This window comes from Puccinia triticina, chromosome 10A (genome assembly GCF_026914185.1).
Source record: "Puccinia triticina chromosome 10A, complete sequence".
Taxonomy (NCBI): Eukaryota; Fungi; Basidiomycota; class Pucciniomycetes; order Pucciniales; family Pucciniaceae; genus Puccinia; species Puccinia triticina.
In genome coordinates this window covers 5,042,210-5,107,472 of record NC_070567.1, presented here as the reverse complement: position 1 = coordinate 5,107,472, position 65,263 = coordinate 5,042,210, and the positions used below count along the sequence as shown (strand labels likewise).

At 46.1% G+C, this 65,263-nt stretch overlaps 7 protein-coding genes across 7 annotated transcripts; 6 read left to right on the top strand and 1 right to left on the bottom strand.

Annotated features, from left to right (window-relative positions):
• Positions 1-8,045: 8,045 nt before the first annotated feature.
• On the top strand, positions 8,046-9,617 carry PtA15_10A505 (uncharacterized protein; the record flags this gene model as incomplete). The annotated part of the gene is made up of 2 exons (XM_053160688.1): positions 8,046-8,099; positions 8,205-9,617. The coding sequence occupies 2 exons, from the start codon at positions 8,046-8,048 to the stop codon at positions 9,615-9,617; spliced, it is 1,467 nt and encodes a 488-aa protein (XP_053024637.1).
• A 13,693-nt stretch (positions 9,618-23,310) lies between these two features.
• On the top strand, positions 23,311-24,441 carry PtA15_10A504 (uncharacterized protein; the record flags this gene model as incomplete). Its single annotated transcript, XM_053160687.1, has 6 exons — positions 23,311-23,322; positions 23,401-23,565; positions 23,656-23,811; positions 23,884-24,002; positions 24,100-24,199; positions 24,271-24,441. 6 exons carry the CDS (start codon positions 23,311-23,313, stop codon positions 24,439-24,441), a joined length of 723 nt encoding a protein of 240 aa, XP_053024636.1.
• A 6,621-nt stretch (positions 24,442-31,062) lies between these two features.
• Positions 31,063-34,760, top strand: PtA15_10A503 (uncharacterized protein; the record flags this gene model as incomplete). The annotated part of the gene is made up of 6 exons (XM_053160686.1): positions 31,063-32,586; positions 32,680-33,588; positions 33,657-33,931; positions 33,996-34,097; positions 34,183-34,673; positions 34,747-34,760. The coding sequence occupies 6 exons, from the start codon at positions 31,063-31,065 to the stop codon at positions 34,758-34,760; spliced, it is 3,315 nt and encodes a 1,104-aa protein (XP_053024635.1).
• Positions 34,761-38,052: 3,292 nt separating this feature from the next.
• PtA15_10A502 (uncharacterized protein) lies at positions 38,053-41,094 on the top strand (the record flags this gene model as incomplete). The annotated part of the gene is made up of 8 exons (XM_053160685.1): positions 38,053-38,099; positions 38,182-38,417; positions 38,498-38,912; positions 38,999-39,392; positions 39,500-39,962; positions 40,065-40,141; positions 40,208-40,397; positions 40,487-41,094. The coding sequence occupies 8 exons, from the start codon at positions 38,053-38,055 to the stop codon at positions 41,092-41,094; spliced, it is 2,430 nt and encodes an 809-aa protein (XP_053024634.1).
• Positions 41,095-44,105: 3,011 nt separating this feature from the next.
• On the bottom strand, positions 44,106-46,869 carry PtA15_10A501 (uncharacterized protein; the record flags this gene model as incomplete). Its single annotated transcript, XM_053160684.1, has 6 exons — positions 44,106-44,126; positions 44,239-44,299; positions 44,383-45,453; positions 45,553-46,248; positions 46,327-46,455; positions 46,568-46,869. 6 exons carry the CDS (start codon positions 46,867-46,869, stop codon positions 44,106-44,108), a joined length of 2,280 nt encoding a protein of 759 aa, XP_053024633.1.
• Positions 46,870-50,477: 3,608 nt separating this feature from the next.
• Positions 50,478-51,403, top strand: PtA15_10A500 (uncharacterized protein; the record flags this gene model as incomplete). The annotated part of the gene is made up of 5 exons (XM_053160683.1): positions 50,478-50,542; positions 50,617-50,691; positions 50,753-50,803; positions 50,894-51,158; positions 51,224-51,403. 5 exons carry the CDS (start codon positions 50,478-50,480, stop codon positions 51,401-51,403), a joined length of 636 nt encoding a protein of 211 aa, XP_053024632.1.
• Positions 51,404-60,344: 8,941 nt separating this feature from the next.
• On the top strand, positions 60,345-64,392 carry PtA15_10A499 (uncharacterized protein; the record flags this gene model as incomplete). Its single annotated transcript, XM_053160680.1, has 12 exons — positions 60,345-60,399; positions 60,488-60,630; positions 60,723-60,916; positions 61,076-61,152; positions 61,255-61,709; positions 61,789-61,970; positions 62,045-62,285; positions 62,373-62,504; positions 62,585-62,701; positions 62,770-63,660; positions 63,751-63,853; positions 63,938-64,392. The coding sequence occupies 12 exons, from the start codon at positions 60,345-60,347 to the stop codon at positions 64,390-64,392; spliced, it is 3,045 nt and encodes a 1,014-aa protein (XP_053024631.1).
• Between the last annotated feature and the right edge of the window lie 871 nt (positions 64,393-65,263).

Here is a 65,263-nt window from a genome sequence, read left to right as displayed (position 1 = left end):
TCGAGAGGAGTACACACTCGATGAATGATTCTGTTCCGGTTATCGAGTGAAGTACTCCTCGATGACCATGTTCTGGTCATCGAGGGGGTACTCCACTTGATATACACTCCCATTGATGACCAATCTGTTCTGGTCATCGAGAGTAAGTAGTCCCCTCGATGAACGGGTCTGTTCCGGTCATCATCGAGAGGGAGTACAAACTTCCCTCAACAACAAGTTTCTCTGGTCATCGAGGGAAGTCTTTATGGGCTCCTCTCGATGACCGGAGTGGACCGGCTATCTAGGGGTATGTTATACATACTTCTCTCGATGGCTGGAGCGGACCCGGTCATCGAAACTGCTCTCAATGACCAGAACGAACTGGTCATCGAGGGGAGTACTGCTCTCGATAACCGGAACGGATCCAGTCATCAAGGGGGGTACTCCTCTTGATAACGTGCTTTTTGGACATGCTGCTATATGCTCCAAAAATGTTGAAGCCCCTGAGCCTTCGGAACATGCTTTCCAGGCAGGTGGCGTGGTTTTTGGACTTCATTTTGCTTCATTTTTCTGCGGGGGAAGGGGTCATCTGGTTTCTTCATTATTTTTTGAGGGGGACTCTGAGGACCCAGACTCTTAATTGGTCAAGATAAAATTCTCAAAAAACTATTCCTTCTTCCGGGGGTTGGCGCAGTGCGCAACGTGTTTTGAGCTACCGCGCACTGTGGCCGGGACGTCGAGTGGACACCTCCTGCAGTGCGTAACAAGTTTTTCACAGTGCACAAAGTAAATCCATTGATTTTTATAAGGTACAAGCCAATAGCCCCCAAATTTGGGGCTCCAGGGGGGGTGAAAAATAAATCCGTTGAGTCTGCTCAAACGGACTCCGGGACAGGCCATAGGTTGAAGATTGAAGGTTCTGTTCATGACCATGTGAAGTACAAGATGTGGTTATGGAATACAAAAGCAGAGCATCAACACCGGCGTTACTTGCATACCAATGCTGGCATTATTTGCATGACAGATACATGTACTGGTTTGTTTGGCCCCCAGAGGCCATTTCTTTAGTTATATGTAGATATTTAGCATGGTGTACTGCTTCATCCAAATTTGCCTTGCAAAATTCAGGTTTTTGCTACAAATATGCAATTTTGCCAAGTACTTTTTTTGCATGGTGCCACTTTGTCAAAAAACATCAGGTCAAGTCCCACATGGAAAACTTCAGGTTTAATTTTCAAAGGTTGTTTTTACATTGATTTTGAATCTAGAAAACTAATAGGGGGGTTCACAATTGAAATTTACAAAACTTTAGGACACATTTTGAGGGATTTCTGAACATTTGTTTTTAAAAAATTGATAAATTGCGCTGTTTGTTCAGTATCACCTGCTGCTTTGCATTTTCCCTAAATTTCATAAATTTTGTTCATGAATGCCAATTTGGCTTCAAACTTCCCCCCTGATCATGGCAAAAGAAAACAAAAATCATAACTCCTCATTGCCACACCCAAGCCCTGCCAAAATTTTACAGAGGGCAGAAACCCCTCTCAAGAGCAAATGAGGAGCTGAATGGCATTATCACACCCCAGGAATGGATACTGTGCACCCATTTTGGCAGGTGTCCTACTAAGGAACACCACCAAAACCATAGCCACGGTGCCCCAAAGGGTCCCAAATTTTTACAGTGCACAGATTAAGCTCTGAAAAAAATATGATGAGTTGTGTGGCATTAGCACACCCCAGGAATGGATTTGGCTAAGGTTTCTGTGGTGTTTCTTAGTAGGACACCAGCCAAAATGGGCACACAGTAGCACACCCCATTCCTGAGGTTTACTAATCCCATGCATCTCATTATATTTTTTTCAGAGCTTAATATGTGCACTGTAAAAATTTGGTACCCTTTGAGGCACCGTGGCTATGGTTTTGGTGGTGTTCCTTAGTAGGACACCAGCCAAAATGGGGTGTGATAATGCCATGCAGCTCCCCATGTTCTCTTGTGAGTGGATTCTACCCTCTGTAAACTTTTGCCGGGGATTGCACACCACAGTGAGGAGTTATCTTGTTGTTTTTTTGCCATTTTTGAGAAAATTCTGAATCCAACTACCATTTGGTATTTCCATCTTCAACTTCTGGCTACCCAAATGTGCCCGGGTCAATTTTTGGTCCGTGCGACCCCGGCGCAATGTCAGGTAGCGGTCCTCTCAACGTAATGCGCGGTTGGTAGTCATAGATCAAATTTAGGATAGCTAATCAAGCCTATTGTTATTTATGGTGTTCAAAATTGCATAAGATTTTTTTACATAAACTCATAAACTGCAATTTTGGCTGGAAGATGTCACTTTAAGGTCTATGCACGCTGGCATCTCCCAGCCAACATTGGCTTTATGATTTTATGTACACCGGTACACAGGCAATATTGAACACCATAATTCCCTTATCCAAATCAAGATATCATTTTTGCTTTCTCTGTGAGAATTTTGATCAGGAATTTACACTTATCTACCTCAAAGAAAGGCAGCCTCTCTATTCCTCAGGTGGTTTTAGTAGCTTCAATTCCACATTCCTTCTCTCCGTGTTTTGTGCTCTTTTTCCTCTAGCAATGTGCTCTTTTCATGCCATATTCTTTCCCTTATTGGAATGAAAATCTAACCACCACTTCCTGGCAGGAAATTTCACTTTTCTCTCTCCTACAGCACTCCGGGAAATGTTCCTTAATCATTCACCCATGAAGACTCAAAATAAGCTCCTCCAGGAACCCAATTTGTTTCAATATACACTATATCTAACTTGCACAAAACAGGGACATGCAGGACCGTGAATACCCATTTTTATTGCAAATATCCTCTGAAAACACTCACTCTGGGTATTATTTTCTCTATCAAACACACTCCGGGCAACACTGGGTCGCTACGCTACGCTACGCTATTTCAGCGCTACGCGTTAGCGTAGCGGCAAAAAGCGCCCCTCTATTTTGCATAGCGTTAGCGCGCTGTTAGCGCCGCTACGCTGCGCTAATTTTCAGCGGCGCTAACGGCGCGCCAATTCTTTGTTAGCGTTAGCGCGCCGCTACAGTCGCTACGCTACGCTGCGCTGCGCTACAGCGCTTTTAGCGGAAAAAAGCCATTTTTTCCCGCCAAAGGCGCTGTAGCGCAGCGTGGCGCGCGCTCTTTTGCGCCCTGCATGTGTAGCGTTAGCGCAATTGCGCCCATCTGCGCTAACGCTACGCTATCAGCTAAAATAGCTGCGCACCGCGTGCGCGTAGCGTTAGCGCATATGCGTGCAATTGCGCTAACGCTACGCTAAAAAATAGCGCATTTGCGCTGCGCTGCGCTACACTAACCGCTATGGTTAGCGTAGCGACCCAGTGTTGCTCCGGGTGTTATCTTTTCTAAGAAAAGTGCCTCTTTGCCCTAATTGGAGGACTTCCCGTTGATCTGTAAATACAGATCTGAGCCAACAGATTTCAGATTTCACAGTGAAATCTTGGTCCCTGAAGCTCCCAAAAGTGATCCACAGTTCCAGATTCCAGATTCCCCTGCAAAATCTGGAATACCAGATTTATTCAAAGTTGACAGGAATTCCTAAATTGGACTATGGCAGAACCTGGAAGATATGTACATATCTATTATTGAATATGGCTAGAGTAGAAACACAAAACATGACATCCAAAATTTTTGTTTCAGAGCCATGGTTGGTTGGAAAGATTGGCCAAAAATGTTGCTCAGACTCATGGTGGCTATATTGGCTGGCCAGATGCGCCATCAGAAATGGCCATATTGTTGGTTTGAGAGCATAAAAATGGCCACTATTTTGGTTCATTTGTTCATTTTGGCAGAGATTCACCGTCACTTCACAAAGAAAACCTGTTTTGGCCAGAATTGTTGGTCCAGCACCTTGATGAAATTAAAGCTGGAGGCGAGAAAAGCGGGCGGAGGGAAAAAGATCAACATAGCTGATAGCAGACAAGTAGTCTGAAAAAGGACCAAATAGACTTGATTGAAGGGGCTAATGTGCCTTCACAGATAAGACAGTGAGCGGGCTAAAGTGCGCACACCAGAACAGGATGGTCAGGAATGATGATCTGAATTCCTTGTAGTCTAACTAGCTTATATAGACTACATACAAATAGATCAACTCATGGGCGCGGTGATTTAAGCATAATGAATAAGAAAAAGTCACAAGAATATTGGACATATGAGACAAGTGACATAATGTTGAAAGAAAAAAATGGTTGGGATAGCTAAAACAAGTGAAATTCCAACACACCTCTGTGAGAATACCAGCCAAGGTGACCAACAACCTTCTCATAAATGCAGGAAGTTGTTGCGATCTAAAGCTGCAGAAATAGGTGAGCAAAAGCAAACCATCTCTGCAGTCCAATGCGCAGCGCGTCGGGAGTCGGAAAAACTAATCACATCTGTATGATGAATGTAGTGCCAACAACCGCAAGCAGCAAAAATCAGCTTGAGGAAAAATCCAAGAGAGAGTCTCTACTCAAGCAAATAACCACGAGCGCCAAAGGTATGCAGTTTTTAGGCAAGAGCAAGATGACAAGATAGTAGCTGACTGCTCTATTAAAATTCGACTAGGCATTGTCCCAGAAGAAAAGACCAGACCCACCAAATCCACTCAAAGAGTCAGAGAAAAATTAGGTAAGTGGCAGAGTTCTACAAAAGGGCGGCTAAAGAAACAGAAAAGCTAATGAGGAGCAATGCTTGTTTGTGATGTTCAAAAATTATTTTCAAACCACTTTCTTCATGAAATCATAAGATCTGCATGTCCAAACTTTTGATGGGGTGAAAGTTGAGGGTTCTCTTCATTTCAAGCACCTCTCAAAACTTTGATAAATCTTATGATTTTATGTAAAATGATATTCAAAAATCAATTTTGAACACCCTAGTTCTACAGACAACAGAGCATCACTCCTGAGCTGTTTTGCCAACCCAATCCAGGAATAGGAAAGAAAAGGCAAACTGCCCTATCAAAGTGAGAAGTGAGAAATGGCGACAGTTGAGATCCGGGAGTAAAATAGGATAACTGACGCTCAGTTACGCTAAACAGCACCAATCAAATCAATCCTGATATTGTTCAGTTTCTTTAACCCTTTTTCTCTAAGTATACAACAGCCTATTGCCTGCTCTTAGGTAAACCAAAATTCCTTTTTCCTATTGTCTAGATCAAAAACTATTGTACATAGTGATAGCACATAGACTCATGAATAACAATCTTAGTCCTCTGAATTCTTTCAACCTCCATAATAATGTGATGCCAGCCCATTGCTAATTAGAGTTTCATGGCATAGAAAATATTCAACATCAAAGTATTCCTGAGATTTTTAGACTGTTTGAGTGTGTAACAACAAATTATACAGTTAGAAGTCATTTTCCTACTAAGCCCACTGTGCACCCCTTATATGGCATGTTCTGATGACACATTATTATTGTATTTACCTTTAACCATGGACCTTTGTCCGCTTTTTGTATGGATATATCACTATCCTTTAGCTAGTTGAAATAAGTTTCTGCCTTGGATATTCCACAGCTGCCATGCTCCCTCTTGGTTTGGAAAGCGGCTGGGTTCTTGTTTGGCGCCTTTTTTGGAGCAGAGGGGAGCAGGTGATGATTGTGAGGGGTGGACTCCAGGGTCTACAAGCTTTCCTGGTTCCAAATATGAAATCAGGTTTTCACTAGAGTGTAGCTGTACTCCAAGATCATGTAGTGGAGAATGGGGGCCCGGGGGTGATTTTTGGCTTTGGCCTTGTCTGACAGATGTCAGGATAAAACCCAGCAAGAAAAAGACGATATGTCTTAAACAAATGCCGATTTGAGGCAAAATAGGTCCAAGCTTTTTGGTAAAGACAATACTAGAAATTTCAGGGGAGCCATTTTATGCACATTTCTCTGTGCCCTCCAATTTTCATTCTTCTAGTTACAACATGGGACAAAAAAGGTACAAATACAAAAACAAAATGGGCAGACAGCTCCCAAATGTCTGCCAAATTTGGCCAACAACTCCCAAAAATTTTGTTGACATTCTGCCATTTCCTTTTTACTTTGACCACACTCAATTCATATTTGAATAAATTCCTTATTGATAAAACTCATCTTTTAGCATCATTAGAAAGAATTGTAGTACAGCTTATCTCACACCATGCAGTCATGAACCTTGAGTATTAGAGTTATGATTGCCATCATTCTTCATGTGTAGTCTTGATGTTTGTGTTTTCATTCATTTGTCTCAACCACAGTTTGACCCCTTGTAGTTAGTCCATAAATGCCTAGCCTACATCAGGTAAAAAATACCATTGGTTCTCCTCCATTTTTTCCACTGTGCCCATCCCAGAACCGCATCCGGTGAGACTCCATCTCACAAGCTATCCTTCTCTCTATCTCACGAGGCTACGAGCCATCCTTCTCTCTGTCAATTGTGACAGTTTTCTCTTTTTCCGCATTCCTGATCTCGAACTCCTCCCTGCTCCAGTCAAAGCTTCAACAAAAGTTGTGGCCCAAAAAAGGGACCCGGGGGCCGGTGGACGTCAGGAATTTGGTTGAGAGACGGTCCTGCCAATATAAAAAAATTCCGGGAGTTGTTTTCCCAAAATTTGGGAGTCATTTTTCCAAGTCTCTAAACTTAAAGGTGCAATGTCTTTCGAAAGCCAAATATAATAGGAAGTTTTTTTATATAATTGCCAGTGCTCTGTAAGTTTAAGTGTGTCTCTACCGTACCAATGCCATGTTTCCTCGATCAAGCAGCTTTATTGGATGAGACCGCAGAAGTAGACTCCTTCTGTTACCTGTGTAATGTAGACTCACTCTCTTCTGTTCTGTAGCCCCCCATAGAGCCAGATCTGCAGCCTGCAATGCAGATTTTTGCGGGGAAATCCAGTCCCATAGGCTGCAGATCTGACTCTGTAAGCAGGATAGGAATTCATCCTCACCGTCAGAACCCCGCGGTCGTCTCTGATAAGCTTCTAATAAGCTTCTTGCTTAATTCGTGTACGATAATGGTCATGAAGATTCTGGGTGAGTTGACTAGATATAGATACATAAGTACAAGCATACATAGCCAGGAGCCTGCATGTCTTGTACATGAACGGCTTCCTGCTGCTGGCTCATTTGATGGGGCTTAATCAAGCATCTCCGATTCCACGAGCGACAGTCTTCGGAAAGGAAAGGTGTCGATTCTTACAACTGTGTCAATGCGGTCTATGGTTCATCCAGTCATCATCTTCATCCAAGGGATACACTCAGACGCCGATATAAAATATGCATTTGTATCATAAACCTGTGTGCATAGAATCTGGTCCATGCGACTTGATCTGGTAGTCGATTCGGGTGTTGCTAGGGTACGGCGGGGCCCGAGAGCAGGCAGGTGTGCAAGAGGATTGGAAGATGCTGGAGATGTTGAGTTGCTGATGGCATGCTGACTGTTATTTTAGGCTCATGAGACCAATCAGTTGGGAAGATTGTGGGTTCAAGCTCCGGAAGAGGAGGAGAAAGACAGGCTAAACCGATTCATCCAACATCTCCGGTCTCTGCTGCTGCAAATCTGCCCCGTCGCACATCTTGATGAGTGATAGTGACACGGCTTCAGGCAGCTGGGTTCTTGTCCTCCATCCATCAAAATTCAAGAGGGAGAACTGAATTTAGTAGCTTGCGTCCGACTCGAGATCCATCAGGCCACTCCAGCAGGACCCATATACTTTCCTCCCCATCAATCTACGATTTCTGAAATACAAAGCTCGAGCTTTAGCTGCTGCTGCTTTGGTTCTGCAGCCTCTTCCTTTCTGCCGCCCTCCTCTAATCAGCACTCCTATTCGTCCCCATACTCATCTCGCATCTAGAATCCTCAAGTAACTGTGGGCTGGAAACTTGCAACTACGGTTTAAACTACACCTGAACATTTAATTTTTCACAGATATATATATACAGCCGTTCCACCCGGCGAGGTTCCCACCGAATTTTCTCAGCGGAAGAAACTCTCACCGCCTCTCATCCTGTCGTTCTTCGAGTACCTCTTGATTTCCCTCTCCATTAGAAATACCTAAACCATTCCCAGTGATACTATCGATGAGTGCCCATATCGCTTCCGTGGCAGAAGCACCTAACTTCAGAGGCCGCCAGGTTAGTTGCGGTCGTCATTCCTACCATAACTCATTAGCACTTCATTACGACTCGGCAAGTCCCTGCTAGCCTGTGCTAACTCGGGATGTTGTTTTGCACCCTCAGGCCAAGGCCAACAAAGGTCATAAGATGCTCACAGCTGGCTTCCGGCGCCTCCGCACGCTCTCGGGAGTCTATTATGGCCGGTCGAGTTCCGACCTAATTGATCAAGAGCGGCCGCCAGTCCCAGCACTCAATCGAGCTTCATCCGAACAGAACCAAGTACCGTGGCCTGCTTCATCTCCGGTGATCCCTCCATACTTATCCTCAGCCGAGCGGGCCCCAGACTCCGGTCCACTTCCGCCGTCTCTATCACATTTGCGAGGCATCTATTTTGTACCCGATGCCAATCAAGATCCAGATCTTGATCGGGATTCAAGTACCAATAAGAGCCGGCCTCAGTCCACCGAGAGTGGGACATCTCTGGCAACACCGGCTTTGGAAGATATCAGTGACTGCAATGCCTCCTTTGCTGTCAGCTGGTCCGAGCAACGTGATGAAGACAGCTCATCGAGTCCCAACTCTCTATCAACCTTCGAGGATAGCTCTACTGGTACCAATGATGTCTCATCCGTCATAGGTGGCGTAATCAAGCTCATTTGTCCCGCTAACAAGACCGCCCAACTTTCGCCCGGGGCCTGTCAGGCCGCATACCCGCCGATTGACTTGCAGTCGCCATATGCTCCGTACGCGCCAACCTCGCCCCTTTCGGCCACTAGTGTCCACAATTCTAGTTCCTCTTCTCAGAATCACACTACGAACGTCAGTACTTTCAACATCCGAATGGGCTTGCGTCCTTTACCCTCCATTGTCACCAAACCACCGGCTAAAAACCATGCGCAATCACGTCAAGCCACTCAACAACAGCCTGGCAGCAGTCCAGCCAGTACACTGGATATTCATCACGAGCAATCTATCTTTTCCACTCAAACACGTCTACCGAGTCCCTATAACGAAAAGAGCTCGCCCATCGTGAGCTCACCCATCCATGCGAGTGGCTCCGATCAGTGTCAAACGCCGAAAATCGAGGGCAGAGCTGGTCATGGGGCGGAAGCAGCAACGCCAAGGTTTGGAGGTTTCAAGGAGAAGCTGGGATTCTCCGGAAAACCAAAACACCGGTACAGTCGAAGCGCGTCGATTGGACGCCCGGCCAACAACATACCCTTTCCGTGTTCGACCCATGACGACAGCGAAATGGCGCCCAAGCAGAGACACGAACGCAACTGTTCCGAGGGTGCCATGTCGATGCTCCGCGGCAACCTCAACCAGATTTGGGCCCTACCGATACAGAGGATCCGTACCTCCTCCTCCATCAGCACCATCATTCGCGGGATGAGGTCTGCCAAAAGTACCCTTCGCCGCTCGCCCTCCGAGACCTCTTTCGAAGCAAGACCTTTCAGCGTCCGCACAGAGTCTTTCTATGAAATCCTTGACCCAAGTGCTATACCCCCCTGCGATAGCCCTTTGATACCCAAATGATCTCTTACACGCCAATTTAATGGTAATATTCACATCATAACTTTATCTTTATTGTTTCTTGCAACTTAGTAACATGTATCTCCTCAGCCGCTTCGTCGTAGAATCGTAATACCTCGCTTTTCCGCGCGCAGCCTCGTGACCATTGAAATTTAATGCTGCATGTATATTCTTTTTCTAATTTCTTTTAATTTTGGGAATATCCTTTCTCTTCCCTTCAATTGTGTCTCTTAGCGCTCAGCCCAATATATCTTTGTCACACCCCACATGTTTTTAAAAGAAACCAAGCCACCGAAAGATATATTGCTTGTTAGATAACTATGCACATTGATAGAGATCTAGTTCTGTTAGGATGAATAGAGAATAGCGGCGCAAGCATGTACCTGAAAGCAGGGCAGGTTGCGCCCGGGATCTATGTCTGAAGGATGAGAAAGGAAAATTGCGCTTGGCGCTGGCTTCGCAAGTCGACGTTTATACGTGCTGGAAAAAGTCCTGTGCGCCGATCAATCGCATGGCGAGGAGTTAGCTCCAGTTTCTTTTCTAAGTGTCTATGTCTGATTTTCCTTCCGTGTGTCTTTTTCTCTACTCACGGGTCTAAGCCGAGTTATCTCAATAACTTCGACTTATTCTGTCTGAACGCTTCCGAGGCGTCTGGTTCTGGTGGTTGGACAAATAAGGTTTTTGTCTCAGTTTGTTGTTCTTTCTTTTCTTTGTTCTTGGTTTGTTCTGGGCTTTACTTACGGGTAGCTTTAGCTTCCAATGGTCTGGCCAGTAGGTCTGGCTCTAGCTTAACTAAGCCTCTCGAACGGAGGGTCCGGGGGACCCCGCCCGGAGGGCTCTCCGTAGGAGAGGCTTATGAATAATGTCTGCAGGCTGGCAGACAAAGGAAGGATTTTCAATCCTAAAAACACATAAACACAATTTAAAATTCACCAAAATATGTACAAGAAAAACTGAATAGACAGTTTTCTTGGCAGTGCTAATGGGCACCCTCCCCCAAGTTTTTGAGGCATAAACTCCAAAACTGATTGAAGGAATCCATTTTGGAGGTCAAAGGAATTCTGGAGGATATTCCATTGCACTGAAGATCCAATTTTGGATTTTCTGATAATATGCACAATTGAATATCCTATCTGCAACAATTGGGGGGCTACAGGTGTAGGATCTGCAGATATCTGCAGGCTTGTGAATCCAATATCCACAAGGCATGATGGTTGTCATTCCTTGGTTTACATTTCTTTTTTTTTTTAAACATTAGTACAGCAAAAATGATAAGGATTGGGGAGATGAGACCAGCGCAATTTGAAAGCTGAGATTGAGAAGTGTAATTTGGCTCTGGGGCAGGTCCACAGGAGCTGAGGGGGAGGCTGGGTGATGCTAAGGCCCCGTTTGGCAGCAGTGATGTTATGTAATAACTACTGCTTTTCTATAACCGGGCCTCACCGAGGCCCAAATCATATCACTCGCGCGTTTGGCAGATTTGAGAAGTGATGAAGGTCATCACGACTTTTGTCATCACCGCTCATCATCCCCGCCATTTCCCACATAGTACCACTGGGGGTGTATTTGGGATGATATCGGCACACTTACACAACACATCCCCAACCATACCCTCCCACCAGTACATTTGTTCCGGTACTCCCCTCGATGGCCGGTACAGACTTTGTACCGGCCATCAAACTTAGTCCACACTCCACTCCCATTGATTCCAACACACCCGCTCATCAAGAGAATATGCCCCCTGCAAGGTTGGATCTACCGACCATCCTCGTTAGCAACCAACTGTGTTGGCCGTTATTGGGAGTGGATGATCCCTTGATGACCAATACAGTCATTCATCAAAGGGAGATGACCTCGTATTCCCTTTGGTGACCAATTCTATTGTTCATCAAAGAGTCTACATGTATGTATATGTACTCCCTGATCTCGATGAACGATCAAGTTGGTCATCGAAACGACCTTGAACTCGCCTCAATGAGCATTTCTACCGGCCATTGAATACACAATCCAATGGCCGGTATGTACCGGCCATGCAGCTTGTTATGTAGATCAAAGTACATGACTCAAGTGTCTGCCAAACACTCGAGTTATGTAGAAATATATGAAATACACAAGTGATGTGTATCACATTAGGTAAGTGCATGTCATCACATGACATTACTGCTGCCAAATGGGGCCTAAGTATTTTTCCTCCAGCCATTGGTGATTTCTTTCTCAGCCAAAATTTTGACTTTGTGCACAAGTCCCTCCCTGCGGGAGGGGCCACTTTGCGGCCAGCCACAGCGAGCCTCCCACCAGGGGGGACTTGTGTCAAGTTAGGTCTGGCTGGTTTCTGGGTCCAAGTCGATCCTCAAGAGTTCTGCGGAAGAAATTTGGTTGTTGGCGCCACCCTTCATGGCGCGCCTAGGTGCGCCCGCCCCGCCCCCGCGCACCCAGGTGCGCACTTTATCTGAAAATGTGGGTTGGCGCGCACCCAGAGACAACACTGGGTCAATACGATTCAATACAATACTGGGCCAAATTTCGTATTGAATCGATCCCCGTTACTTAATTGGACCGTTCCCGTTAGCAGTAACAAGTTTGTTTGCGCGCTGCGCGTATCAAAACATTATCTGGGTTACCATACCGTTACCGTTATGGTAACGCAGATAACGTGGCAACGGAAGTATTAGAGCAAAAAAAAGGCTAAAAGAGCCAAAAAAATCTTGATACCGCAGCAATATTGAATTCATATCAGCGGCAATATCGTAACGGCTTGAAAAAAAATCCAATATTCAAACTGAATATCAGTAACGCGCTGCTGTTACTTGTAACGGTAACAATAACGCACCAAAAATGAATACAATATTGATATGTTACCGTTACTGGTATCTTATTGACCCAGTGTTGCCAGAGGGACTAATTTTGTCAGGAGATGGGAAAGAGTTTAATAATGGAATTTGAATCCCTGATAGCCCTGTGGATTGAATTTCAGAGTATTCAACTCAAGTGGAAAGTAAAGAGTGAGGGTTAACTAAGACTTGCCAAGGCTTGATGAGGCTGTCATCCTTACTCATCTCTTTGTAGGTGGTCTTCAACCTTCTGCTTGTTTATTCTTTCAACAAGCCAAATCTGCTTTAATCCGCCAACTAGAACCTTGCCTGCTGCACCCAATTAGTCAAAGCTGTCTGTTTCCCATGGGCCAAAATGGGCTGGCTTCCTGATGTCCAATCTCCAAAATGCGTGATACATACATTTACTCCAGGTTTGAGCTGTTCAAACAACACTTTGGCAAAAAGAGAAGAGCAAGCAAGAAAACTGGAAAAGAAAACTCCAAGTATGAAAACATGAACCTATACAACTCCTTCCTTAAGCTCCAGCCAAGCTGAAAGCATTTGAAGAAGGCATTTTGGACCAAGATCAAGCTCAGAATGAGGGGCTTCTCTCACGGGAAGATGCCTTCATGGATAAACTGTTTGACTTTGATTTGTTGGAACACTTTCCTCCGCTAAAATGGGATAAAGAGTTTGTTGATGTTGATGTGATTAATACCAACCCCAATGAGGATTCAAACTGGAACCCTGAAGATCTCATGTGCTGATCTACTTGAAAATGTGTCTCCTTGTCTTATGTATTTACATGTTTACTTCAAAATTTTATAGATTTTATGATTTTACAAAAAAATGCTTGGCACCCCCAGCCAAAGGCGCCAGCTGCTGGCATTTTTGAGGCGCCGTCTGGCGCACACTTTTTCAAAAGTGGCGCTGACAACAATATGAAGAATGTGTTCAAGTTAGCCTTAAGGTTTAAGTCTACTTGCCGCTTGCTCTTGGGATGTACAAGGTTTGCTTGGGCTGTGCTTGGCTTTGGGCTTTGACCAATAAGGTTCTAGCCTGGTGCGCTTCTGTAATCATCAAGCAATACTCTAGCGTTAGCTCCCGTGGTTAGGGCTGGGGTCTGGGGTCTGGGGTCTGGACTGCGAGAGGGCTTACCTTTCTTTGAAGCTGGGCTTGGGCTTGCGCCTTGGGCTATCTGCGCAAGATTCCTTAATGGTTGCTGCGGGTCTGGGTCTGTATTCCTACAGTTTTCACCTGATTGCTTTCACTACTAAAATCCCCAAATGGCAAAACCTGTCCAAGAATCAAGCCTTTATAAATGTGTTATGCTCTTCGAGTTTTTTTGAAATATGTAGCTTGATCAAACTATTAGAATATGCAACCTCTTGTCACCTTGCCTAGCCTTCTTGTTAGTTTGCATGCTGGCTCAGTATATCAAGTTTTGGCCTGGGACTTCCTGTGAGGAAAGACCAAAATTAGATATTCAATCTAGCTTAACAATTACCCAAGTGCAGCACCGTTTATAGAAGAGGCTCAAATATCACACTGCAGGCCTTCTAACTTAACACAAGTCCCGTTGTTTCAGAGGGCAAACAGCTAGACCTAAAGCACCTTGGCAGCGCGGGCGCCCTCTGTAAGAAGGACTCGTGAAATTGCCCCCGTATTTTTGGCTGTACATATCCGGCAAAGCCCCAGGAAGGGGAGGGACTTAGTTAATTTCATGCTTAACTAAGCCTCTCAAACGGAGGGTCCGGGGGACCCCGCCCGGAGGGCTCTCCGTAGGAGAGGCTTATGAATAATGTCTGCAGGCTGGAAGACAAAGGAAGGATTTTCAATCCTAAAAACACAAAAACACAATTGCAAATTCTCCAAAATATGTGCAAGAAAAACTGTATAGACAGTTTTCTTGGCAGTACTGATGGGCACCCTCCCCCAAGTTTTTGAGGCATAAAATTCAAAACTGATCAAAGGAATCCGTTTTGGAGGTCAAAGGAATCCTGGAGGATATTCCATTGCACTGAAGATTCAATTTTGGATTTTCTGATAATATGCACAATTGAATATCCTATCTGCAACAATTTAGTGGCTACAGGTGTAGGATCTGCAGATATCTGCAGGCTTGTGAATCCAATATCAAACAAGGCATGATGGTTGCCATTCCTTGGTTTACATTTCTTTGTGTTTTTCATTTATTTTTAAAACATTAGTACAGCAAAAATAATAAGGATTGAGGAGATGAGACCAGCACCATTTGAAAGCTGAGATTGAGAAGTGTAATTTGGCTCTGGGGCAGGTCAACAGGAGCTGAGGGGGAGGCTGGGTGATGCTAAGTATTTTTCCTCCAGCCATTCATGATTTCTTTCTCAGCCAAAATTTTGACTTTGTGCAGAAGGCCCTTCCTGCGGGAGGGTTGCGGCCAGCCACAGCGAGCCTCCCACCAGGGGGGACTTGTGTCAAGTTAGGTTAAGTTTGGTGTACATATATATATCAGTTTGTCCAGTTTGGCTGGCAGCTTTGTTCATTTTCCTCTCTTGCCCACATCACTGCACTTTTCCTCATACCCCAGAGGAAAATGAAAGAACAAAACATTCCCTTTCAATTGGTGCTACTCCCATGGCTTCAACGTCAAAATCCAACCAGCAACTGATTTTTATCTAAGTTTAATAAAACCTGTGACTCATGGGTTTTTGGCTCCAGGGTTTCCCCTGTTTATTGAACCAAAAACCACAAGTTTATGGTTTTAGCCAACTCAGTAGGGCTGGCACAAATCCTGCTAACCAGTACCCTCAGCCCCTGTTGCCATTGACACTCCTGTAGAACCCCTTCGACTGGAAGGGAATCCTTCCAGTCAAACAGGCTGTAGAGCCCCTTCAACCATAAGGGAATCCTTCCAGTTGAAGAGGCTACAGCCCCCTTGACTGGAAGGGAATCCTTCTGGTCAAAAAGGCTCTACATCCCTACAGCAAGTGCTAACCTCCTGGAAACAATCAGTTGACTATTTTCCGAAACTCTCAAGAAATAGTTGATGCATCTGGAATTTACAGACAAGAAGTTTCTCCACTGCAAAAAAAGCAACTACATATATATTCATCAACAGTGAGTCCCGAGTATTTCTGTGCTGACTCACCCCAAGGAGAATAACAATGCTGACTTGCGTTGCTGCAGACTGTCTGGTAGACTGTAGTCCATTGCAAAATTCACTTGAAATTATGCATCTATCAATCCTCCCAAAAGGCAGTTTCCCTTTGATATACATTTACTTGGAAATCACACCCAATTGAGTAGATCCCAATGTCCACCCCAACAAGAAGGAAGTCCATTTTCTGGATCAGGATGAAATTGTCAAAAGAATCTGTGCCAAACTGAATGTTTTCCTAGCCAGATCAAACTCCAGTCAATCCTACCATGTTCAGGTAAGGCCATCTCTTTCAGAATTCAGGATATTGGGCTACAATTGATTAATGTTTCTGTTATATTCACAGAAGATTCTCTGAATCCTTCCAGTAGAAGAGGCTCTACAACCCCTTTGACCAGAAGGAATTCCTTCCGGTCAAAGAGGCTGCACAACCCTTTTGACCAGAAGGGATTTCTTCCGGTCAAAGAGGCTGCACAACCCTTTTGACCCTTGTGTGGGTTATTGCTTCAACTTAGCGCTGAGTGCGCGCAAGCCATTTGTGAATGCTATTGTTTGCATTTTGCTGGGCGCGCACTTGGTGTTAATTTGGCTTTCCCACCTGCTTGCCCAGCAGGAAAACTCCGCGGCCAGTACGGCTACCTCAAGATATGTTGGGCCCTTTGCCGCATGGACTCGCCAAGCAGGAAATACCCCCTGGATAATGGACAAGGGAAAACACCAGGGCAGCAAAGATGATGCTGTGAGCTAACACAGATGGTCTGATGAGCAGTTCAGGTGGAGGCACACATGCAGACCAATTGTAGAACTTTGAGTGAGTTGAATGATATTGGAAACAATGAGGTGAATGATATTGGAAACAATAACATGAATGGGAATTAGAACAACATTATGATACTAACCTAGGGCAGTGAAGATTGAAAATTTTGGAGAAACTAAAGTTCATTTCTCATTAGACTCTTGCAACTACGTTTGTAACTACAGGATCATTAATAAGTAGCATTTTTCTCTATGTACCTAAAGGCAGGTCGAGAGTGGCCTGATGGCTATGGAGATGAGTGGGATGAGTTGGATGGGTGAGGAGCACTGCGTCTGCGCTGCTTATCGCTAGCTATATGGTTGATCTACACGACGGGCAGAGCTCATGTCTCAGTCAGTCCCTGGAGCTCATCTAGCGTTCTCTTTCTGGTTGCTGTTGCTTATGCTGGTGACAACGGTTTATTGGAATAAACGTTCTTTGTCCTGACGGAATGGTTCCGCTGCGGTTCTGTCTGTTTGCGCGAGCGCCGTTCTCGGTCAGCTCGGCTTCTGCATCTTTACGGTCTAGGGAGCTGCTCCAGTACTTACGGTGGTCTATGTCTTCCGTAATTCTGTTGAGCAGCTCGTGCCTGGTCTGTGTGCCGAGTCGTTCCGCAAGAGTTCTGAGAAAGGACAAGATTTAGTCAGTATGCTGCTTGAATCTGTCTGTCTCTGACCTCGGGAACGTACAAGGTTCTGGGGTTTGTTTGGGCGTTTCGCTTGTTCTTGGCCGTTGCGTTTGTTGCTTCGGCTGGGGCTGTTTGCGTTCGACGTGGCGATACGCATAAGCTTTCTGACTGGCCTGTTAGGGCTGCGGGTCTGGGCTTGGGAAAAAGGGGCTTACCCTTATCTCCGGCTGGGTCTGTTTTGGTTTCTAACCGCGCTAGCTTCCTGGCTGGTTGCTGCGGGTCTGGGCGTGTATTCCTACATGCTGTGAGCTAACGCAAACGGCCTGATGAGCAGTTCAGGTGGAGGCACACCTGACGGAAGATGAAACATGATATGAGCAAGCACCAGGGGGGAATCTGTGGCACTTCCTATAGAGTGCCATATCTTAATTCCATCAGCCCCAGGGACTGAAGTCATGCTAGAGTTAACCATAACTCTTGTGTAACTTTTTACACTATCCCAACAATAACTGTAGCCTAATGTATGAATAACTGATCTGTTGATCACATGTTGAATTAGTGATCAGTTGGAGAGGATCATGTCTTTATGTCATGAAGATGCCCATTTCTATCCAATGATGAGATTTATACTGGGCCAACTTTTGTAACATGTGAATGTGCTTGATTCATGATCAAACCAAAAAAATTGCATTAAAAACTCCTCTGCAAAATAAAGTAGATACATTTGCAGATGGCGTAGACCTGTAGGAATTTTGGGAGGTCTGGATTGATACAGCCTGATTTTTTTTCATAATTTTTCCTGGGTCCAAGGGGTTTTCCAAATTTTTCTGATTTTCTCCAGTGTAGATACTCAATATTTCTGTATTTCTAATCACCTCCAAAATCAAAATAATGTGTGGCCGCAATTGTATTTGGCATCTTTTCCAGCAATCAGCTTGCCTCCATACATATTTCTATTGCTCCAATCCCACCTGCCCATCAGTATTGTTGCCATTACTGTAGTCTTGCCCCCTTCTGGTCTCCCTTCACCCCCCAAGGAACCTAATCTCATCTGTTCCAGAGGTCCTTGTATCAATGCGGCAGGTGAGCTGAGATGCACAACCCTGTGTGTATTTTCCCAAGTTGTTCACCACTGGAGGTGGCTGCCCACAAGAAAGGTGATCTTGAGCATGTCCTCATGGTGCCTCCAAGCGCTGAACCAATGCTTAGCAAGATCCAAGTGCTCAAGAGCTTATGAAAATGACAAGGCTCGGTCCGGATACACAGAGTACTTGGTGCTGTTGGCAGAGCTGATGGGGCTGTAGAAGCGCTTGCTGGGATCCACAGAGGCTGACAGGCTTGGCAAATTCCTGGCCTTCCTCCAAGTGTCCTTGCCCCAACCTTGTTCAGAATGCATGTCCCAAGCAACACGCTTGTCCTGTTGCCCCAATCAACCGAGTACGTGGAGTATTTGGTGCTGTTAGCAGAGCTGATGGGGATGTGGAAGCTCTCTCCAGGCTCCTCAGAGGCCAATAGGCTTGGAAAAGTCCTGGCCTTCCTCCACACCACCTTGCCCCCTCTACAAGAGCACATCTAGCTTGTAGGCAGGAGGGGAGTTGAGGAGTTGTTAAATGCTGTCTGATTTCCACTGTGACATTTGTGCAAACGTCACGGTGGACAAACATCACACAGCAGGACAGGGGGCTTTGGGGAAGACTCCCCAAAGACGCCCAAGGCACTTTTTGTGGGGCCACTAGAGGTGCTTCCTCTGCAACCTGTGCTGGACATTGGGCCCAGCCAGGAGTAAGTCACAAAATCAACACTCTCCCCCTGAAATATAAACACATGTAATCTGAGCATGTTTCTGAGAATCAGATCTCCCTTGACCTCTGATACACAAATTTAAGTAAAAATTGCTGCCTGGGGGCGTGATCAGATTTCATGCTGTGGTATGCTTTATGGTTACCCATCTAGCCCATTTCAAAATTTCCTTTTTTTCTCATATGTACACTCTCAAATCAACCAATATGGCGGCACCACTGGATTCTACGGCCAAAACTACACAGGACACCATGGACAACACACCTTACACCCCTCTGGATCACAAGTTACAACCCCTTCAAGACACCATCATTCAGTTACATACACACAAAACACCATACTCAGGTCATGTAATCCGTTACATGAACCACACTTACCCAGAACATGTAATCCGTTACATGGACCACTCTGACAGCTTGTCTACCCTTTACATACACTTTACCTCATCAGCTGCACTCATTACATTGTGCTACGCACATGTCATGCAGTGTTATGCACACTTGATGCAGGCTTATGCAGGCTTATGCAGTCTTATGCAGGTGCATGCAGACTAGTGTAATAGGGGCTGCAGTCTGACAGTTGACAGATGACATCATGCAGGTGTCAAGATAGCAAAAACCCCTCATGCAGCTTGCAGATGACATCATTTGACAGGCCAGGCCAGCAAAAACATCTCACCTCCTATCTCTCACTAGCTAAATTCCCTCATATGACATCATGACCTCATGTGACCTGTCAACCACCAGCCAAAATAACGAATTGTAGCTTTCAGGGCAGCTAAAACCCCTCATTCTCTTGTTCCCCTGGAGCTAAAATATCTCACTCTTTTCTATTCAAGGAGGCTCTCCTCCCCCCAGTTGTAATTTCTCTCAGCAAACTACTTGCACTCAGCTTACCCCATAACAGTACAATACTTGCTCACTCTACAGTATTAGCCCCACTCCATACTGTGGTTTTACACCCTTACATACAAGTTAAACCTCATTACAACACTTACACATCAGCTACATCACCATAACCCTTAAGCCACCTGCTCAAAGTAGGCTATCTTTTGATACACCTCCACTATCACTACATAAACCTTCCAATCATAGATTGGGGGGCTTGTTTAATGTTTTAGTGTCTAGTGACCCAGGAAAGGCAGGAGTAACCTCATTCATCCCTTTCTGCACTCAGCAAAAGGTTCTCAGGAACACTTTTGAGGTTTACAATGTGATGACCTTTCCTCTCAAAATCAAAATTTCTGCAAAGGTCAAAGGAGATTTTGCCCAATCAAAAAGGGACAAGGCAATAAAGGCACAAACCTCTTGCCAAAGATGCAAAAGAGGTTGTGTTTTTGTGTTCCCCACCCCAATCATTACTCCCACCATGTTAAATGCTTGTGTGGCACAAAGCTGGTGCATGGTTATATTTGCATTTGGGGGGTGTTGCTTGTAGGGTACATGATTCTTATCAAGAAAAGCTTGTCAATCTCAAATACCTTCCATTGAGCAAGTTGCACCAAGTATGGTGAGCCCTACAGCTAATTGGGTAATTCCTGTTTGCTCATATGTCCCATGTGAGATCTCCCTTTCAAAAGACAATCCCATAAGGATGGTAATGTGAATGAATGGACATTGGTAGGTTGGATTCCCATCTTGACACTTCAAGGATAATTAAATTTCCCAAAAAAAATACTCAAAGTTTGAGGTTAGGAAAATCATTGAAAAAAAATCACTCCGTACTGAAAAAAAATGCAAACTGAGCGTGCTCAGCCAAAAAGATAAAAATGTGTCAGACTGAGTAAAAAACAATGGGGCACATTTTTGGGGTGATTTATTGGACGGGCCTGCACAAGGCCCGCATGGGCCCCTAACAGGCCCGTTGGGCCCATTGAAAAAGTAGTATTTGTTTGGAATTCTGATGCTCTACTAAAATGTGAAATGGGCCAAACTGAATAAAAAACATGGGGGTACATTTTGGGGGAGATTTTTTGGACAGGCCTGAATCAAAGCCCACTAGGCCCATTGAAAGAGTAGCCTTGGTCAAGAATGCCTATGCTCAGCTAAGAAGCAAAAATGTGTCAACCTGAGTAAAAAACATGGGGCCACACTTTTGGGGAGGGCTTATTGACAGACCTGCATCAGGCCCGTCAGGGCCCACCCAAAGCTGGTTTGGCCAACCCAGAAGTATTCTTGGTCAAGAATGCCCATATATGATGTTTCAGAACAGCACCAATTGACCACTAATCAACAGAAGATAGTGAAGGGCTTCTGACATCTGTATGACATTTGTGCACTCACAGAATGTATGTCCAGGCCCTTTCCTTTTCCTTGGAACCCTGTTGGCCCATACGGGCCTGCTGTAGGCCCGTCCAAAAAGCCTCCCCAACAATGTGCCCCTAGGGGTTTTACTCAGTCTGACACATTTTATTTCTTAGCTGAGCATATGCTTTCTTAACCAAGGCTACTCTTTCAATGGGCCCAGTGGGCTTTGTGGGGGCCATGTGGGCCTCATTCAGGCCCGTCCAAAAAATCTCACCAAAAATGTACCCCCATGTTTGTTATTCAGTTTGACCCATTTCACATTTTAGCAGAGCATCAGAATTCCAAACAAATACTACTTTTTCAATGGGCCCAACGGGCCTGTTAGGGGCCCATGCGGGCCTTGTGCAGGCCCGTCCAATAAATCACCCCAAAAATGTGCCCCATTGTTTTTTACTCAGTCTGACAAATTTTTATTTTTTTGGCTGAGCACGCTCAGTTTGCATTTTTTTTCAGCACCAAGTGATTTTTTTTCAATGATTTTCCCAACCTCAAACTTTGAGTATTTTTTTTGGGAAATTTAATTATCCTTGAAGTGTGAATTCCAGAATGCCGGAAAATACACAGATCTTCACCATTGAACTACCAATGAACACTTTGACATCATTGGGGGACCCTTTTGTGATTTCCAAAGTGGTCTGGAATTGAGCAACAAATGTGAGGTATCAGGTACTCCTCTTTTTCTTTGAATCTCATGATGATGAAATAAGACACTGCTTGGATGCTCACCTAATGCCCCACATAAACAACTTGGATTTTTCCACTAAACAAAGAAAGTGATAGTGGAGGACTTCCCGTTGATCTGGAAATCCAGATCCGAGCCGCCAGATTTCAGATTTTGCAGGGAAATCTAGGTCCCCAAAGATCCCTGAAGCCATCCAGAGTCCCAAATTCCAGATTTCCCTGCGAAATCTGAAATTCCAGATTTATTCAAAAATGACGGGAAGTCCTCCAGTGGTTGCTGTACTTAGAGCATCCACATCCATTGCTAAGTTAGTCTGGACTAACTAGCTTGGATTACGGTTGGAGTAGGCTAATCTGAGTGGCCGACCGCATTGGTGTAGGTTGGGAGGTCCGAGGCTGCCGGAGATTATGTGATTACAGTGCCCCCCACGACTTCTCAACTACCCCTACAGGGGGGTTCCAAATTTTGGAGATTTTTTTTCCAAAAATTCTTTTAAAAGTGGGCTGATGCTGGGCTCTTTTTGGCCCATTTTTTGATGCAAATGTCACATTTCACCAACCAGACCTGGTAACATGCATGATAATAGTCCAAAGTCATTGAAATTTCACTGGACCCGCTGCCAAGAGAGCAATGAAGAAATATTCTTCACATTGCCACATTCCAAAGAGTGTACTGATGGATATGGCAATCAACAATAACTAAGGAGGTACATGTTTACATAAATACCTACACCTGTAGTATGTATGTACATAGATAATTTAGTCTCTAAATACATAATAAATATTCCATAAGTCCATAGTACATGTCTGTAACCACATACTGTGGTCTTAAAACCAGCTGTTCCAAATTTTGCATCTGAAAAAAATGAAACTTTTTTTTGAGGCATTGCACAGACTTCAAAGTTATATTTTTGAGTTCTCCTACATCTGTAGGGCTCAAAAATGTATAATTTACATGTGATACATGTCTGGTGACTTTGAACACATTGTTCAAAGTTCAATTTTTTTTTGCAGGTGCGGGGTAGTTGAGAAGTCGTGGGGGGCACTGTAGGTGCCTGTATGGCATGTGTTTGGCACCTAAACACATAGAGTTCATGCCATTGAGCATGATGCATATGCATTTCAGAGGTTAGTCCGAGGACTAGTGGGGGCTAGATTTATACCCCACTAGCTCCAAACCAAGCTCCGGGTCAAGTTGATCCCCGGTTGATCCAACCCGATGCGGTTGCGGGGTCGAACTAAGTGCCCTAATCCGGGCTAACTTAGCGCCCGGTGCGGATGGTCTTAAGCCTAAGGGGTCCCGCCACGCTCCCGTTAAGCATCTTGCCTCGGCCCGCGGGCGGCCCGAGCCCGTCCGATTATCATCCCTAAACCGGATGAGCTCGAGGTCATTTCCGATACAGCCTCAGCATCATACCATCAACCCAACACGGCTTCGACATTAAACCTGCCCACTTCGATAAATCACTATACCGCGATCTTTTCAGTCTCAAGAGTTCGAGAACGCGCCCGACTTCCGAGAACTCATCCAGGATGAATATCATTGTTTGCTCGTCCCAACATTATTATTTGATGTGTGCCGCTTTGTGTAAACTAACGTTGTCGGCTGTTTTTCCCTAAAAGGAAGCGGTTTTCGGTCGCTACAAGTCCCCAGCCGAACGGATGCGGGAGCATCAAAGGTCGTTACAGAAAGCCACTCGTGAACTAGATAGGGAACGTACAAAATTGGAAAGTCAAGAAAAGCAGCTGATAATTGACATCAAGTCCAACGCCAAGAAAGGCCAAATGGTTGAGTTCTGGATATCTATATGACATCTACCTTCCTTGATTTGGTATCTCAAGACTCTTCACCGACGTCCTACCAATGATTATTAATAGAATTCGTGCAAGGTTATGGCTCGTGATTTGGTTCGGACCCGGCGCTATGTGGCTAAATTTTATTCGATGAGGACCCAATTACAAGCTGTAAGCTTGCGATTACAGACTATGAGAAGCAATCAACAAATGGCTGAAGCGATGCGAGGTGCGACCCGGGTGAGCAATCGGCGGAAGTTTTCAAGATACTAGTCTCATAATAATATTTCTTTTACTATGATCTTGGTCTAGGCAATGGGAATGATGAGTCGGACAATGAATTTACCCCAAATTCAAAAAATTCTCATGGACTTTGAAAAAGAAAGTAGTGTGATGGACATGAAGGAAGAAATGATGAATGATGCGGTTGAGTAAGTCCCTGCTTTCTATTTTCTTCTATTATTCATTTTGGTGATGGGTTTTTTTCCCTGGGCCTTCAACGTAAACCTATGTATTCCGCCTCTCTAGTGACGCCATGGAAGACAATGAAGATGAAACAGAGGAGGAGGAGAGTGATAAGATCTTACAGGAGGTCTTGGATGACATAGGCATCAACTTGAGTCACCAGGTAAGGGGTTATGTCAAGCTGTTGGTTTTTCAACGTAAATGGGGCCTAATTCAATCCGTTCAAATCAATAGCTTGGGGATACTCCGGTCCGACTCGAGGCCCCATCGGCCGTCCAAGAATCGCGACAAGCTGTAGCTATCGGCGATTCGTCGGCTGGCCCGAGCGGAAATACTGGGGGAGCTACTAACGTACCGGACATAGACGACTTCTCGGCTCGGTTGGCTTCATTGAGAAAAGATTGATCTGCTTACCCCGCCCCTCTCTCGACGTTCCATTTGACCACTTTGAAGTTTGTATTGTAATTTATCCTTCCTATCACTTCAACATTTAGCCAGACATCCCGGCGGGATATCCGGTAGGGTCATGTGGCAAAGGACCGGAGATCACACCAGATATCTGTGATCCGAAACTCCGAAACCTGCGGATATGGACCAATATCTCTGGATATCGGCGGATATTTCTGGATCCCACATTCTTGTCACATTGGCACACTCCTATAGGGACAAAGGTGGGCCAGCTACGCTGACCGTAGCGTTAGCGTGGCGTAGCGTAGCGGAATTCCGCTAAATTTTAGCTTAGCGTTAGCGGAATTGCACCTTCTCTGCGCTAACGCTACGCGCAAAGGGTGCGCAGCTAATTTAGCTGTTAGCGTAGCGTTGGGGCAGATGCGCGCAATTGCGCTAACGCTACACACGCAGGGCGCAAAAGAGCACGCGCTACGGTGCGCCACAGTGCTTTTAGCTGAAAAAAAGGCCTTTTTTTCCGCTAAAAGCGCTGTAGCGCAGCGTAGCGTAGTGACTGTAGCGGCGCGCTAACACTAACTAACAATTGGCGCGTTGTTAGCGCAGCACAGCGCGCTAACGCTACTCAAAATGGGCGGGTGCTTTTTGCTGCTACGCTAACGCTAAGTGGCCCTGTAGCGTAGTGTAGCGTAGCAGCCCACTGTTGATAGGGATGGCAGTTGGGCGGGCCTGCCAATGGGCTGCCCAAAGCCGGCCGGGTTCAGGCTGGGTTTGGGTTGGCTGTTGGGGGAAATTTGCAATGTTGGCCCAACCCAACAGACTCACAACCTTGAGCTTAACTACACCATGGGCTGAATGGGTTGTCTTGGGGATGCATGTTGGGAGGTCATTTGAATGCACATTGCACCTCCTGTGGCAGGGCAAAAAGCATCCCCAGGATCCAAATAGTCAAACTACACCTGGTACATCTTTTCATAAGTGTCCTTGGGTTATCTTCTGGATGCTAAAAAGCCATCCTCAACTGCATCCTCAGGATGCATGTCTGCCCACCAAGACCAAAAACAAGCCCAGACTCAGGCAGGGTTGAACTGCCAACCTCTAGAAACCTTGCTGGCAATTGATTGCCTTCCGCTACCCCCTGGCAACATCAGCAACACCACCACACCCGGGAGCAGGCAACCACACAGGCTGGTCAGCAAGCCCAAGTGGGTTTGGGTACCATACAGCTGGCTGCTTTAGCAGCAAAGTGTGTGGTGTGGGAGAGCTTACCAACTTGCCTATTGACATTTTTTGATCTTTTTTTTCAAGTGCAGATTTGGTTATAAAAAAATAGAAAAGAGGAGGATAATGTGAACATTCAATAAAGAATGCCATGTGTACTTGATCACAATGATTCTTTCAAATCATGCAAAGAAGTGTTAATAGTTTGGGTGTATTTTTTGATCATGCGGAGGATGCATGTGAAGTCATACATAATCCATGCAGCTTCACAAATCCCTTTTTTCTGAGCTCAATAATGCATCCTTGGGATGCTGTTGGTGGGTCCTTGTTGAAATGTTGTAATCCTCAGTGGTCAAAATTAACACATCAGGCATGGACTTTGTAGCCTAGTTGGTAAAGGCAGCACTTCTAGTATAGTGTCTTAGCTTCAAGCTAAGGTTGCTGGTTCAAATCCTGCCCAAGTCAATCATTTCCCGCTAAGCATCTGCAAAATGCATTGTTAGTTTTAACAGTCCTCAGGATGCTTATGAGGGCATCCTTGGGACTGATGGTGACATGGGTGTCCTCAGGAAAGTTTGAAGCTGTCCTGGGGTTACTTTTCAACAAAAGCATCCTTGGGACAGGCCCAAACCTTACACTGCCAGCATAATTAGCTGGGTTAAGGTTATCCAAGTTAAGCTGGGATGAACACAACCAATTTAAACTTGGTTGATCTCAACTGATGAAATATAAATACAAGGTACCCCCCTTGGATTTATATTTCATTGGCCAAGATCAACCCATTTTGAATTGGTTGAGTGCATCCCAGTTAAACTGGGATTACTTCATCCCAGCCAAATATGCTGGCAGTGTTAGATACAGGTCCCATGGTGTAGGCCTACACAGGCAACCCTCTCAATGACTGGTCTGTTCTGGTCATCAAGAGGGTTGTCAACTCCCTCAATGACCAATTGTAACAGCAGTGGGCAGATATGTTCTCCAAATGGATAACTCTGAGGGCAACGTAACCTTTACAGTTATGTTATCTGCTAGTTACAGATATCTAATTTGGAGTTACGATATCTCCTGCAGAAAATGGGCTCCATTTTATCTAGTTACGTTCCCTGGTTATTTTGAACAAAACCAGTTACGTTACATTTTTCCCAGATTTGGGTAACTGTGGTGTAACTTTCTGGTAAAGGCCCTTATTTGTGGTTGTTTTTATCAATATGAACAAGATGTTCGCTCAAGTTGACACTAAACAACCACATAAACTCAGTATGCTGCCAGGAAGCCAGATTAAAACTTGTTCAGAGTGAGGGTTGAACCCACAACTTTGAACATCACTACCCCCAGAGAGGCAAGGCTTAACCAATAAGCTAATTAAGACATTATACCAACTCTCTCTTTTTTCAATAATCTCAACCCCCTTTACAAAAAGCCCCATATCAAAAAAGTTACGTTACCAAAAACATAAAAAATCAGGTTGAAAAAAAAGTTACTTTACTATACTTTACTGCCCAAATTTTGTACATTACCAAAATGGCCAATTTGGATAACTAAAAAGATGTTACGTTATCCAATTTCACTGCCGTAACGTAAAGTAATGTATCTGCCCACCACTGATTGTAAAGGCCCACATATGTGGGCAGGTTTGCCTGTAAATACCCAGGTACCTGCTCCATTTGGGTCAATCTAAATGCACACCACTTTTTGACTAGATGCACACCAAAAAAGTGGCGTGCACGCCTGTATGCCAAAATAAATGACGTACAGGAGCAGGGCACACCATTTGGTTGGCGTGCGTAGCCCTGCACGCCAAAAATACTTCTTTTTGGAAGAATTTTCGGGTGCACAAACCCTCCACACCATTTTTTTTGGCGTACAGGCGTTGCACACCACTTTTTTGGTGTGCATATAGTCAAAAGTTGGCGTGCACCGTTTTACATGCAGTTTTTTTGGGGGCACAGTTGGCCACTGCGCCCCAAAGGATGAATAGTTTTCATAGTGGCCGAGCTTGGCGGAGTCACTATTTATAGTGGCGGGGCTTGGCGGAGGCACAATCCATAGTGGCGGGGATTGGCGGAGGCACTATTCATAGTGGCGGGGCTTGGCGGAGGCACTATTCATAGTGGCGGGGCTTGGCGGAGGCACTATTCATAGTGGTGGAGCTTGGCGGAGGCACTGTTCATAGTGCAGAGCTTGGCGCGGGCACTATTCATAGCGCGGAGCTTGGCAGAGGCACTATGAATAGTACATGAAATATGTCATTGGGCTGCAGTGGTCACACCCTATTTTGTTGTGCGCAACTGTTCCCGCCAAAAAAATTGCATTCAACATGGTGCACACCACTTTTTGACTAGATGCACGCCAAAAAAGTGGTGTGCAAAACCTGTACGCCAAAAAAAATGGCGTGGAGGGTTTGTGCTCGCCAAAGTTCTTCCAAAAAAGAGTATTTTTGGCGTGCAGGGCTACGCACGCCAAACAAATAGCGTGCACTGCTCCTGTACGCCATTTATTTTGGCGTACAGGCGTGCATGCCACTTTTTTGGCGTGCATCTAGTCAAAAAGTGGCGTGCATTTAGATTGAACCGCTCCATTTTCACCAGAATCTCAGACATCCACACCCACATCTGCACCTCTTGGCGGGTGTTACCCACCAGGGGATAGCAGGTCCCTGTTCAGCCTGTCCCTTGTGTCCCTTCAATGAAAATCCAGTGAAGGACTTGATAGAGTCCTTAGACTTAGCTTGGCAGCATACACTCAGCCTTTTTTTTGCCACTAGACTCTACAATTCAGCACATAGATGACCATTAGATGACTGGTGGAAGAAGATTCAAGATTCATAAAGAGAAAAGAACTCACCTATGATCCTTGGAGAAGTGGTCCCAAACCCCACTTGTAAGAGCATGTTTACTGGTGGCTATTTAGCTTGGAGCTAGCTAGTTAAGCCATAAAACTCAACCACACCGGGCTGAGCTAAGCCTCAGCTGAATTAGCAAGAAGCTATGATTTGAGCTAACCCTTGCTACATATAGCAACAGTTAGCTCACAAGCTAGCTATCTACCGCAAGTATCACAAAGCTGACAGACCAATGTGAAAATTCTCATGGCAGGGAGAATGAGCTTGGAGAGCTTAGAGTGCTTGAAGGGATGCTCTCTGGTAGCTCTGGTAGAAATGGCACAAAGAAAATTAAAGATTTGTGGCATTTTAACTTTCTAGGTGCAGCACTGCAGCTACTACAAAAAACTTGTGTCAATCATGGGCAAGGCACAGAGATGGGTGAGGAGTTATAAGGGGCAATCTCAACAGTTGAATTTAATAATGATAATGAATTTGTGATACAAGGTGATGGAGGCTAAATAATAATGTGGTACTATTTCTCTGATGCCACCATGGAGAAGAAAGAACCACAAAATGACCTTATTTTATAGACAAAAAGCTAGTATGAGACTAGTTTTTAATCTAAAAATAGTTTCATCTATGTGATGAAATTGTAGTTACATATAAGTCTTGGATTTTCTGTATGTAAGTAATTTTTAGTCTAGAATACCCCTTAAAGACATTAAATACTTTTGAGATGAGAATACTAGAGGGAAGTGTGAAGAAAAATAATTCAAATTTCTTTTTATACTATTTTTGTATCTATAAGTGGCTGTTTTAGAAGGATTACATATACTGGGTGTTTCTTATATTTTTAGTTAAGAATGTACCATTTTATGCGCTTCAATTCATGATCAGAAATCTATGTAACATCTTTGTGAATTTGATATCATTTAAAATTGCACATATTTATATTTAAATTGGCAGTTTTTAGCTATTTGTGCACGCTGTGCGCGTTGATTGCACTCACCCCACCAATATGGTCAAATCACACCTTGCTACTTTAGTTACAGTTGCGAGGGGCATATTACTGTACGGCCTCGCCCGCAAAATCAGATCTGAGACGCGGGCCAAATTAAGCCCATGCATATGGGCATAATATAACATGTAAATGATAGTTTTGGGACTTTTGGAGGCTGTAGATTCTAGTTCTATCCGGGCTAAGGTTTCTGACCAGCCAGTTTTTTTTTTTTTTGGCCCCTACATTACAAACCCAATGCTAAGTACATGCCATAAACCCATAATTATGGGTTTATAACCTGTAACTCCATGACTAAGGATCTCATAAACCCATAGCCATGGGGTCCGAGCCTGTCTGAGCACTCATCAGCCTATAGCTACAGAGTCCGAGTGCCCTCTTCACCTCTCAGCACCCTTCACACAGTTTTGATCCACACGCGGCCATCGCCGACTGCTTCTCTTTGAGACTCAAGACCATCCAAGAGGTTGTTCATTCAGAAAATTAGTTTCAGATCCTGCCAAATTAGGCTGAATCTCCTGTTTTTTTCCCCTCCCAGATCCCAAAATTCCGAACCGGGGACCCCCGGGGGTTTAATCTGTACAGTAATATGCCCCTTGCAACTGTAGCAATAGCTGTGAGTCAAACCTCACACAAACTTAGCTTGGCTGGTAAACATGCTCTAAGTTTTTTGCTTCTTTTATTGACTCTATTCTTGGGATTCACTAGGTGCTGGAGTCTGAAGCTCTGAGTTTTTCTTCTCTTGGATGTCATTTTTGTCCAAATGATCAACATTGATATTGTTTTTGTCAGAAAGAGAACCAGGAACCACCACATTGAGTTGACTCCAAGACTTGAGGTAAGGTTGGTTAAAAAAAAACTCTGTGTTCCAATTCAAACATCCAGTCAACCTGACTACTAATTACCATTGGCAGCTGCCTGCGCCTGCTCAACTAAGGTTAGGGCAAACTTCACACAATTCTGCTGCTATCGGGGGTTTGCAAAGCAAACTCCCTGCAGGGGAGACTTGTGCCTCAGGATACAACAACCTTTCCACCCTTTTGGTGGCAGCAAACTTTAAACTGCAATCACAAGCTTTCCTCACAACTTTGAGGATGTTCCGTCAGGATTTCTTGAAGAGCTACATGATGCTGCTCATCCAAACCAAAATAAGAAGGAGTGGATGACTTCCCGTTGATGCTGGGAGCCTCCCAGAAAATTATCTACACCTTTCAAATCTGGCATGTATACAGCCTTGCTGTCCGGAAGTCCTGGCAACAAGGTCGCGCCAGGGCGCCTCGCGCCCCAGGGGTGTCAAGCTGAGCCCCTGTTGCGCGCAGCCCAGCCGCATCCATTTCCGATGAAACCTTATTTATTTAAATATTTTTTTATTTTTTTCCGCTGGAGTTGATTTCTCATCTGCTGTGAACCCACCTCGCCCTGACCACTACGCACTCTTCCCACCCACCAAACCCATAGAAATACTCTTTGCTCCCCCCCTCCCTCGATTTCTTCCTTCAATCGTTACCACTTCCAGCTTCTTCCCACGAATATAAACAAATAGAATCCGCAAATCAAAATGGCCGAAAACACCAACGGCGACGGTCCTTCGACTTCCGCCCTACTCCAGTCTCTCTACTCGGCTCCCGATGCTCCTAGCTGCACCGTCGCCGCCCGTGCACTGGCTAACCACATCCAGACCACTGGCCTCCACATTCTGGCTATCGATGCCATCACTGATGATTTGATCCGTGCCTCCCGCTCAAAGGTGGGCTCCGAACGTGAGAGCTCGATGATCGCAATCGAAGAAATCTGCCGAACCGTCGGCGCTGGAGGTGGTGCCGAACCATATCTTTTGCCGCTTCTGCCCGTCATCTTGGAACGCTACCCTGAGACTGGAAAGGCCGAGGTCGTTGGTAAGGCTGCAGAGAAAGCTGCTAAGCAGCTCATCAAGCTGTCCCAACCGGAGGGAGTCCCCAAATTTATCAAGGTACTCTTCGATATCTTATCCACCTCCGGTGTCAAGTGGAAGACCAAAGCCGGTGCCCTCGATCTCTTCGCCAGTCTCGTCAAGATCGGTCCCGATCAAGTGGCCGAACGATTAGGCGAAATCATCCCACCACTCACCCAAGAGATGAGAGATACTAAGCCAGAAGTCAGTACTGCCGGCCAGAAAGCCGCCATGGCTGTCTGTGGGGTACTCTCAAACTTGGACGTCTTGCCCTTCGTACCAGTCTTGGTCAACTGTATGGCCCGACCTGATACCGTACCAGAGGCCATCAAGCAACTCTCTGCTAACGTTTGGGTGAGAGATGTCGATGGCCCAACTCTGGCGGTCTTGGTCCCCTTGCTCCAACGAGCACTCTCTGAGCGGAGCTCCATCGTCCAACGACAAACCGTCATCCTCGTCGGAAACTTATTCAAGCTCGTCCGTTCCCCCGAGCTCGCCCACCTTCACCTGAAGAACCTCTTCCCCGGTGTCAATCGGATCGCCGAGACCGCCTCGTTTCCCGAAGTTCGTGAATTCGCTCTCCAAGCCGTCAATGCACTCATCCTATCCTCGGGTGCCGACGAGCCAACGGTGGCCGCACTCAAGAATACTGCCCTAGCTAGTACCGGCCCTAGTCCGATCCCTTCTACCCCTGGCACACCTTCTGTGAAGCTTACGGATGAAGACGAGATCTTGGCCCAGCGATCCCTCAAATCGTTGATCGGAAAGATGGCTCATATCACCGTGAACCCCTTCATCGAAACCTCGATCTCGTACCAAGCTGGTGCTGTCGCTAGCCTGGTTCGCAAGCGTGACTTTGATGAAGCCCAGTGGACCCGATACACTGTGCCGTATTTGTCTCGCTTCATGCCTGCGGGAGATGCCGAAAAGATTGCCAAGGAGAACTTGAAAAGGTGGCTGGAAATCGATAAGGAGCGCTACTACAAGGCTGCTGGCGATGATGATGACGACCCCACTGAGAAGATCGTCAACTTGACGTTCTCCTTGGCTTATGGAGGTCTCTTACTCCTGAACCACACGGTCCTTCAACTTCGTCGCGGTTGGCGTTATGGTGTTTGTGGTGCCAACGGTTGTGGTAAAAGTACTCTCTTGGTTAGTCGCCTTTCCCATCCATCCCCAACCTCTTTCATATCTCTCCCAGTCGATCGATCGCGATGATCTAATTGTATTTTTTATCATAAACAGAAAGCCATCAACCGACACCAAATCGAAAACTTCCCCGAGAGCGTGTCAACATTTTACGTCGAACACGATATTGATGGAGAAGATGCGGATGCCACCTGTCTGCAGTTTTTGATTGCAGACAAGTTTGTCAAGGCAAAGAATTTGACTCCGGATCAAATCTCAGAGAGAATGAGGGAGTTCGGATTTGATGATGCCCGTCAAGCATGCAAAGTTCAGTCACTCTCTGGAGGTTGGAAGATGAGGCTAGCCTTGGCAAGAGCAATGTTGTGTGAGGCCGATCTGTTACTTTTGGACGAACCCACCAATCACTTGGATCGGGCGTCGATTGAATGGCTTCAAGATTACCTCAAGGCCCAAACCAAAGTTACTATCTTAACCGTGTCCCACGACTCTGGTTTCCTTGACTCGATCTGTACGGACATCATTCATTACCAGAACAAACAGCTGGTATACTATCGTGGTAATCTTTCCAAGTTCGTTGAGAAATACCCCGCGGCTCGAAGTTACTACACTCTATCAGCTTCTCTGGTCAAGTTTGTTTTCCCCCCACCCGGAGCACTCATGGGAGTTCGATCTCAAACCCGTGCAATCCTCAAGGCTACCAACGTCACATTTACTTATCCAGGTGCCCCGAAACCAAGTTTGATGAACGCCTCCTGTGCTGTGACACTCTCCTCGCGTGTCGGAGTGGTCGGGCCTAATGGGGCTGGAAAGTCGACTCTGATCAAACTGCTGACGGGTGAAACGGTGCCCGACACCGGTAAAATCGAAAAGCATCCTAACTTGCGTGTGGCCTATGTTGCTCAACACGCCTTCCATAACATTGGTGCTCACATGGAAAAGACTGCTGTCCAATATATCGCCTGGCGATACCAAGACGGGCATGATCGTGAGCAAGCCATGAAAGCTGTAAGTCGAAAGTTTTCTTTGCCAGCCGTCTTTTTGCTCTTTTGCTTTGCTGATCCTCTGCTCGACAGTCTCGAATATTGTCTGAGGAAGAGAAGAAACAAATGGAGGTGCCGATCGAAGGCAAGAACGGGGAGAAGCGCAAGTTGGAAATGATTATTGGACGACAGAAGCTCAAGAAATCGTTCCAATACGAAGTCAAATGGAAGAACCTTGACCATCGATACAACACCTGGCTTGGGAGAGAGAAATTGATAGAGGCTGGCTTCGGCAAATTGGTCCAAGAGCACGATGATCTAGAAGCTTCCAGGGAAGGCTCTGGCAGCAGGGACCTATCGTTTAAAGTGTCCGTCTTCCAATCCTTTCCTTACTGTGCGCACAATTGCCAACTCCCCTTTGCGCTATTCTAGCATCCGACAACACTTGATCGATGTCGGCTTGGACGGTGACATTGCCGAGTACAATGAGTTGAAAGGACTCAGTGGTGGTCAAAAGGTCAAGGTTGTCATTGCGTGAGTAATTTTAATAGATACAAGGCTGAAAAGGTAGGATTCGGAACTGATCGAAACTTTTGTGGAATGAACTATTTTTACTCAGAGCTGCTCTGTGGAGTAAGCCGCAAGTCCTGATCCTGGATGAACCGACGAACTTCTTGGACCGAGATGCACTGGGAGGATTAGCGGTAGCGATTCGAGACTGGGCAGGGGCATTTGTATGTATCTCGCACAACGAAGAGTTTGTGGGGGCGTTATGTCCGGAGATCTGGAACGTGGATGGGGGGAAATTAGTGCACAAGGGGAAGGCGGCAGTGGTAGAAGGGGATGCATTCGAGGACGGGAAGCGGTTGGGGAGCGGATTGAACAGCAAGAAGGGCACGCCCTCCGGGAGCAAATCGGCCACCCCTCTCCCTAGCGCCAAGAACTCGGACAACGAAGGCAGCGCCCCCGTCGACCCCTCCATGCCCGTCGTCACGAAGAAAAAACTCACCCGTAAACAGCTCAAGGATCGTGAAGAGCGTCGACGGATGCGCAAGTTGAGATGGCTCTCCGACTCTACCGGCGCTCCCCGTGAACCCGATACTGATACTGGTACGTCTGAAAATCCTGTCAATCTTCTTCGATCGATTTGCTTGCTTAATCTGACCTTTTTTTTGAATTGCAGAGGACGAGCATTAAGGTATCTCCCAGCCAGTGATCTTTTTTTGTAGTTCCGATCAGCTGTATTCAACGTTCATACATATATACATACTTCTGTCGTCTAAGCTTGAATGACTGTTCTGGAGAAGATGTAGATGGATTGCCTTTCTCTTTCATAGACTTACACACATACATACACTACACTACACTGATATACATATACATATACATAGACACGATCTCTTCATGACTATCTGTTCCCCCTTTCCTTTTCCTTTTCTTTTTCTTCCTTTACATAGAAGACCATTTTCTTGTCGGCAATTTGGTTTGGGAACTCGATCATCACCAATGAAATCAGGATGTTAGTCTTTGGAGATCACATCATAGATTGTTCCGCATTTAGTCGCTTTTCAATCGGTTTACGAAGACGATGTTGCTCCTTTGGTGGCTATATTGTTTTTCGGTTATCTCATCTTGGTCTCTTTCTCGTTCAGCTCATGTCATCAGTTCCTGGTCTGCTCTACTTCCCTCATTTCTCTGAAACCATAATTTTGATTCTCATAGGCCTCTTCATCCTCTTCTCCATACGTAGTATCACTTTCATGAATTCTAAGATACAACTACACACGCTCCCCCATAGATTTCCCCTTTTTTTCTGCTTGTCTTAGTTGTGCCTGAATCAAGTCTTCATTTTTGTGGCTTCTATCGATCTTTTGTGCTCTTTTTTTGGGACGGTTTTGGTGGTTGTTCCAAGAAGAAAAAAGGTACCAGAAGCACAAAGAATCAGGAAAATTCCTTGCAAGTTTAGGGTCTTCAAAACTGATTTTTGAATATCATTTATGGTATTCAAAATTGCATATGCCACTGTTTACATAAAATCATAAAGCCCATTTTGGCTGGGAGATGTCAGTGTGCATAAAACTTAAAGTGACATCTCCCAGCCAAAATTGCAGTTTATGATTTTATGTAAAAAAATTGTATGCAATTTTGAATACCATAATTTTACATGAAATCATAAGATTTATCAAAGTTTTAAGAGGCGCTTGAAATGAAGAGAACCCTCAACTTTCACCCCATCAAAAGTTTGGACATGTAGATCTTATGATTTTATGTAGAAAGTGGTTTGAAAATCAATTTTGAACACCACAGTTGCCTACATGAAATCCCCCCCCCCTAAACTTAACGCAAGTCTCTCATGCCAACAGAAGGCAGGACCCAAAGGGCCGCCTGCCTCCCATGACTTGCATCCAAAGTTAGTGCACTACATAGGGGGAGAGCCACCAGCCAAATAGCTGGGGATGTGATCTCACCCCTTCTGATTCCCCACTAGCCCTTGGATAAACATCTGGCCCTTGGCACCTTTAGAAGTGCAAGACTCCAAGCATATGTACTTAATCTAGCTTGGAAATCACAAATATGTAGCTCCATCCCCTTGTGAGAATCATTGTGTAAAGAAAATGACATTGTGAGTAAACCAACCTTTCCAAGACCAGACATCCCAACAGATACATCTGCTATATCCATAACCAAGTATTGAACTTACTATTACAAATAATATGTATTTAAGGATGACATTTGGCTTTTTACTGTGAGAAGTTCCAAACTTCCATGAAAGGGCTGCCTACCTTTCAAAATCTACTTCACAAAAACGTAGGACATGTCTTACTAAAACTCACAAACAAGCAGCCATTTTGGGTTCAATTTTTCCCTAAAAAATATGAAACTGAGAAGCAGCGCTAAAGTTTGTTCTATCTAGAATTATTCTGATTTTGTTTGAATTGCTGTTGAGGATGAAAATCACAATACTCTAACAAATTTTTGGAAGTGCTCAGGCTATGTGGGGCAATTTTGAAGTAAGCCTCTCCTACAAAGATCTGAGCTTCCTGCAGGGTTTCAAATACCCCTTGTTTGAGAGGAAGTCCCCCTGCTTGTCATGGGGACATTGTGTACAACAAGCTACAGTTCTTCTCATGACATCATTGTACATTTAAATTCTAGTAAATTAGAGAGGAATTTGAATTCAAAATTATAAAACCTCCTCTAGAATATAAAAGGAGGCCACTTGTAGCCTTGGATGGGATCCTCAGCCTATTCACCCAGTACCACATCAGTAAGTACTTCAAAAATCATCTTCCTACTATTACAGTAGTGCTTCCCCCTCAATCCAACCTTTTTTTGATGTAATTTTCTTCAAGACAGCCTCAGATTTCCCCCTTCCTTGATCTCTTTCTTAGAAAGCAGTTGCTGCAAGACTACTATCTCTGAAAGTTGTTAGAATATCTGTCTCTCTGTTTGCTCAAATTCTCCTACTGTCCCCAGTCCCCAGTAAAGCTTCCAGTTCCCAGTCCCCAGTAAAGTATTCTGTCCCCAGTCCCCAGTAAAGTTTCCAGTGCCCAGTCCCCAGTAAATTATTCTGTCTCCAGTCCCCAGTCCCCAGTCCCCAGTAAATTATCCAGTCCCCAGTAAATTATCCAGTCCCCAGTAAAGTTCCCTGTCTCCTGTCCCCTGTCCATTTCACATGTTCAGTTCTTGTGTTTTGTATGTTAAACTATTTTAGGCCCCCTCTGGATCTTGTGAAGGGGTCTGCTCCTTGGATAAGAAATACAATCATCAAGTCTGAGCCAAAACCACTCTAGCCCCACCTGAGCCAACAACCTTCAGCACAGCTCCTTGTTCAAATCCTCCTCCTTGCCTCTCAATCTCTCTGCCTTCAAGTGAAATCTCAACAAAAGTAGCCAATCAGCTTAAGTGCTTGCCAGCTGTTTATTACAAAAATTTCTTTGTTAGCCCTCAAGAAGATACAAAAACTAGTGTAGTGGTAGCATAAAGCCACTAGCTAGTATTCTTTGCCTTGTAGCAATCCAAAAAATACACATCAGCTTTGAGGGATTCCCTTCTATTGATTGTTTGGACAATAGGAGAGGGCTGGAATTATTCTAGCCTTTACAGCCCTCAGCACACTCATAGTACTTACTACTTAGCTTCCCAGGTACCACCCCTAAGTAATTCTCTCCCCCTCCCCCAGCTTGCTTTGAATTTACCTCAATGATAAAGACAGGTGGGTTATATATAAGACAAACATTGCTTGATGTAGCTGCCCACCAGAACCTTGTAGCTTTCTCAGCAAAAGCTGCAGTTGATGGTTTTGATGACGGATTTCAAAAGCAGCCTTAAGTGAACCCCTTTAATTTGTCTTTCTTTTTTTTTTAAAAAAAAACAAACAAATTAGATTTGTACATGATTCCACTTGAATTCACCGTATTACTTGATGATGGTCCAGACCCTAGGTACTGTTTTTGTCTCCATATAAATATGTGACTACACTGATTGGATGACAGCCAGTCTGATCAGGATTCAGGAGAGCACCGGGTGGTTGGCGTCAGTTGATATGACATGATAGGAGCCCGCAGGTGGGTGCGTGACCCGCGGTGTAATTAGAGTTTGACTCTCCGATCCCCAGGCCGTTTCCCGTGGTCATCGACTCCCAGATTGTTCCCTATTTAAACATTTTTCGATTTTTCTGTACTTGTACGACCACCAGCATGGCGCCCTCCTCAGCCAACCCCTCCAGCTCAGCATCAGCCTCGACGGCCAGCACCCACCAGCAGACCAACAGTCTGGCCAGGTTCCACGACAGAGCACCCACACCCAACTCGCCATGCTTTGTCCACTCCCATCTCGACCCTGGAAACAACCGTAGGCAGCGTTCCAAACACTCATCTTGGCCAGCCCAGATCTGACTGCCTCTGTATCAATAATCTCGACGTCATATGCAGCTGGCATATCTCGCAGCCTGACCAGACACGAACGCTCCCGAAGCAGACAGTTCAATCCGCCACTGCCAACGATCCCGCAAAGCTATCCCTCGCCCGGCTTCTCACCTAACACCCCCCGGCCGAACTCGATCTCCCAGGGGATTGGAAGCATGACCATCCCAGACCACCAGAACTATGCCTATCGGCAGGATAGAGACGATGGCCTGGACGAGAAGGAAGGGGATGAAGACGAATATGATGATGAAGACGACGACGACGACGACGACGACGAGAACCACGAGAGTATGACCCGTCAACTAGCCGAGACTGCAACGAGCGTCCGAGAGATGTCCAAGCAGCTCGGCCGGACTCGGATCAAAACGGCCATCCAGAGCGTCTTGATCATCACCAAGGCTAGAGATAACCATCTGATTCGGTAAACAGTTCTTCTGTTCTCTAACTCATCCAAATAGTTGGTGTCTGTCACTAACCCCCATCTGCATCCATCTCCCTCCAAAACAGCCTGACTCGAGAATTGGTCATCTCACTTTCCCGGGAATCCCTCCAACCGCCGATCACACAGTCCCTCCAGAGGTCGAGCTCAACCAACCAATCCAAGCCCTTGGTGATCTATGTCGACCACCAATTACGCCACTCCACCCGCTTCGATCGGCCGGGCTTAGAGAGGGACTATCCCGATTGGTTCCGCCCCCTGTCCCCGTGCAATCGCTTCAAGCGCCGCCTCTCCCGCACAAACTCCGTCTCATCCCTCAACTCCATCCACTCCAACATCAGCAGTCACAGCTCCGCTTCCAACTCGACCACCGACTCTTTCCTGCAAGATGACGGAAGACTCCGTTATTGGACTCCAGAGATGTGTGCTAAATCACCAGAGCTCTTTGATTTGGTAATCACCGTGAGTGCTCGAATCAAAGGTTGGCGCTACGATCCCAAGTTTCAGGTTGCTGATCCCGTCCCTCAATCCCCACATCCATCCATCCATCCATCCATCCATCCATACAGCTTGGTGGAGACGGTACGGTCCTGTTTGCTTCCTGGTTATTCCAACGAGTCGTTCCGCCGATCATCTCATTTGCACTTGGCTCACTTGGTTTCCTTACGAACTTTGACTACGCCGACCACCAGAAGGTCTTACATGAAGCCATCAAACGGGGCGTGCGGATCAACCTGCGGATGCGCTTCAACTGTACGGTCTATCGGGCCAGTGTTGGCCCCACTAAACGTCGGGCGGTCAGGTCGGGCAAGACCGGCGAGATCTTCATGAACATCCTCGGCAAGTCGGGCTGGGAGGCCCTCGAGAACGGTTCGGCGCCTTCTAACCAACGCTCAGCCTCTCGTTCAGCTGCCAAGGACGATAAGGAGATTGTCTGTTTTAGTACTTACCCCGCTGAGTCATTCGAAGTCTTGAACGAACTGGTCGTCGATCGCGGACCGAGTCCGTATGTGAGCTTGCTAGAGCTCTTTGGTGATTACTTTTTCCTTGTGTATTTCCCTCCCCGCGTTTCCCACCTCAAATATCGTCTCCGCCCACAAGTTCCTTAACTTGTGTGCTCATTCTTTCTTTCAGGCGACGATCATCACATGACCACTGTCCAAGCTGATGGTTTAACGGTCTCAACACCCACTGGCTCTACGGCCTACTCTGTAAGTCAAGACTGAGTTATATCTGCGTTGCCCTAATCTGATTACCGATCTCTCCAAATCAATCAGTTATCTGCCGGTGGCTCCCTCGTCCATCCCGAAATTCCTGCGATGTTGATTACCCCCATCTGTCCTCACACTCTCTCCTTTCGACCGATGTTACTCCCGGATACGATGGAACTGAGGATTTGCGTGCCGTACACATCCCGCAGTACTGCTTGGGCTAGTTTTGATGGGAGAGGAAGGGTGGAACTACGTCGTAAGCAGCCCTTCGAATCCGAGCCAATGTGATCTTGACTAACTGGAGGATGCTCTTGGCTGATGGTTGGTTATCCCACCAAACCCCAGAGGGCGATCACATCAAGGTTACAGCCTCAGCATACCCTTTCCCGACGGTCTGTGGCGTGAGCCAATCGATAGATTGGTTCCATGCGATTTCGAGGACGTTGAAGTGGAACGAGCGGGAGCGCCAGAAATCGTTTGTGGTGATCGAGGAGGACCAAGCGCAAGCGTCCAGCAGCAGAGTGCCCGGTGCAACAAGTCAATCGTCCAGCTCCCAAGCGGTTGCGGCGGCGGCACCTGAGCACATGATGAAGCATGAAGAGTTCGATGACGACGAGCTGGAGGAATACGATATCGACGACGTCGCTCCCAGCGTTTCGTTGGTCGACGACGGACCATCGGCCGGCCATGCCCCTTTCGCCCACCCCATGGATCCTGCCGGGATCACGAGGCGGAGACTCGACCAGCGTAACGCCGACCAGATGACGTCCTCCTCGGATATCAGCTCCCAAGGCGCGAGCACCCTCAGGAACTCCTCAGCCGACCCCCCGCCTCCTCCGATCATCAGTCATGAACGGCTCCCCCCGAAAATCAGCAATCCTAATCTCAAGGCGTTCGCTGTCTGGGGCCTCGACTCTAGCAGCTCCTCCGACGGCTCGTCTAGCGAATCTTGAACCAAAGCTCGCGTCGTCTCCTCTTTTTGGCTTTTTTGCTACCAGGATCCCTCACCATATCCACACCAGCTTTCCCATCCTCTTTTCTTCTCTCCCTGGTCGAACTCCTTAATTGAACCCTACCTCGCGAAACACTACCCCCGTATCCACCCAACCAACGCAAACGAGGGCATGGAGCCGTTGTTTCTTCTTCCACACATGATCGTGCATCCCTTGTTCTTCATCATCCCAGCAAACATTGTCCCTTTCTGAGGCAAGGGGGAGGGGAGGAAGAGGAGGTTGCTTTCTTGGGCTCGATTATTCCCGGCCACCTTGTATCACTTATAATCATAGAGAATCGCACCCGTTTGTATTGTCTATCTGCGTACACACCTGCTATTTGAACCACAAATTGAATTCAAAGCCGCTCGGCTCACCAGGGATATGGGATGCACAAATCCTGGCTGGATGGGTGCGAGTCTTGTTGAATGCTTGTTTGGAATGAAAACAAAAAGGGTTATGTTGGGGCGGTTTCCCCATGTTGATCATTCACTGGTAACCTTAAGCTGCTTCAACAGACCCACTTATGAGTGGCCTCCTGGCAAATTATTTAAGACTGCCCATTATCAAGTCCGAGCTAGGTCAACGGAGTGCAGCTGCCAGGTCAGGAGAGGATGGCAGACTAAGAACAAATTTTAAAAGGTCACAGGCCAAACTTGACCCATGACATTGAAGCAAATATAATAGGGGGGTTCACAATTGAATTTTATAACACTTTGGAGGTCAATTTAAGGCCTTTATGAACATAATTTTAAAATTTTGGCAAGATGTCCAGAAAAAGGTGTGACTGATCAATCAGTGCAATTTATCAAATTTTTAAAAATATGTTCACAAACAGGTTAAAATGGGCTCTAAAGTTTTATTAAAATCCTATTGTGAACCCCCCCTAATATCTTTGCTGAGTGTATCAGATGACAAACAGGGCCTCACTAGGATAGGTCTAAAATCTGAACAGCACATGATGTGCATTTCTTGAATGGTTAACTGTGCACACAAGCTAGCACTCAAATTGCATCCACATATAAAATCAACTCTTAGCAGATGTGGCAAGACTCTTGGACGTAAACAGTAGAAAATTTTGATAAAGAAATATAGCTGATTGATATAAAAAGAAAGACAGAGCACACTACTGAGTAAAGGCTGGGGGTGTGACATTTATGAAAAGGGGAGGTAATTTAGGGGATTTGATAGAAAATCTTTAACTAAAGATAAGCTTTGTTGGAAGAAGTCTTGGTCTTGATTGTCATGAATTGCTGATTCTTCACCAGGAATTGCAAGACCTTCCCGATGAATTGGGCACCAGAAGTCATGATAAGGATCTATGTATGGTGACACTGTATTCTCTTCAAACCACTTTATCATGGCATTTTTAACATCCTCTGAAATTGTTTTTTTGTCCAAGATCTCAATTAAGTTATCCCTATCCACATCCACATCTCTTGATTTGGGCAGCTTCAATGCAATCCCAGCTTGTGCCATTGTTACATGGTCCAGGTTCTTCTCTGCCCAATCTAGAACATCTGAGAAGTTCCACCATACAGCTGCAATTTCTGCTTCAGAAAAGGGCTTCTTTCTTTGAGATAGCTTTTTATTCACATTGGATTCATTTAAGCAATCATTCAAAGTTTTAAGGAGGCTTGTTCCTTGGACAGGCTGATATTTGATTATTTGTTTCAGATTTTCAAATCTTTTCCTGTAAATCTTTTCCCTTGCCGGGTCACTCAACAACCAACTTCTCTCTTCTGAAAGTGCCCATGGCCCCACCTGTTTGCTTGTCCAATTCTGATACAACATGATCAACTCCACTTGATATGGGAGAAAAGTAGGGACTTTTACAGGCTCAAAAAAGAAACTTCCAAGCTGCAAAATATTGGATATTTCTAGAATGTGGTTTGTATTGTATCCTTGCTGATAAGCTTCCTTGAGCTGATTTGGTGGAATCCATCTGGATGGTTTCCCTCTCTCTGGCTTCATGATTGCTTTGGCCTGGATTCTGTAATCAAGTTCTTCTTCTCCTAATACACGAATCAATGTTTTTTTGGTAGAGGGATACTGAATTAAGAATAATCTCAACCATTCATTGTCATGTTGTTCAACTTCAGCATCATAAAATATGGGCCAAGGTTCAGTTATTTTTAAACACCGATCCAAGTCTTTTAATGCATTGGATCTCTTTATCTTCCTGATTTTATCCCATATCTCGAGAATCTTGGGTTGATTGTATTGCCTCTCAATTGCTTTCCATCTTCTCCTCCCCTCACTCTGACCAATCCTTTTAATCAACCATTCCAATTGTCTAACTTCTGTTGGATCTTTTCTTTTTTCTAACATGAATTTATCCAATCCTTCATAATTTGGATGGGTGGTGTCTACTTTGATCAAAGTGTTACACTCAACATTTTCTGCCTGCATAAATCTTCCAAGTACCAATAGCAAATCAGTTTCAACTTGTTTAGCTCTCTTATATCTATCCTTGTATTCTTCAAGGTATTTAGGATTGTGTTCAAGTTCTATGGCCCCCAAATGTTCATGGCCCTTCCCTTTATGTTTATGTTTTTGTTTTTGTATAATTGATTTTCCTTCCAACTCTTCAGGCATAATTTCTGATTTGTAAATCATATCTTCATCTCCAGTTCCAAATAGAGTTTTTCCTGGCTGCACAATTTTGGGAGATTTGGGAATCAATTCAGAAGAATGAAGTGACTCTACAGAATTTTCCCCTTCAATGTTTGCTTGAGCTGCACTTTTTTTGAACCAAAGAGAAACTTTGGGGATGTTGTAATGTGCTCTATTCCTAACAACATCCAAGTATTTTGATTTGAAGTCTTTGATGACATCCAAAAGGTTTCTTCTTTGGGGCAACAAGGTTGAGTAGTGGGCCAAGCTCTGGAAAAATTCTGTCTTTGGAAACATCAGATGGAATGATGGAATGTGTAGTTGTAGTCTTGGAAACTTTTCCCATAGATTGGAATTCACAGGAGCTCCTGTGGGAGCTGAAATTGTTCCAGAATCAGAAAGTATCTTTGAAGTAGCAGCAACATTCTTTGATCTATTCACTTCATGGCGCAAAGCCTTGGTTTCTTTTTTCGTTTTCCTCCTTCGCACCTGTTTCCCAACCTCCCTTGGCTGCTCCTCGTTGCCCTGGTCAGGCACTATTTCATTCAGACTGAGTATATATTCAAATGGATCAAATTTAGCTCCTACTCATCCCACACAGACAGTAGAATAATGGGATGTTGGATCACTCACGCTGCAAACTTATTTGGCTTTAGAAGGGAAGAATCATCATGATTGGGCTCTTCTTTCTCGTGATTTGGCAGTGTCCCACCAGTAGCAATGATACTTTCTTCAGTAGCTTTCACATTCTCGTTTGGAACTACAACTTGGTTTTCGAGATTTTCTCCATTATGGCTGATTTCAATTTGAGTCTGGGGCTTCTGGTAGGGCTTCATTTGATCTTGTTTAGACTGCTGATCTGTCATTTGAGCCTGTTTTTGATCCTCATCTTCTCTCATGCTTTCAATGCTATCGCGATTGCCTTCATCATCTGGCACTGAATTCCAAGCAACTTTTCCTGAGGGTGTAGATCCTGTTCCCTTTGAAATATGTAGATCTAAAGCAGATTCCTGGGTTTTTGGCAATCCCGTGGACACCTGGACCTTTTTTGACCACTTCCAATTCTCATTTGGATTTTGACGAGCCTTTTTTACCCATATCGATCTCGTCTTTTGTAGAGATGGAGTGATTTCTCGAACTTGAGTCCCATGACTGGAATGTTTGGGGTCTTTGATTGCACTACTTCGTACTTCTGATACTGGAGCAGAAGGCTCAGGTTCTATTTCTTCCTTCATATTTCCGGGAGTCTGATTGGCGAAGCCTTCATGCTTGGTGTCAACATATTGGGGGCTTTTTGGTTGGACTTGACTTGCCTGATCAAAGTGTTCTTCATGTTTTTTGGAATCAAGGTTTGGTCTGGGAGTAGCCGGGGAAGAAGTATCAAGCCCATCTGTCAAAAAGTATGTTTCTGCGTCTTCAGCTGGATTTGTCGGAACAATTTCATCAAAATCCCGACAGAAAGGCTCCTTCATACTTGAAATCAAATCCTGCTGCGACTTGAGAGTCGAATCATCCAGCTGGCAGTTTTCTACTTTTTGAGAAGCGCTAGGAGCTTGATTGGGTTCATTCGGAGTGCAGACGCTTTCAGGCCGCCAAGACTTCAATGTGAAGTTACCATCTTCCAATTTCTTGTTGCGGTTCACAACTGAGTGAGTTTGATTTTTAATTTTAAAATAGGGTGTCGAGCTCTGTTGCCTCGCTTTTCTAAGTAAAACCATAAAAGAGTCAGCCCCTCACGCCCCCAAAAAAACTTCGAAGTTCCTAGACCAAGGAATACGATTCATGCATAATCAAACGACTTACTTATTTTTCCGCCACATTCTGGGTGGTACAAAGCGCTTTGGTGGTTTATTACTTCTAAAACTCCCAAAATCAGATGAGTTTCTAGTTTGACTACTAGCTTGTGGAGTGTTTGTAGAGCTTTCCCCAACATATCTTTGGTGTACCGAGTGCGATGATGGGACATGAGCATACGACTCATGGATGGATGGGATGGCTGAGAGAACAGCTCCATCTTGCCGCACAGGCAGATACCCTAAGCTTCGATGCACTTGATAGATTGTGGTAGGTACTACACGGTCAATCCAAAATAATTGCCATTGCACAGGTGATTGATCGGTAACTATAGGATGATAACTTAATTGATGATTTTGAAGATTAAGATCAGAATGGTATGCCTGCGCATCTGGGCTTAGCTGGCTGTGTGATCTTGGGACAGGTTGGTCTAAGATGGGGGTGAGTAGATTCTTGGGGGTGGAGTGACCTGCAACGCCCTGGCCAACGGGGCATCCACTCGATGCGACATGATGCTGCAGTTGATCTCCGCCAAGCTGAACATCTTCATTCCGAGTATTTTGGCTGCTGTGACTGCTACCAACAGGTTCTCCATCTGACGAACTAGAAGATTCAGGGCTTGGAAGGACTTCGCCAGCGCCCTGTTTGCTTGCCCAAGCTTTTCCGCTTTTCAGGTCGGGCGCAGAAGCCGTGGCACCCATTGAACTGGAGCAAAGAGGAAACGTCACTTCAAGTATCTTGTGAGTCAATGGACTTGAACATGAGAAATAATTCAAGCCTCACTCTGCTTCCTGTTTTTTTATATCAGCTGATATGGGGACGTCGAGGCCTAATTTTCTTATGTCAACATCGCGTTGATTTTCCATGAGCCTTGTAGGCTGTGCGTTTTTTGGACAAGAAATATTGTCTTTCCTGATCCCGATACAAACAATGCGCCACGAGTCAGTATAAAATTTGGCAAAGAAAAATTTCCGGAGGCCAGGAGATACTGGTCGATTATGACCGGTAAAATAACCAAACTTACCCTTGGCCTCGAGAGTGGTTTTGCGGAGACAGACAATCATCGGGTTGCAGCATCTCTTCCGGAATCTCCTCTTTGGGAGCACCAGATTGGCCCTCGTCGTCGAAATCATGAGCTAGCTTTGGAATATCAAGGTTGTTAGAATGCAAGCTTGAGATTCTGCTTGAGTCGCCTGACAATGTGCGCTCGATGTGATTTAGAGGGAATGCATCTTCGCCAAGCCCAATCAATCCTCTTGGAAGCTGACTGGCCACCAACAGAACGCTGCAAAGAGCCCGTGGAAAACCTGACTTCAGGCCAATCATGATCTGAGGATAGCAGATGGATCAAAGGAAACACAGTTCAATCAAGAACAAGCTGAGAGATGCTTGGATACTTATGTGTAAAAGGTCGCTTGGACAGGTTGGACAAACGGCCAGACTCGGCTCGTCGTGCGCAATCCTTAAGGACACATGTCAAATTTTCACCCGATGCAACATGCCATACATTTTGTCATAGCCGCAGTCACAAGGAGTTGTGAGAGTTTCAAGCAGCACTTAGCACATGGATGTATATAAGAGAAATTATTCTTGTCTTACAATTGATGAGCAAGGGTTTATTTCTTAAACCTACTCCGCTCCTGAAGTGAACTTAAAACAACGCTGAAGCAGTGCATACTAATAATACAATCCAGTAGCCTCATTACCATGAGCAAAAAAGCATCGTCGAGCCTGGAGGCTGTCAGGGTTGGTCTCTTATGTGACAATATCCTGAATGGAAGATTATATATTTTATATTGAAGATTGTTGAGTTTGTAATGGAAAGTCCCCAATCGTTGGCAGACAACAATGTTGGCGGGCTTGGTACCAAAAGCTCTGGGGGAAAGCTCTCCTCCAGAGAGTCCCATAAGGGAGAAGGGAGAACCAGGCTTGGAAGCTCTTCTTCTCTTAACTTCTTGCCCGCATAGTAGTTGAAATTTCAGGATGCAAATGGGTCGGGTCGACCCGGAGGCGACCCGAGACCCGGCGGGTCTCGGGTCGGGTTCGGGTAGCCTGACAGCTGAAAAACCAATTTCCGACCCGACCCGGCGACACCCGATTGTCAATCGGGTTCGGGTTTGGGCAGGCCGATTCCACTTCGGGTCGGCCCGATGACCCGACTATGACCCGATTAAGTCAGCTGTAATCGCCGATCGGTGACTTAAGTCTGAGATATCTGATATCCCCTCAACCCACAGTCACACAATCACCCATCCTGCGCCAAGTCCCAACCATGCGACGGTCCAAGAGGAAACAACCGGCCGCGGTGAATTCCAGTTCGTCTGATGAAGAGTCTCCAATTGAGGTTTCCCAATCCCAAGTCACCACCAAGGGTCAGTCTCAGCCGCCAAGCACTCAAGAGGTTGCAAAAACCACCGAAAAGGATCCTGAACCATCGAGTGCACAAGAATCTCAATCTACCAGTCAAAATTTGAAAAAACAAAAGACGACAAGCAACATTTGGGAGCACTTCACCAAAAAAGAATCCGGCAAGTCTCCTTGTTTTTGTGCTTGTGGGGGCCACTTTTGAAGCTTTCTGATAATTTTCTTTTTTTAACAGGTCAGGGTACCAAGGCACACTGTCATTACTGCCGAGACCAACTCAAGGGTAAGAGCTCCAACGGCACCAAGCACCTACGGTGTCACCTCAAACGTTGCAGCTCCTACCTCACCTCCAGCAAGCAAACCATGTTGAAACTCTTGGCACCCGCGGATGGATCAAAACCAACCAACTGGATATTCTCTCAGACGACCTCACGCGAGCTTCTTGTCAAAATGGTTATTGCTCACAAACAGCCATTTGTCTTTGTCAAACAGCTGCTATTCCGCGCCTTTGTTGCCTCACTACAACCAAAGCTCAAATTCTTTACTCAAACGGCCCTCAAGACCAAAGTAATGGCTTTATACAACTCTATGAAAGAAAAGCTAGCTGTTGAGATTTCTGGTGTAGATCAAGTTGCCTTAACAACTGATCTCTGGACCTCGTCTAACCAGTCACCTTATATGGTAATTTTGGCTCATTTTATTTCGTCGGACTGGACGCTGGAGACTCACATCATCTCCTTTAAGGAGCTTCTCACTCCTCACACTGGTGTCGCTATTGCTGAACAACGCGTCAATGTGATGAACAAATGGAAGATATTGGATAAGGTGGCATCTATCACCGTTGATAATGCCGCAAGCAACGACTCTGCAATCACTCGAGTAATATTGTCTATTTCAGCCCGGAGAAGTCTTCCCCTTGAAATGAAAGGAATTTATTTACATGTCCAATTTCTTGCACATGTTATTAACTTGGTCGTGAAGGATGGCCTGAAGATCTTCTCCAAAGCTATCAACAAGATTCAGGACAGCGTTTGTTACACCAAGAGCACCCCTTTGTATAAACAGTCCTTCAAGGAGGCAATCAATCTCGTTGGAATGGACCAGTGAGCTCTCCCATTGGTCGATGTTCCCACCCGCTGGAACTCCACTTTCCTCATGATCAAGTCGGCCCTCCCGTATAAGGAAGTGTTTGATCAGCTCGCCATTCAAGACGCTAACTACACTCATTGTCCTACCTCAACCGAGTGGGAGGAGATTTCAACTATGAAGGATTTCTTGTCTGTTTTCCACTTGGGTACGTCATTTCTTCTTTGTGATCATTGAATTCCCACAGATAAATTAGCTGACATTTCATTCACTGCTTGTTTGATTTAGCTACTTTAAAACTTGGAATGACATGATACCCTACTGCACATCTTGCCTATAAAACAATGAAGAAGATTGAAAAACAGCTCAAAGAATCCCGAGAAAATGGCTCGCCCAAAATAATCGAAATGATCCAGCCAATGCAAGAAAAATTCAACAAGTACTGGCTTCCGATGGAAGACTTCACGGCAAGCAACCAGGTTTTTGATCCCTGTTGCAAGTTCCAGCGCATAGAATTTATTCTATCTGAAGAGGTTGGCAAAGATCAAGCTACACTCACCATCAACAGAATCAGAAAAACCCTTGCCAGCTGGTTCAATGACGTGATCCAAGTTTATTAAAATCACAGAAACACAGAAGGCAAGATCAAAGTTTTTGCCTGTGCTCATTAGCAAAAATCCCATAAAAGTTGAAATTAATCCCCAAACACCCCGGAGGGCACCTCGGATTGACCCTCCAGCCTGTGCCGGAGCAACAGGCAAAAGAAGGTTGGTCAAAAATGTCATCAAGGAGGCCCTAATCAAGTGATTAGTGGGCTCCAGGGAGGGGGTGGGACGAAACCACATCCCCTGGGGGGACAAACAGCTTCCCCCACACCTTTTAAGTATCCAACCCAGCTGCACACGACCTGGGCCTTCATGGTTTGCACCCTGAAGGTTGCCAGGGCCCTGTGACTGGGCAGGCACAATGCTGGCCTGTACAACTCATCCAAGTGGTTACAGGTCAGCTCGAGGGCCTAAAGAGGGGGCTCAGTATGTATTAGTACTGATGGTCTATGACCGATCTGGACCACCGGTCTGTACAGGATGAGCCGGAGCTCAAAGGGCGCGTCGGGCTACCATTAACGGGCCTAAGGCTCCCAGGACCTCTGGAAGCTTTCGGACCAACTCAATGCCAAATTCTTTGCACTTGGCTACGGATCCCTCGTCGCCCGACTCGTGGAGGATCACAAGGACTACACGCGAATTCAACCTCTCCTGCCAGCTTATTAAAAGGCAGTCCCCATGAACTCTCCAGACTTTTCTTCCCCCCCTCCCCCCTCCGGTCCTGATTTGGCTTTTCTCTTATCTTAACACTACACACCATGCTTTCTTCCTCTGCCACGCTCTCCAAACACCCGCAGGAAATAGGTGCTGGCTCACCTCCCCTAGAAGATAAGAGCCTCAACAAGCAGACCGAAAGCTTTTCTAGCACAGGGGACCAGGATGATGTCGAGCTTGCCAAGCTTGGATATTGGCTTCGGGACCTCGATAGCTGAATTAGTATCAGCGTACGTAAGTCAATTTATCCTCTATGACGCCCTTTTCCCTTGATTTTGATTTTCAAATTGACCAATTTTATTAGCCTACGTCAGGTGGCCTCTATTCGGCTTCAGCGCATCTTGTTCCCAGGCGTTATCGTCCCTTTGTTGGTTTTACGGTTGGCTGGCTGAACATTCTTGGACAGATTCCTGGTGTGGCATCTACCGAATTCGGCTCAGTGAAATGATCTGGGCCGCGTACACACTCATGAGGAACGATGACTTCTCACCGTGAGAAAAAACATTTTATCTCTCTTTGCTCTCGAAGAGATAACTGGTTCTCCAAAAACCCTATCTGGTTGCTCTCAACTCGTACAAAAGCTCCAAGTCTCAAACCGTAGGATTGTTTGTTGGCCTTTTAGTCCTGCATGGATTACTTAATTGCCTGGCGACAAAAGCTCTTGCGGGGATCACCAAATCATTTATCTTCATCAATCTGACGGGAACTATGGCTGTAATTAATGGCTTGCTGGCGACAACCCCCGACAAACACGATGCCACTTACATTTTCAACAAAGTTGTTGATCAAACTGGATGGGGAAATGATGGGTTAGCGTTTCTCTTGGGCTTATTGAGTGTCCAATGGGTAAGTTGTTTTTTGCTTCACGCTGGAACCTTACAGCGCCACTGATCAATATTTCATTTTCACAGACCATGACCGATTACGATGCTACTGCGCACATCTCTGAAAAGGTCAAACAAGCGGCTATCGCCGCACCTGTTGTGATTTTCGTTGCCGTAGCTGGGACGGGATTGTTTGGCTTTGTTCTCAACATAGTCCTTGTCATGTGCTCAGGCAACATCGATATCAACAACCGCGGCGGCTGTTGAGAAATGATTGTTGCCAATATTCTTTACCGAAACATTGGCCCGACGTGGTTTGCCATTGTCTGGTCTGTGATCTGCTTGAACAGCTTCTCCGTCGTCTTGACAGCCCTCCAAGCCAATTCTCGTACAATCTTCTCATTCAGTCGTGATGGTGGTCTGCCCGATTGCGGTATCTTCAGTCGTCTCTCAGGCCAGAAAGTCCCTGTTTATGCGGTTTGGTCGGTGATTGTCGTGTCAATCTTGATGGGTCTTTTGAAATTTGCTTCTACAGTCGCACTAAATGCTGTCTTCAGGTATGTTGTGCCTCCTTTTAAAGAAAGAGTGTGGCTCAAACCAGGACTACTGGAGATTTCGTCAGCTAAATGGCTGATAGAATTCCAACCTTTTCTTATTTTGTTTTCTTCCCATCCACTGAATTTTCAGTTTATGCACAATTGTAACTGAACACGTGGATTTTATCAAGTTTTACCTGTTTCAATCTAGACTAACAGCGTTTCCTGTACCGGCAAATTTTCACCCTATCACAGGCTCTTGACTCGTCATACGCCATTCCAATTGCCATGAAGCTCATATACAGCAGTTCTGAGAAAGCTTGCGTTTCCGGACCTGCGATTCTGCCCCCCGAACTCGACTTCAACTTCAGCCACCTGACCCCTGTATTCTGGACAGCCCGGGTTATACAGGGCTGTGGGGCCTGACTGGGCAGCCTGGTGCCCGGTCATGCCCCACGGGCACAGGGGAGCAGGGCACCTCTGGGCTCAAAATTTGACGAGGAGTCCAACGGTGCCACTCTCAAAAGCTCAAAGCTAGCTATCACAAAGATAGCTTTTGCAATGAACGCATGTTCCTGTATGGCAACGGCCATACAAGAGGCAATACAGGTGGCTGAAGTCGAGTTCGGGGCAAAATCGCAGGTCCAGAAGCGCAAGCTTTCTCGGAACTGCTGTACATGGACCATCCTGAAGTACGTGATCAAAACACTCCTGCCGCTGACAGCTGAGGGGACTCGCATCTCCTCTCGATGACCGGTCAGACCGGTCATCAAGGGGACTTCTCTTGATGACCGGTCTTTGCCGGTCATCGAGGGGACGTCTCTTGATGACCGGTCTTTGCCGGTCATCGAGGGGACGTCTCTTGATGACCGGTCTTTGCCGGTCATCGAGGGGACGTCTCTTGATGACCGGTCTTTGCCGGTCATCGAGGGGACTCACATCTTCTCTCGATGACCGGTCACACCGGTCATCGAGAGGACTCGCCACCTCTCGATGACCGGTTAGACCGGTCATTGAGAGGACTCACCACCTCTTGATGACCGGTTAGACCGGTCATTGAGAGGACTCATCGCTTCTCGATGACCGGTTAGACCGGTCCTTGAGGGGACTCACCACCTCTCGATGACCGGCACAGACCGGGCATTGAGAGGACTCACCGCCTCTCGATGACCGGTCTAACCGGTTAGACCGGTCATTGAGAGGACTCACGGCTCTAGATGACCGGTTTGTGCCGGTCACCGTGGGGACTAACAGCTGTCGATGACCGGTCTTTGCCGGTCATCGAGGGGACTCACATCTCTTCTCGATGACAGTTCTTTGATGGTCACCGAGAGGACTCACATCTCCTCTCGATGACCGGTCAGACCGGTCATCGAGGGGACTCACCACCTCTCGATGACCAGCCAGACAGGTCATCAAGAGTAGATCTGATAATGTGACTCCCCCACCGTCCCTTCCCCTGCCGTACCGCTCGCGAGTCGAAGGCCCCCTCCCGAACTGAGCCAAGTCCCTCCTGGGATCTTCGCGCCCGCCTCCGAAGGAGGGACTTCTGAGTCAGTGGACTTTTCAGATTTCACAGAGAAAATCCCAAGACTGCAATAACTTTTCCAAAACAATAGCTATTGTGGCACCGCACCAAACATGATGAAGGTCTACACTTGGCCTCCAACCTCACAAAATTTTGGGGCTGTACCATCCCTCCTTCAACAAAAAAACAGCATCAGAAGTTGACCTGTGAGACACTCCACCGGGTACCCTGAAACAGTGAAGTGAATACAGAAGCAGAAGCAATTTTGCATTTTTTGATGACACTGACATCAAATGGATTGTAATCTGTGAGACAATGCCCCTAGGGACCCGCGTCTTACCCATTATGAGGCCTTCTTGCTAGCTGATTCCTTGAACATTAAGGTGGGGTGATATATAACAAAACAAATACTGATAGATTTGCAGGCTTCTTGCCTGTTCATGTACATTGAGCAAACCTGTCATGCCAAAAAAAAAATGTTAGTCCCTCATTTGGAGGGGGGCGCTTTGCGCCCAGGAGGGACTTAGTTAAGTCCAGCCCCCTCTGACCAAAACCCCTTGCCCCTGCACAGGTGGAACTGGTGCAGAGCAACTGGAAAGTTGGTTTTTTTGCATGCATGGCATGCAATGGAGTTTGTGTTCCTTAGCAGGGAATGGGGGATACTTCACAACAGTCTACTTAGCCAGGTTTAAAATCATTTTGCCTATCTAATATGGCTAGCCTGTTAAGGGAAAGGGTGATTGAAAGTGGTGGGATGGCCATTCAATTTGCAGCGGCGAAGCCGCCTTGGCCTCTAGTTGGCAACAAAAACAAGCTTTTCTCCAAAAGTCACTCAAGCCTTGATTGCGATGAAAACAACTTAAACATTAAAAACGACGCTACTGCTGATGAAGATGATCAGCGCTTTGAGCAATACCTCAAGAGGAAGAAGGTGGCCCAATCGGTATCTACTACGGCTGAGCTTGACTTGTATCTCCAGGAGCCTCCAATTCTCATTGAATTGGCTAATTTTTTGGTCCTCACCTGGTGGAGCACCCACACCAATCAATTCCCAACACTCGCCATACTTGCAAAATCTATTTTATTGACTCTGATGACTTTGATCACATCAGAATCAGCATTGTCCACAGGTGGAAGAGTCATTGGCAGTGATCAAACCCAAATGCAACCCAACACTCTTGAAGCACTTGTATGCACGCAAAACTGGATCCGCGCTGAAGAGGGGATCATAATGAATGAAGATGATGACTTTGATAATGTATCTAAGTCTGTTTCTGGCTCATCTTAGTATCTTTTCTTTGATTTTATCCTCATAGGCTCCCCTGTTGTATATACACAAATGCACCAGGACCAGATTGCTAGAAATTGGCCCAATTTTATTTCCTTTCTCATTCAACGGCCCAAAACGCTTGGGTCACCCCTGACCCAACCCTGACCCGACCCGACCCGCTGCATCCTTAATCGGGTTTGGGTTTGGGCAGCCTGTTTGAGATTTTGACCCAACCCGCCCCGACCCAACATTTACCTCTGGTTGGGTTCGGGCACTGTTTTCCAACCCGAACCCAACCTGTTTACATCCTGAGTTGAAATGCAGGATACTCCAGTAGGGATGGCCACTCGCACCCGGGTACCTGCCGCGGGTGCGGGTACTACCCTGGAATTTCACTCATGTCAGATACCCGCACCCGCACCCGCACCCGCCAAGGCGGGTACCCGGGTGCCAAGTGCCAGGTACCCGGGTGCAGGTGGCGGGTTATGCAAACAACGGACCTGTGACAAGTCTGAAACAGTGTCACAGGACCCCTGTCCGTTTGCACGCAAACGGACAGGACAAAACATCGACTCCGTCCTGTCCGTCTGCACGCAAACGGACAGGACAAAACATCGGCGTCCTGTCCGTTTGCACGCAAACGGACATGACAAAATATTGGCTCTGTCCTGTCCGTTTGCAGGCAAACAAACAGGACAAATCATCGGCGTCCTGTCCGTTTGCACGCAAACGGACAGGAAAAAACAGCACCCGGGTACCTGCCGCGGGTGCGGGTACTACCCTGGAATTTCACTCATGTCAGATACCCGCACCCGCACCCGGCACCCGCCAGCGGGTACTAGGCACGTGAACGGATACCCGCCAACGGGTGACGGGTACCCGCCAACGGGTGCCGGGTACCCATGGCCATCCCTATACTCCAGCCAAGCTGCCATTGTAACTCCAACTGGTTACATAATGAACTTTTTTGGCACAGTCACTGTGCAATGTGCATTGAAGCTAAAAGAATTGGAGTAACTGAAAGTTTATTTCTCAATCAGATTCAATTTCTAGTTACAAGTTTTGTCTTATGAGATGTGAGTAGAAAGAAAGAAAGGGTGCGGATATGCACCTGAAAGCAGGGCAGGAAGTGCCAGGACCCTGGAAACCCCTGATGTAGGTGGGTGACCTAAATGTATGAATTTTTACATTTTTTTGCAAAATGTTAGGCACAAAATTGGTATGAATGGGGTTTGGAACCCAAAAGGGTACGCACCAAACATGGCATTTATGTATGGATTTCTGCTGATACTCAGTTAAATCCCCTAAAACCCGCAGGACCCCGCTTGCCTTCGGGGATTTTGGGCTCCCTGGGGCAATTTTGCCCCAGGCATAGGCACAAAAATGTATGAATCAGCCAAAAAAAGCCATTCCCCGGTGCCCCCCAATGTATGAATTTTTGGTTACCCACATCTATAGGGGGCTTCCAGGGTCCTGAAGTGCCCTGATCTGGTCTGTCTGAGAAGAATGGGTGAGGGAATGTTTTTGCTTTTGCGTTGGCTTTGCTAGTTGTGTGCTATACGGTAGATGTTTCCTGAGCACCGGACAACCATAGTCTCAACTTCAGCTTCTTTTCTTCCTTATGTTTTCTTTTCGGTTCTTCTTTCTACTCATGGGTACAAGCGGAGGAACCTTGTCTTATCCTGTCTGAAGGATTCTGATGTGTCTGACTGTTTGAACAACGTTTGTCAGTGTTAGCTTATTGCTTGTCTGTCTGGGCTTTACTTACGGGTAGCGGGAGCTTCCAATAGTCTGGCTAGTAGTTCTGTTTGCTTCTTGAGTCCAAGTCGTTCCGGAAGAGTTCTGTAAAAGAACACAATAGGGGGGTCCACAATAGGATAAAAATAAAACTTTAGAGCTAATTTTAAGGCCTTTATGATCAAGTTTTTTAAAAAATTAAGAAGTTTCTCTGATTTTCAAGGGACACCTAGTCCTGTACATCTTTCCAGATTTTTAAAAATTTGTTGATATAGGCCTTAAAATTGACTCTAAAATTTTATTTTTATCCTATTGTGAACCCCCCTAATGAAGTCAGTCTCATAGTTAAGCCTGCTTCTTGTTTGATCTCTGGACATACAAGGTTCTTGTCCTTGGGCTTTGACCATTAAGGTTCTTGCTGGTTGCGCATCTGTAATTAGCAAGCAATACTTTGTGTTAGCTTTGCTGTGGTTAGGGCTTGGGTATGGACTGTGAAGGAGGGATAAACTTTCTTTGCAGCTGGGCTTGCGCCTTGGTCTGTCCGTGCAAGCTTCTGTGAAGGTTGCTGCAGGTTTTGGTCTGGATTCCTACAGAAGCTTATCTTGAGTTAAACTTGATATCCAGTAAGAATTCCAGGATACTATGTAACAAGGAACACACCATTCCTAGGAGTGTGCCAGAAAGCACACTCTGTTGTAGGAGGGTGCCAAAGCACACTCTGCTCCTAGGAGGGTGCCAAAGCACCCTTTGTTCCTAGGAGGGTTTCAAAGCTCAAAATTGGATGACTTGTCACATCTGGGACCCTTGCAGTTGTGGATAAATGCCCAAAAAGAAGTCAAGATTTTCCCAGGGAAATCTAGCATTGGGGGCTTCAGATCACTTCTGGGAGGCCCTAAGATATCAACAGAAAGTCACCCATTTAATTGGAAACTCATTCAATGGTGGCACTTGGACAATATTCCAAGTCACGTGACTTCAAATATTGCTGGAGTTCTTTCAGGTTTTTTCCAAATCTTATTTGAGTTTGACTTTGGAGAAAAAAGTAAATAAATATACCTTTCCTCCGGAGAAACTCTGAACAGCATTTGAAGGACTCCCAGATCCCACTTCAAAGGTCCTTTGATTTTCAGTACAACCAGGGTTTGCAACTTCCCTTCCTGCTGGCGGGGAATTCAAAGATTTTCCGCGAGGTCGATTCAGAAATCTTTTGAAGTTTTGCGTCTGCTGTGTTGGTTGGCCCCGGTGGGGGTGTGACTGACCCAAACCTGGGCCCGTCGCCGAACTTGCTGGGGTGGCAGGAACAGAAAATCTGCCTCAATGCCAGGTCTTTATTTTTGAATCAGTTTTAAACCCCCACCTCAAAGGTTTCCTGCATGGTGTGTTGGATCAAATGATACCTAAGAAGCATGGCTTCATTCCTATCCTTTCCCCATTCCTCCAGCCCTATATTCTTACTTGTCCGGGTCCTTCAAAGGCAAAAATGATCGAGGAATGCACTGGAAACCTGAGAGACCATAAACTCACACGCTCACTGACAGTTGAATGAGGTCAACGTACAAAGCAAGATTAGCTAAGAAAACTGAACATGATGTGTCACCAATCTGTCTAACCTGGAAGGTCAAAAAAGGATTCAAGCCTATCTGAGGGCACTTTGTAGATTTACTCAACCCTCCACCTAAGAAGGGAGTTGGATGATTTACTGCTCCAATTACAGGTTGAAGAAATTGGATAATAATTTTTTTGAAAATGTGGTCCTCTCCGCAACATGGAGATCTTTCATTTGATCAAAAAAAAAGGAAAGAATTTGCTAAGTTGAGGGAGGGACTGGCAGATTACTGAAAATTTTGGGAATTTGGCAAAAAATCAAGTTCCTCCTGTGCCAACATTCACCGCTCGCGGGCAAGTCCCTCCTGCGGAGGTTGCGCTGCGCGCGACCTCATCGGAGGGACTGCGTTAAGTTCCGAACTTAACCCAAGCCCCTTGCTGCTGCGGGCGTCTGGTCTTGCAAAGCAAGCCTCCGATAGCCCTTGGCAGGAGGGACTTGCGCGCTATCACCCCCTTTTGCAGAGCCTAGAATCTGAGTTTGGCTGGGTGGTTTTTTTAAACCATCACAGTTCCTTGCCCTCAATACTTAAAACCTTAAAAATTTGCTTGGCGCAGAGCCTTGCTTCTTGCCTATCATCTGATACAATCTTAGTTATTTTACACAACTCCTTCAAATAGAAATAAATTTTCAAAGTTCACCAAACCTTGGAATTTACTGAAGTCGAGTCACAGAAGAGATCCGTGCTCAATGTTTTTTTTTTGACTTACAGTCAAGCCTCTGAGCCCTTGATCGCCACACAGACCCGCCATCAAGACCGTATAACCCTCTGGATGACCGGTAAAGACCGGTCATCAAGAGAGATATATACAATGCCCTGGATGACCGGTACAGACCGGTCATCAAAGGGATATGTAAAACCTCTTGATGACCGGTCTGTGCCGGTCATCAAGGGGACTCGACACTCAATGGCCAGTACAGACTGGCCATCAAGAGTATACAAACCTCTCAATGACCGGTCTGTGCCGGCCATTGAGGGGACTTGAAATGACACTCCCGATGACCGGTATTGACCGGTCATCGAGGGGACTTGACACTCCCGATGACCGGTATCAACCGGTCATCGAGGGGACTCGAGCCTCTCAATGACCGGTACTGTGCCGTTCTTTGAGAGGGCTTTATCCTCTCGATGACCGGAACATACCGGAGGAATTGAATAAAACTTCTCTATTTCCAAAAAGAGAGCCAGTTGCGAGGACAAATCAGCAACAGTCTCCACCAGAACAACAACCACGTAAAAATAGGTAACTTCTTTGGTGAGCACCTGCACATTGGGAAGGATTCCACCATGGAGCAGTCCGTACCTGCTAGCCAAGGAAGGCTGCTCCAGGCGGACAGCGGCTATGTGTATTGGCTGGCCGGACGGCGGAAGGTGTCTTCGCTCGCCGGGCCCGGGGAGAATATCGCTCCTTGTAATTCACTTGGCTCGCCGGGCCCGGGGGGAATATTGCTCCTTACAATGCACCAGCTAGTCTACATCCTTGCCGAGGTTGCTCCCCGGCAATCACCTGCACATATGCTTGCCAAGAATGATTCATTCCCACCGGGCAGAATCCTCGGCACTTGTACATGCTTGACAAGGAGACTGGCCATTGAATGGAGTAAACACTCCCTTCAATGGCCGGTCCGACTGCACATCTAGAGGAGGAGAGTCCTCTCGATGGCCACTGTCTTCTCCCTTTGATGACCTATTACATCGGCGGCCATCGGGAGGGGTAACTGAAGGCCGAGGAGGCATTCTTGCACCGGGAAGGGGCTGGGTGGGACAATCTTTGCAAGATCAGCATGTGTGGGTTCTCAGGCCCTTTTTTTAGCAATTAAAGAAGTTTTATTCGGGGGTGCAACATACCGGCCATTGAGAGTGTCAAGTCCCCTCGATGACCGGTCGATACCGGTCATCCTGGCGATGATTGGTTATGTTGATGGCGTACTTGTATGAGCCAATCTCACTCGATCTCACTCTTGATGATCTACATACGCACAGGTTCACCACTGAGCAAGTTCCTCAAACTAGCTTCATGTGAAACAAGCTATGTATTACTTTGAGGGTCCGTGCTCTTGTGTTGTAATGAATCTCTGCAATTCGGGCTTACAGAGTCAGTAGCACTCTTGAACATATTTTATATTGTATAATTTTTCAGGATTGCCATGAGTCCGTAAATAGAGAACAAAAAATACAAGCCTCAGCGCTTGCATGTTGGGCTGGTCTGGAGCAAAAAAAAATACAAGTTCTTGCGGAATGACAGAGATACACAAGGAAAAGTGAAAACAGGGGTGAAAATCTCATTCTCCGTGCGCCAGGATGGGGAGGTACGGTATAAGTCCCTCCTGCCGAGGGCTGTCGGAGGCTCGCTTCGCGAGTCACACGCCCGCAGCAGCGAGGGACTTTGTTAAGTTCGGTTAAGTTCGGCCCGTCGCCTCGGGGGAGGGGCTGTTAGATCGCAGCCTTCACCTCAAGTTACTGCCCCCCACACCTGACACAAATTTTTATTCTTAGGACTGTCTGAGAACTGCCACGGCAGTCCCCGATAGCCATGTGGATTGTCGAAGCTCCATTTCGCGAAATAGATGACCCGAGTAAAGCTCATAGTGAGTTTCCTTTTGTGCTGTCATCCTTGTAAGGATGTGTGCTGATGTCCATATAACTGCCACACCGTCACCTCACTATCTGATGTAGCTCAGGAATATCCGCAACAGAGGTGGCTCCGACCCAGCCGCGTTTACAGCTTAGGCAGAGACTCCAGAAACGATCTATCGCTCGATTTCGACAGCTTGTCTAGATTGCGTGCTATCGCGTTGGATGCGGGCCCATACTCTTTGGTGAGTTGGTGTGGTTTGCCTCTGATCGTCACTACTCATATCTGCCCGCTTAAATCAACCACGGCCAATTGCTTTTTTCTTCTTATGTCAAGAGCGACTTCCCAGACCCGACCGAACTACCAAATTTATATCCATTAACACTCACCAACCATTCCCCTAAGGATCTCAAGCTACACCGCGGGAAAAACTCTGAAATCATAATCAAGCCCGGATCTTCTCACAGCATCGAATCCGGTGATCAAGTACCGACTAAAAACCGCTCTGACCCCTCATTCTCTTGGATCCGGTGATTTTCCCCACTGATACTGTCTTGTGAACAACTCAGCGCCATCCCAAATGAACCACCAGCTGGGATGTTAGTTGCTTCATACTTTGAATACGATGGAAGCTGACGTTGACACTTGTTATTCATTTTCAACACGCTGTTATCGCCCACCGCACCAAGATTTCATTGGCGCCCGGTTAATATTTGCATGAGCCCTTCCAAGCGTAAAATGATCCCGGAAAACTACAGAAACACAGGTTTGAAGATGACCAACCTTCTAAACTTCCCCACAATTGATGATTGTAACATTTTCACTGATTTAACAAACCCACCTGTGGCGCCGTCTCGTTTGCCCTCAGGATTTTTTTTCTCCGAATCGCGATTCCCAACCAAGGAACATACCCATTTCCTGCCTACGCCTCTAAGACCAACAAACCCAGTTGGTTATGCTCTTGTCCTGGGTATCCAGCTGATTTCGGAATCTTGGTTAAATGACTTCCTACATGCGACCCATGTCAAACCTCCAGCGACGCAACAAGTCCAACCCACCATCTTCAAAAAAGCGGACGAAACCGAAGACACATACCAGCAGCGATTTCAGCTGGTAAAATCAATACATGAGGCAAAATCCCAGGGATTCTCTGATTTCGAGAAAGACTTCCAGGCTGCTTGGAAAAAGTTGGTCCCGCAGTTAAACTTCACTGGAGCGATTCGCTTTAAAAACTGGTCCGAGGATCCGATCAAGTTAGATCCCAATCCCGCCCGCAAAACCTTATTCTCGAAAATTTCTATGATTTTACTGGCAAACCAAGTGGTAGGTTTCCTAACTCTTGAAAAGCCTCGCGCGACACGCTTAGGATCCGCGACCTACAGTCTCTTTTTATGGGGTGCAGGATAAAGAATCTCAAGACATAGAAGAAATTGTTCGCGCCGGACTGGGCAGTGTCGTCACCCACTCTTCGCCTTTTGACAAATCTTCGACATTCCCCCAGCAACTTCAAAAGCTGTGGCCACCACAAATCCAGTCGGGCCATCGCGTTGTTATCAAAACCAAGGACTATGCATCTGTGTATGAGTAAGCTGATACAATCTTCTACCAGCTGTTGATAACTTGAAATGCTATTGAACCCTATGTGGAAATGAAACCAGCTTCGGAGGTCAGGTAGTCAAAGAGATGGATGATTTACTCCAGGCTATATACGACGTGGACACATCTCAATTAGTGGAAGGCTCTGAATATTTCGAGCTCCCGGTGGATCACAACCATACCGATGATCCTGCCCTCGCTGTCAACGCCCCACTACTCTCAGCACCCTCTTCAAGATCCGCCGGATTCGCTGTTGGCGATAGTTCAGCCTTCACAGAACCTGATTCACCACCTCGCGCGCTTGTAAGCTATACTTTGGTTTTGATTGTCTACTTGAACACTTCCAAATGTAACTTCCCCACTTTCTAACCTCAACCCGATCAATAATAGTTTCGAAGGACAGTGAGTCGGACAGATGGCGAACGAATGAAAGAACTTTTGCCACATAGCGAGGTGGCAGATGAAATTGAGGTATTACAGAGACTTGCAAGGAACGACAATTTCGGTGATGACACTATGGAGGTGGGTGAACGTTGGATTAACCTCCCATCTTGTTTCATGCAATGTACCGAAGTACTTCTACTTCAAATCGGGTTTTCTAGGCCATTCAAGTCGAACCACCGGTACAAAGTACCACGCAGGTGACGAGTACAGGTCCTGATGAAAACGTATGCAGGTTGGGTCCAAACCCAGAACCACAGCTGTCAAGTCCATGTAGTGTGAGCACGAACCTTTGAGTATATTTTGGTGATTCATAGCGTTGACGGACTCGTTTGTATTTCCGCAGAGTCCACCTCCACTCAAGCGCAAAGCTCGAGCACCAGGAGGATTTAGCTTCGCCAAATACATGAATTTCCTTGGCCAGGAAACCGTTGAAACGCCTCAAAACCTTGACCGCGTAATGTCCGAAGATGTGCCAAATAACCCTCCTGCGAAGAGGCAGAAGCTTGGACATTGTCCGGATGACGAACCAAGCAAGATCACTGGTAGCACTTCGCGACTCGATGAAGTGGATATACACAGCATCGAAGGGCCGGCAAGCAAGATGTTACGGGAAACTGCCACGCAGAGAGATAATGGTCTGAAAAGAAAAGCTGATGCACATCTATCTTCGGGCGAGGAAGATATGTCTTCAGGTAATAATGGAAGAAACAACAAACCCCAGAAGAAAGCGCGCATCCAAACACGACGGGAATTGGAGAGATCTCGCTCAGATCTCTCGGCTGGAGGTGAACACGATCATAAAAGGGAAACTGGCGCCCATTCGAATACCAAATCTCCAAAGACATCGAGATCTCACAAGGTTGACCAAGACGAATATGAGGGTGCCGACATGGGTGACCGATACTTGTCGGTGAAGACGACAGGAAAGAGATTGACGGAGGAAGAAGTTCGAACAAATCTAGAATTCAATCAACTTCGAATCAGTAAACCCCAGATTATCCTCAAAACAAGGCCCATCCCTACTAGGCCGATCGGATGGGATGAGGAAGATCAGAGCGAGAATGAGTTGCGTCAAATGGATGATTGGAACCGGAAAGGAACAAAGCCTGATAGTTCAAAAAGCTTTTTCAAAGTCAAATATGTCAACTTGGTTAAGAAGCTTCCAGTTTCCCGATATGACTCCGAAGATAGGTCTGGTGGCGATGAGCATCTCAACTTTAAAAAGTTCAAGCCGGTTTGTAAAATTTCTGTCTAATTTCGTAGTCTCGACTACTGCTGACGTTTTTTTCATTTTTGTTTTCCCGGTTATATTGAGTCCGCTTAGAAAAATGGTCAGACACTGCCACAGCTGCACACTCCTTCGCAGCCCTACGCACGCCGGTGTATGAAGATGGAGACTGTGCGACTGCAGCCAAGCAGCATCGATGGTCAGTGTCGCATTCACATGTTAAATCCGAGATGGCCTACCCTCGAGCTCCTTGATAACTTTTTTCTAATGCACCTCAAAACAGATCGTGAGCATGCAAGGAAATCAAGGGAAGTCAGTTCAACACAAGTTCCCACAGAGATACATGACGACGACGATGAGATGGAATTCGAAAGCAGGCCAAAATCAACTGCCAAGGGTAAGGCCCAGTCGGATAGAGCGAAGTCTGTGAGGTCAGGAGCAGGATCACAAACGACCCTTAAGTTGGGGGCAAAAGCCAAAGATCGATCCACTCAGGATGAGCGACCTCAACGACCTTCGCGCTCAGGCAAAAGCTCAGCGCCCGATCCACCGAGTGAATCAGAAGAAAACTCTTCCCCCAGAAAGCCCCCTCCTCCAACCAGGACACTCACCCGTCCCTCCCGCACCCAAAATCAATCTCAACGCAACAAACGCGTCGTTTCTGTCGACACCGGTTCGGATTCAGACGGTGACGAACTCGCTTTCAAGGGATTCACTCGCACTCGTTCAAGAAACTAAAACATCAACTTCACTTCAATTTGTATTTTAGTGATTATTATAGGAACCTTGATCACATAGGCCGTGTTATCAATCTTTGCTTTTTTAAATTAAATATAAATGAAGTCATGCCTTTCTATTTGTCCAGGCTGTTCTTTAGATGCACAATTGAAGCACTTCCCGTCACCAACATGGCTTGATAAGGCTGCTATAGACCTTGCTTGCAGGTAGAAACTCAATCTCAATCAATTTTCATCAGCAAGTAAGGTCCCTTACGTCTAAATTAACAACTGAAATAGCCCATAGAAATTGGATATCAAATTTAAGATCAAATCAAAATACATGCCAGTTTGCCTGCTCCAAACACTCACTCCAGCTCCTCACGGGGAAAACAACACTTAACCCATAAGAGCAACCGCATCGGTGCGCGGGGTAAGTCCAGGAGTAAGCTTCAACTTTACTCCCGGATTAGTGCTACCCCGGGGGGCAACCACATTGGTACGGTGTGCCTCCACTGCTCCCGTGTTTGCTGCGTGTTCTCTTGCTCATCACAGCCTCTGTGCTGCTTCAGGTCTCTCCCTCTGCGCCCAATAGGTTATGAGCCCAGGTAGCGCTTGCTGCTTCAAAATTGAACTTGGAAAGATTGGTGCATTGCGCACAACCCTATATCAAGCACGGGGGAATGTTGAAGTGTCAATCTAGCACTGCTTAACACATTGTTGCTTACACATCCAATCACCATTGGGGCAACACCACACATCATCATAAGCATACATCTACTGTATTCAACTGCAACATAGCAATGTGTACTTAGCTCACACTACAGGCAGACAGCTGTCGCTCCCGCGCGCAGCGTCACCTAATTTTGGTGGCGGCAGTCACTGCGCAGGTG